The 70,513-nt window shown below is 45.0% G+C and overlaps 3 protein-coding genes across 5 annotated transcripts; 1 reads left to right on the top strand and 2 right to left on the bottom strand.

The window, feature by feature from the left end:
• Positions 1-142: 142 nt before the first annotated feature.
• GDPD3 (glycerophosphodiester phosphodiesterase domain containing 3) lies at positions 143-8,785 on the bottom strand. Of its 2 annotated transcripts, none has more exons than XM_063301322.1 (10): positions 8,285-8,785; positions 7,932-7,974; positions 7,704-7,839; positions 6,934-6,979; positions 6,707-6,828; positions 5,451-5,540; positions 3,474-3,607; positions 1,932-1,991; positions 1,556-1,607; positions 143-573 (listed from the first exon to the last, which is right to left on the bottom strand). In XM_063301322.1, exons 1-10 carry the CDS (start codon positions 8,421-8,423, stop codon positions 439-441), a joined length of 957 nt encoding a protein of 318 aa, XP_063157392.1. In that variant the 5' UTR covers positions 8,424-8,785; the 3' UTR covers positions 143-438. The 2 variants fall into 2 exon arrangements, with proteins under 2 accessions (XP_063157392.1, XP_063157393.1); XM_063301323.1 differs by having other exon boundaries at positions 6,707-6,825.
• A 26,944-nt stretch (positions 8,786-35,729) lies between these two features.
• Positions 35,730-44,907, bottom strand: MAPK3 (mitogen-activated protein kinase 3). Its single transcript, XM_063301301.1, has 9 exons — positions 44,649-44,907; positions 42,913-43,095; positions 42,115-42,304; positions 41,870-41,986; positions 41,232-41,346; positions 40,870-41,001; positions 37,936-38,045; positions 37,658-37,800; positions 35,730-37,378 (listed from the first exon to the last, which is right to left on the bottom strand). Exons 1-8 carry the CDS (start codon positions 44,810-44,812, stop codon positions 37,681-37,683), a joined length of 1,131 nt encoding a protein of 376 aa, XP_063157371.1. The 5' UTR covers positions 44,813-44,907; the 3' UTR covers positions 35,730-37,378; positions 37,658-37,680.
• Positions 44,908-50,080: 5,173 nt separating this feature from the next.
• On the top strand, positions 50,081-67,597 carry CORO1A (coronin 1A). 2 transcript variants are annotated; one of them, XM_063301300.1, is made up of 11 exons: positions 50,081-50,241; positions 55,656-55,858; positions 58,342-58,464; positions 59,426-59,555; positions 59,644-59,828; positions 61,200-61,319; positions 62,658-62,762; positions 62,903-63,048; positions 63,360-63,417; positions 66,237-66,452; positions 67,056-67,597. In XM_063301300.1, exons 2-11 carry the CDS (start codon positions 55,661-55,663, stop codon positions 67,158-67,160), a joined length of 1,386 nt encoding a protein of 461 aa, XP_063157370.1. In that variant the 5' UTR covers positions 50,081-50,241; positions 55,656-55,660; the 3' UTR covers positions 67,161-67,597. The 2 variants fall into 2 exon arrangements, with proteins under 2 accessions (XP_063157370.1, XP_063157369.1); XM_063301299.1 differs by lacking the exon at positions 50,081-50,241 and adding an exon at positions 54,307-54,550.
• The last annotated feature ends 2,916 nt before the right edge of the window (positions 67,598-70,513 follow it).

The following is a 70,513-nucleotide window of genomic DNA, read 5'->3' as shown; positions in this document are numbered from 1 at the left end:
ACTAACCACAAGAGAAAAATAAAGTTGACCATTCTTTTACAGGTGCTTTTTATTTTTATTTGTTTTGCTGAGATTTATTGACAGAATTGTCCTCCTCCTCTGTCTTTTTGCTGTATATCTGTATATTTGCTGTATATTCAGGATAAGGCAGAAACTTGAAAAAATGTCACAGCTCTACAAGCAGGACTGTAGCCAGATTTTGTGTTTGGAAGTGGAACTACGACCTCACATATCTTCAGTCCCCTGCTAATGTGTTACTCAGTTACTGAAAATGCCACATACTAGTAACAATATTGCTTATTTGTTTCAAAGTCCTCTTACTGTATCGGTGTGTAAAATAGACGTTGAGTTTCCTATCTTTTGCATCCATCTCCTTTCTTCTCTCTCTCCATTCCCCATCAAAAATTTCAACCACCAATTCTAAAGTAACATTCTAATTCATTCATTGGGAAGTGGTGGATGAGCATTAAGATACTGTCGAAGGCGGGTTGGGTAGTCAGTCATGACTCCAGAGACCCCATAGCCGAAGGCTTCTTCGAAATCTTTATCTTCATTCAAAACCCAAAGAAGAGTCTAAATAGGAAGCAGAAGAGGAAATAACATATTGTAGAATCTTCAGAAAACTGTCTAAAAACCAGATTTCCTTTGTAAAAGTTTATTTTGTCACTTATTTATACAATTATTTCCCCAGCATTTTCCCAGCAGTCAATGAGCAGAGCATCTTGTTGCTGAAGGGAAAAATCATAAATCTTTGTTTCTGCTGCTCTCTCTGTCTTGGCAACAAGCTGCAGAAAAAGTCACTGTGATTGCTTTCCTGAAAGAAACCATGCAAAGTATGGTTTCCACAGGCATAGGAGAAACTAGAAAAGAGTAGAGGAATGTTTTTCAAACTTGGCAACTTTAAGATGTGTGGACTTCAACTCCCCCAGCCAGCATGCTGGGGAATTCTGGGTGCTGAAGCCCACACATCTTAAAATTGCTAAGTTTGAAAAACACTGGAGTAGAGTGTGACTTTGAGGCAGGAAGTCCCTAATTCAAGTACTTCACCACTTGTAAAGGGTGAACTCTTTTATGCAGTTAGCAATACCAAACTCAGTCTTCAATTAAAACAGGGTGCCCAACACTTTAGGACTGAAATTCACATTTGGAATTTTGATGATATGTTATGGACATTCTTACAGAAATGATTGTGGCAAATTGAGTTGGTTCTTCATCATCCCCTCTTACAGTATTAGTGTTCAAAAATACAAATTTGCTTTCTTGGAAATGAAGATTATGTTTGAGAAATCAAATTTGCTTGTAGCATGCTAGCTTCAAAAAAACAGAAATGATCAGGCAAGGCATGGAGATTTCTGTGGACATCCTACATTCATGGATACTACACTGAGCATCCAGAAGCTAAAACATTCCCCACCAAAATTTATCACCACTGTTAGAAGCCAGGTCAATGGCAATATTTTTGCAATACTTCCAGCTCAGGCTTTAATCCTGATCATTCTCAGTAGAGACTACAGCGTCACCCAAAATTCTGATTTCCCAGCTTTCCCCCACATACTTGTATTCCTCTGTCTTGCAGATGTTTGAACAGCTTTTTTTTCATTGCCACCCTGTTGGGAAAGGATAGAAATAGCAATGCGAAATGCTTAGGTGTAGGTGTAATCATAGCTCCACCTTATCTGTTTGTTATAGAGCCCAGCAGAAAAAGAAAAAAAAAATAGGGATGAGAAAGATCAAGATATTCCCAATAGTCTGTCTTGGGGAGAGAGGGGTCATTTTTGGGATATTTATTGTGTCTGGAAGGTCATAGTGGGGAAGCAGCTGGTTTGGGTTATGGATTTCATTAAGGGCCCTCCTGCTGGGAAAGGGAAGGGGGAGGTGATGAAGGAAAGGAGTACTTAGTAAGACTTAATTCTTGGCTCAGCGTCACTCACTTGGTGGTAAAACTTGCCAGTAGTGCTCCAAATTTGCCCCTTTTCACTGGAAAATAGGTCCTAGGATTAAACAAAAGAAAAAGGTGGCAAAGTTAACAAGCTCCTGAGAACTGCTTGTTTCCTGCTGTTCCTCCTCTAAAATATTGGATCCCACACTTTTTCCAAAGCACCCATGAATCACAAAATAGAAGGCAAATGCATCCCGCCTTCAACATGCAAGACTTCTAGAATAATCTTACCCGCTGACCCTGTTTTTCTTTGCAACTAAACTTTTAGGGAACATGAAGGAGAATATATGAGGAGGGTGAGCTTAACTTCATCCTTTCCAGTTAACTTAGACCTTACTCACATTATGGGGGGGAGGGAACCCATTCAGTGAGATCCGATGTAACTGAATGCCTTGCCTGTACCATTTTTCTTCAGAATTCCTTCCACATATCGGCACATCAGAGAGATACAAATAATTCCACTTGAAGCCTTGTTTTCTTTTGGTTTGCTTTTTGCTTTTTAATACTTCCTGCTTCCCAAAGAGTCAACAATATGCCTCTTACAAAGCCTATAAACGAGCATGCAGATGCCAGTCCTCTCTTGCTTCTGCTCCACAGCAATTGGTATTTGGAGTTAGACTGCCTCCAGAATGAATGATCCTATTTAGCTATATTCCTCTGTTGACATTCAGTGAAATGTTTGCTGATTGTGGGGGTGGCAAGGGGAAGCAGAAAGCTGGTTGGAAAGAGGGGGAACGGGGTATTCATACATTCTCTACAGTCGCCAACCTGACATGCAGCTCGGGGTGGTGCACAAAATGGAACGCAACAAATGGCAACTGGCAAAAGAATAAAATGTAGTAAAACATACTGTGCCAGAGGCAGCTTGCACACAGAAACAGTTGATCAAGAGGGACTCCCAAAATCTCTTGACCCAATGCCTGGGGAAAGGCCAGTCTTCATAGCCTTTCAGAAGACAGGCAGGGCCAGGGCCATCTGGATCTTGGGGGAAACGCTGTTCCATGGGGGGGAGACAGCAATAGAAAAGGCACATTGCTTGGGTCCCATCGGATGACACTGCTTAATTGATGGGACCTGGCACATGCCAACCCTATCAAAACTTATTGGATGGGCAGGAGCAGTTGTCTCATAAATAACCATGCCCTGTAACATGAGCTGTATCCTCAAGCAAGGCTGGAGCAAAGGATTTGAGATTACGGTATTGGCCACGGCTAATTGGGACTGATAGACAAATTGTCGGCAAGGCCTCATTTCTCTGCTGTCCTCAAGTTGAGAATTCTTGGATGCTGGTTAGCACCTTGTTCTGGAGAAAGGGCCTCTTCGTGGTGTGGATGCAAAGGTTGGCCAGACACCCTCCCTTTTCTCAGAACAGAATGCCAGGAATGTTTCTCTTCAAAGCTGACACACTACTCTCTATCTGAAGGGGAGAGCAAATTTGGCACTTGATTTCCAGACGCTGATCATTACATAGAGTACCGTATTTCTAAGTCCATATATTTCTCTGCCTGAATTCCACCCATGCAGTGGTTGTCACCTGTTCATGATTGAGGGCAGCACAAACTCAAGGAAAGATTCTTTCAGAGGGAAGAATGGTAGGAGTCCAAGATACCAGAGAAAAAGCATGAAGATGCCTCTCTTGATGGAGAAGATGTAGGGCATGTCTTTGTTCTGGGAAATAAATAACATGTATTTTAGACAGCATGAAGTTTTGTCATTCCTAGACTTAATTGCTGGGAAGAATTCTGCACTTGGTCCTACAGACTGTTTTCCAGATTGCTGAGCATCCAATCTCAAAGGGGAGGGTTCAGGGAAAACACAATTCTTGCCCTGATTTGGAAAACATGACTGCTTAATGCAGTCTTTCCATCTTGGTTGGTGGATTTGGGAGCTCCCGTTGTTAATCCCAGCTCCTGCTCACCTAGCAGTTCGAAAACATGCAAATGTGAGTAGATCAATAGGTACCGCTTCGGCGGGAAGGTAACGGCGTTCCGAGTCGTCATGCTGGCCACATGACCCGGAAGTGTCTATGACAACGCCGGCTCCAAGGCTTAGAAACGGAGATGAGCACCGCCCCCTAGAGTCGGATTCGACTGGACTTTACGTCAAGGGAAACCTTTACCTTTTTATCTGATGGTGAGATAATGGTAAGAGCCAGTTTAGTGTAGTGGTTAAGGCACCAGGCTAGAAACCAGGAGACTGAGAGTTCTAGTCCTGCCTCGGGCACAAAGCCAGCTGGGTGCCCTTGGGCCAGTCACTCTCTCTCTGCCCTAGGAAGGAGGCAATGGCAAACCACTTCTGAAAACCTTGCCAAGAAAACTGCAGGGACTTGTCCAGGCAGTCTCTGAGAATTGGACATGATTGAATGAATTAAAAAAATATTAATGCTTATGCAGGTTTGGAAAAAGCAAGTGTAACAAGCCTGAAACAAACCTGTCTAGAAAGAAAGCTTAAGAAGAGAAAGGAGGAAGGAAGGTAACTTTTGACCATGCTCTAATGTAGCCTTTCTCAACTTTTTGATCCTGGAGGAGCTCTATTTTTCAGGCCTTGGGGAACCCCTGCACATTCAGGCTCAAATATAGGCCACAAGTTTCAAAATTATTATATTCATTTTTCAGCAGGACCAGTCAGCTTTGCCTAAGAGTGTTTTTTGGGGCGATCAAGCCTTTTCTTATAAGCCAGCGAGATACCTACATCATATAACTGTCTCCAAATTTCAGAGGGCACTCACTCTGGCACGCTGTAATGTGCTTCCCACAGCAGTTCTGGAGGACCACTACATAAAAGTCCTGTATGAGTTGAGATTGTGCCCTTGTGGACAAGGGGCTATTGAAACTATAGTACATGTCCTGCTATACTGTATTCTCTATAAGGATTCACGAACCCATTTAATAACTCATTTGATAAAATATTCAGGAAATTCTGATCTTTTTTATGTTCAGTTGTTGCTATCTGATCAGAATGACTTAGTTTCCCTGAACGTAGCTAAATTTTGCTATACTGTCTGCAAATTAGGCAGACCTCAACTGTCCTTTGACGATTCTATCAATTTGTAAATATATTATCATGCTTTGTTCATTTCATTTAATGTATTTTTAATGTATTTCAACGCATTTCAATGTACTTTTTTTATTTGTAATTCTGATCTGTGACCGTAATAATAAAGATTGATTGATATTATATTTGTTTCATGTGTAGGGCTGTATATATGCATTAACAGTGTTCTTAAACTAAAAATAAAGAATGAAACTTCTTTAATGTGACATTGCCCAAATTTGAAATAATTTTAAAATAAATCGAGATCTCCCAGGGAATCCCTAGTGACCTCTTGTGGAACCCGAGGGTTCCACAGAATCCTGGCTGAGAAACCCTGCTGTAATGTGTTATTAAGGGATACTTTATTTATTGCTGTCCGAAGGATCTAAAAGCCCACAAATTTTTATGCAGTCTGAAGCCTGAGCAAAAGGTTTATAAACAAAATATGAAAGCGGAGAAGACGACATTTAATACGTACAGCTTTCCGGCATTTTTTTAGTACGTGACTTTCAAAGGAGGCCCAGATGCTGATGTGGGAGCGATGGTATTTCCGGACAAGATCTGCTACCTTGTTCATGGGCAGAAAGCAGAATAAGCAAATAAGTACTGATTTGGCTAAAGGTAGGTTTATGTACTCATATACTCTTTCCATATTGTGTTGCTCTATAGACATTCAGCTTCTTCTAACACCTGTGATGTGAACAGTGACATGATTATGTGATGGGATGTAGGGCCTCTGATCCACCAGCCAGTACTGTGTGTGGCTACCTATACTCTAGGCACAGGGATGGCCAACTTGAAGACCTCAAGCTAATTACAGCTCTCTGTGTTCTTCTACTGTCTCTGATGCTCCCAAGTTCATACTACGAAAAAGTAGTTGTATGGTCAAAAGGACACAAAAATTGTGACCCTGTTTGTTCTGATGACCTCAGCACTGCCCTGTGGTATTCCTCTGGTCCTTGCAAATTGAAAGCATTATACAGCAACGGTTCTCCCTCCTTCCCCATGAAAAGATTACCAACTCCTGCTCTAAATTCAATATTGTTTGGGAGAAGATCTGAGTATGTCCTGAAAATTTGTAAGCCCTGGATAACTTATCTCCTTCCCTGATTGCCTGCTCTCTTTATGTAGAATCCCAGATACATTTTAAAATCCAGTTGAAACTTCATTCTTGTAGCAAGTATAGATTTTTTTTTGGAAAGTGATGAATCCAGTTTTCCCAATGGATTTGAACAATGAAAGTGTTAACTCCAGAAGTGGAATGAGATTCAGGAGGTCAGTATCTTCCTAGACATTCTATATTCTTGTGACTGTGACTAAATTATAGGAATGAAAGAAAAGATGGCAAAAAATCCATATCTGTCTACTACAAAAATACCAAGTGTCTTGTATCTTAAGCGATAAAAGGTTTTCAAGTGGAATATGTTCCTGTGTATGGGAAAGACTGTTTTGGTAAAGAATGTAGCTTCATGCATCTAATGATGCCGAAAGACTCCTGTTTATGAGTATAAAAGTGAATATAGAGATGTGTATAGAGAAGAAGAATTATAATTGTGGCCAGGTGAGCAGAATCAACTGCAAGAGATGATGCAGAGTTTCTGCCCCTGATCAGGCAAGATTGATGTTGGGGATGGAACACTGAAGGGGAGGCTGGCAAAAATCTATGCTTCATGCAAAACAGTGATGAGATGTTGGACAGGAAAGACATTTGAACAGCTTGGTTGGGTTTCTTACCTTATTAATGAGCTCATCATTATCCTGTTTAATTTCAATATTAACAGGGACTTCAGGGAATTGCTCAAAAACCTCTTCCAAACGTGGAATCCGGTGATCACTGCCATGGGAGTAGCTGCCTGTTAGGAAGGGTAGGTTGAGGGCAGCTCAAAAGAAGTGAGTATTTTTCGCAGAGCAACCCGTCTTGCCTGTCTTTCTACCCCAGAGCAACTCTTAGTCCTACTCACCTGGGGAAAAGGTCACCGCCAGACAAGACTTATACGGTGGCAAATCCTATGGGACACAACCAGTAAGAGTAGGAATCAAGAGAGGATTTTGTGAGAGATTTAAGATTGGCATGTGTGTTGGGTGGAGGGAATTAGGGTGAGGTCTTCTGGATGTTCTGGGAGAGGGAATGCAAGCACAGAGCTAGAGCCATTGTTCCAAGGGAATAGCATGGAAGCCTACGGTGCAGTCCTCTTGCTTCTGGTGAGTGTGTAAAGCCAATGTGGTGTAGTGGTTAGAATGTGGAAGTAGGGCTGGGGAGGTCCAAGTCAGAGCCATCTGCAGGATCAACACTTCCATCGAAGTGACAAAAGCAGCAGCATTCTGTTGTGACCCAAGCTTCACTCCTTTTGTTATGCATATGAACAGTCGTGTTGCACATGCGAAAGAAGCAAAGCTTGTGTTGTGATGGCACAATGGTGCTTTCATCACTTGCCCCCAACTTAAATATAAATCCCCCCTCAGCCATAAAGTTCACTAGGTGACTTGGGACCAATCACACACTCTCCACTCAACCTACCTCAATGGGATTTTTAAAAAATGTTTAAAATGGAGGATGTTACCTATTTCACCTTGAATTTCTGGAGGAAAGGCAGGATATGACTCTAATGAATTAATAATGGGAGACAGCCTAGGAACGTCACTTACATTGCCTTAAAATCTGTCACAGGATGGAATTGAATAATACAAAAAGGGCAGGGCGGGTTGAGAGCAAGGATCTGTAGGTGCTCACCTTATATTCTGTGAGACTGATATCAATGTTGTGTCCTGTCTCGCGTTTGAGATTATCATCGTGGGACACAACCACAACCCCATCTTTGGTTATGTGGCAGTCAAGTTCAAGCAGGTTTGTCCCCTGGTTCACTGCACTGGGAAGATGCAAAGATTGGCAAGAGGTTGAAGGGTAGGATTAGTGCACAACAAGGGTAAGTTGAGGTAAAGTGGAGATGGCATCACTCACTTTTTAAAGGCTCCCAAAGTGTTTTCAATCTGGTCTCCAGCACCTGGAAAGGGAATCAGATTCTGAAAAGGTTGCTCTTATTCACTCTCCCTCCCAGGAACTTCGAGTACTTCTGTTCTGAGTTTTAGGAATGTGGCATTACAAGTCTCAAAACTAGAGCAGAAAGAAATGCAGACATCTCACCCACAAACATCCCATTTATCAGGAGAACTGGAGGCAGGAATCTCAGGACTGATTTCTTCCTCCCCGTTTCCCTCATTCACCCTTGACTTGCAGCTGCAGTGCATATCCTGACCCCTTCAGACTCTGAAAGCACCCTCCACCCAGTGTCCAATTTACACAGCAGAACTTACCACCCCTGTGCGAGACGTGCAAGCATCGAACAGGAAACTTGCGTGGTTTGTGAAGGAGATGTGGCTTCTTCCGAAAATAATAAGATGCTAGTGCGTAGATTCCGAAGGCAGGTAGCCCAAAGAGTAAGTGGTAGCTCATCGTGGCACGTGGGGAAGTAGAGGCAGCTGGTTAGTATTCTAGGTGTGGTAGGTTAAGGCAGGGAGGAGCAGTCAGGAGCTGGGACACCTGGATTCTCTGGACTGAAGAGTGCTCATGGATTGGGATCATAGGAAGAAAAGCAGGGATTAGGCCATCTGCGTAGACTCCGGCAACATTTGGTGGGTGAAATCAGGTTGATTGGGATTCCTGAATTCCTGGTTCAGTGAACACTGAAAGCGTTAGGTAAGCAAGATAGTGAGATTTCTGAGGGACTGAAGGAGGAAGAGAAAGGTGTGTAGGAGTAAAAAGGACAGAAACTTAACCCTCCCCTTAGCTGCCAGGACCTCCCCAACTTCACTTTGCACCTGTTTGTCACCTAATGAATATATGTCACATGCTCATAAACTGGCACACACAATAATAAAATCATAGTTTGACCACTCCCAGCCTCCTGCCACCCTGCATACTTTTATCTTCTTGCCACTCCCATGGGAAAAAGCAGCAATTTCCTTGGCAGGAAAAACAAGCCACCAGTGGGACTACTTGGTTCTTCCTGCTTTACACCTGAGGACCACACTTCCCTTCCAGATCTGGAAGCCTGTCTCCTTCATCACCATACATACCTGGAGACCTCCTGAAGGCACGCTTCCTATCAAACCAGCACATCCGTCTCTATAGCTACATAAATAAAGGAGAGCTGACCTGTGTGCCCATAGAGCAGTGTTTCTCAACCTTGGCAACTTTAAGATGTGTGGACTTCAACTCCCAGAATTCAGGCTGGCTGGGGAATTCTGGGAGCTGAAGTCCACACATCTTAAAGTTGCCAAGGTTGAGAAACACTGTCTTAGAGGAAGTGGTTGGCCCTGTTCCTCTTAGATACTTTAGGCTAGAGTGGGCATGCCCCTTCCCTTCTGATCCCTGCTGGTCTGGGCAGAAGGCGACATTGGAGTCCTGGCTTTGGCAAAGGGTAATCTTGAGTAATGGGTCACTGAGTTTGGGGTGAGCCTTAGCATTTGTCAGTGAGTCAAGCTGTTTTTAAATGTGGGCTGAGCACTCTTCAGAAGGAAGGCTATACCTGTGCTCCGAGGGAAATCCTGCACAACAGAACCTGGTCCTGAGAATCCTTAGTTCTGTGTGGCTCACTCAGAGAATGCTGGATGCATTAAGATTTCCTGCCATTTCAGGTGATGTGGTGCTGTCACAGAATACACACGCATGCGCGCACACGCACACACAGGGAAAAGGATTGGCAGTGGAACAGCATATTTTATGCTGGTATATTTTTCTGTCATCCTAAGGATGGGTGGATAACACTTAAAATGAGTTGTGAGGAAGTCCCACCTGTCAGACTCATACCTTAGCTGAGAACTACTATGATAACACACTTTATCATAGTACAAATCACTTTATATATCTTTGCTGTGGGAGGGTGGATGGGATGAATATGGCATCTTGTTACCTTTTCTTAGAACCTTCCTGGCCATGATAAAAATAGACCAGCCTTCAACAAGCAATTTTTGGAAGAAGAAGATGCTACAGTGACCTGTGGCTGGATACTTCAGGTATTTTCTGAAGCTGATTATTTTTATCTGTTCCAGTACTAGTTTGTGGGCAGATACTTTTTTAATTGTCCTTGTTTCTTTCTATGTTATATTTACCTATACGAGTAGGTAGGCAAGATATAAATGACAAAGCTAAATAAATGGAAAATATGTACCCTCTTTCAATAGTTATTTGCAAAAAGATAAATAGCCAGAAAATGATATAAAATCAGATTTAAAAAGCACCAATCAAGTTAAAAATAATAGATCACAATAAGTAAGGACTACTGAAACACAAACAGGCTGATAGAACCAAAAGGGCTTTGGCACTCAAATCACTTCATAGCGTTTGGTAGGGTTCTCTGAATGAATAAGTCCACCCACAGAGCACCAACACGTGGCCTTCACCAGGGAGCTGTGCATACCACTGACCAGTTTCTCTAACCTGACACCTCTCAGACACATTGACATATAACTCATTGTAGCCAGCGAGCTGTCATACTGCCTTGAAAATGGAGCAGGTCTTGTCTGCAGGGTGTCAGTTTGGGGAAGGCTGCTTTTGGTAATTAGTTACATTCTTCTGAACCAGCCTTTTGACCCTGGAGGAACCCTTGAAATATTTTCCAGGCCTCGGGGAACCCCTGCACATCCAGGCTCGAATATAGGCCAGAAGTTACAAAATTGTTCTATTTGTTTCATGTGTAGGCCTGTATAGATGCATTCACAGTGTTCTTAAACTGAAAATGAAGTGAAATATTGTGAAGTTGCCCAAATTTGGAATAATTTTTTAAATACATTGTGATCTCCCAGGGAACTCCCAGTGACCTCTTGTGAAACCCTAGGGATCCATGGAACCTTGGCTGAGAAACCCTGTTCTGAACTCTCTCTCAAGATTAGGTTAGATTCCTCCTTATGAAATCTTCTAGGCCTAAAGTTTCTCAAGGATCAGCTTTGTTATCTACTTGAAACTCTTGGATGAGATCATTTAGGGATATGATCTGTGGGTGTAAAAACTATGTAGACGATACTGGCACATCTTTTAAAAAATATTAATGTTTCTGGCGATTTCCCTTTTGCCTTTTCCCTCCCACTCAGCATCACCTGCTGACAGGAAAATCAGTCACCAATTGCTCTCCTGAACTTGTGGCTGGACAGCCTGGAATGGTATTATTTCTTTGGATTGCCACCCAGTGTAATGGTTGCCCAACCCAAATACTCAGACTCACAAGAGGTTGCTAAATGAAATCTGATTTATTAGGGAACTTAGGACAAATACAGAGAAAGCTGAGAATGAGCAAAAGCGCGCCAAATACAAACTTAAAACCCTCGTTGCAAACATACCCCGCCTCCCTACCAGCAGAACCGCCCATCCCAGGTGCTGGCAACCGTCAGAACTGCTAGCCTGGGAAAGTAACCTTGAACACAGGAGATAATTCAAATACATTCCAAAATCACAGCCAAGAGATAAACCCCTCTCATCCTCCCGTCAAAGATGAAACACGCATCCAGCTAATGACATGCGAAACGTTACGATGTATGAAAGACATTGAAACGGTGAACATGACATACCGCCTCCCCAAAAACAACCTTAGGGACCCGGTTTAGCGGGGTAGGCAGAATGGAAGCGGGCAACAAGGACAGGAGAAGCCACGTCATAGGCAGCGACCCATTCTGGATGAGGGAAATGCTTCCAACGAACTAAATATTGCAGCGTATTGCGAAGGCGTCTGGAATCTAAAATTTCTTTAACTTCTAAGTGTTGTTGACTGTCAATCATGATGGGGGTTGGAGGTGGAGGTTGATCATGCCATCGGTCAGAACGAGTACTTGGTTTGAGCAAGCTGCAATGAAAAACAGGATGTAAGCGTTTAAGATTATGTGGCAAGTCAAGTTTAAAAGTCACAGGGTTAATTTGAGTGGTAATAGGGAAAGGACCCACAAACCTAGGTGCCAACTTCTTTGACAGTTGCGAGGACTTAATAAACTTAGTTGATAAATAGACCAGGTCACCGACTTGAAAAGCAGGATGAGGGGCACGTTTCTGATCAGCATAATGTTTGTAATCTGATTGGGCGTCAGCCAATGCCTTTTGAATCACCGGCCAAGAGTCTGCTAGTTGTGTCGACCAATCTCCCGGCGAGGTTGGCCCGCCCGAAGGTTGTGGTAGATCTGGGATGGGCACAAAGTCCCTGCCCTGTGCAATACGAAATGGGGTTTGACCGGTGCTTTGATGAACTGCATTGTTGTAGGCAACTTCAGCAAAAGGAAGGAGGTCAACCCAGTTGTCCTGCTGATAATTCACAAAAGCCCGAAGGTATTGCTCCAGCGTAGAGTTTAAAGCCTCTGTGGCCCCGTCTGTCTGTGGATGCCACGCCGTGGACAGGGCTTGCTTAGTTCCCAAAAGTTTGAGGAACGCCCGCCAAAATTGCGAGGTGAACTGTGTGCCCCTGTCCGAAATCAAGCGAGAAGGACATCCGTGTAGCCGGTACACGTGTACTAAGAAAAGGCGGGCCAACTGGCGGGCAGAAGGAACTGACACGCATGGGATGAAATGGGCTTGTTTAGAGAAATAGTCTTTGACAACCCAAATCACTGTTTTGCGCTGGCTAGGTGGTAACTCTACAATAAAGTCCATGGAAATCTCATCCCAAGGGCAAGCTGGGCTAGCCACAGGTTGCAGGAGTCCCTGAGGTTTACCTCCTTTGCGCTTTGACATAGCGCAGACAGAACAGGAGGCAACATACTCCTTCACATCTTTGCGCAGGGTGGGCCACCAGAACTGCCGCCGAACAAGGTGCAAAGTTTTTACAAACCCAAAGTGTCCCGCCACCTTGTCATCGTGTGCACGGAGCAACACGTCTTTTCGCAACTTCTCAGGGACATAGAGACGGTTAGATTTCCAAGCAAAACCCCGGTCAAAAGTAACATTGTCTTTATTTGTGAGCAGCCAAGTATCAGTTTTCAACTCCTTTAGAAACTTTTGTTGCAACTGGGAAGGAATTGACAAAGCGCTCGGCGGTCCGGAGTCCGCAGCGGTTGGCTGCTGCGCCCGCGTTTGGCTGCGCGTCACAGCCTGCATACACAGTTGTGGCGTTGTCCACAGAGTGCTGACCACTTCTGGCACTGCGCAAGAGTCCTGGGGTTGCCGTGACAACGCGTCAGCCAGGAAATTCTTTTTCCCCGGAATAAACTTCAATTGAAAATTAAATCGATTGAAGAACTGAGCCCAACGGACTTGTTTTGGGCTCAATTTGCGGGGGGTGCTGAGGGCTTCTAAGTTCTTATGGTCCGTCCACACCTCGAAAGGGTGATTCGCCCCCTCCAATAAATGCCGCCAAGATTCTAACGCAGCTTTTACTGCGAATGCCTCCTTCTCCCACACATGCCAACGCCTCTCCATCTCAGAGAACGTGCGGGACAGGTAGGCACATGGCTTGAGGCACCCTGCCCCATCAGCTTGCATTAATAATGCCCCAATGGAATAATCGGAGGCATCAGCCTGAACCACAAAAGGTTTAGAGGGGTCAGGGTGTTGTAAAATTGGCTCCTTGGTAAAAGACGCCTTTAGCTGCTCGAACGCCGCTTGACAAGCCGGCGTCCACCGCAGCAGCGCCCCTGGATTCTTTACTCTTCGAGTATCCCCCAGGCCTTTGGTTCGAAGTAATTCCGTTAGTGGCAAGGCAATTTCAGCGAACCCCCTTATGAATAATCTGTAGTAATTGCTGAACCCCAGGAAACTTTGAAGTTGCCTGCGGGTGCGGGGTCTTTCCCAATCTACGACAGCCTGGACTTTGGCGGGATCCATTTCAATGCCCTTATCTGAAATTCTATACCCCAGATAGTCAATTTGTGTCTGGTGAAAGGCACATTTGGACAGTTTGGCATACAATTCAGCTTTCCTGAGCTTGCAAAGCACCTTTTAACCAAAGATACATGTTTCTCCATAGTTTCAGTATAAATCAATACATCATCCAAATACACCAATACCCCTTTAAACAGATGTTCATGGAGTACCTCATTGATCAATTGCATAAACACCCCAGGGGCCCCAGCCAGACCAAAAGGCAAAACCTTATACTGGAATGCACCCAATGGGCAATTGAATGCCGTTTTCCACTCATCGCCTTCCTTGATTCGTACACGGTAATAGGCTTCTCTCAAATCAAGTTTGGAGAAGATTTTTCCTTTGGCCAGATGAGACAACATGTCTTTGATCAAAGGCAAAGGATATTTATTGGAAATTGAGACTGCATTTAGCCCCCGGAAATCTGTACAGAGTCTTAATGTCCCATCCTTCTTTGGGCGAAAGAGGACCAGTGCCCCCACCGGTGAGTTAGCTGGCTCGATAAACCCACGAGCCAAGTTTTTGTCCACAAAGTCCCTAAGCAAAGTTAATTCCTTTTGCGTCATGGAGTAGATTTTTGGCTTAGGTAATTGAGTTTTGGGCACCAGCTCAATGGCACAGTCCGTTTTCCGATGAGGGGGCAGTTGATCCGCTTCCTTTTCTCCAAACACATCAGCAAACATCTGGTAGTCCACCGGCAGGCCCTCCAGAGGAGGGGCCGGGCAATGCAGAGTCGCAGCTGCCGCTACCCCCCCCCACCTCCTCTGGGGTATCCCTCCCCTCTGGTGCTTGATAAAATCCGTCCTTAAAGGTGATAGTCCGATAAACCCAGTTTATTTGGGGATTTTGCTGGACCAACCAGGGCACTCCCAAAACCACCAAGGGACCCCCCACCGGAGCCACCACAAATGACAACCCTTCCCGATGGCTGCCCAGCTGTAAAGCCACCAGTCCCGTAAAATGGGTGACCGGTTTGCCACCTGCCATGGACCCATCCAACTGCATAAAGGCGATGGGTCGTTGCAAGGGGAATGTGGGTAGCTCCAGGGCCGCTACCACATTGGGGTGCATCAAACACCTGGAACACCCCGAATCAATCATAGCCCACACTTCTATGGTCTTGGATCGGGAGCCCAACTTTAACTTCACCGTGAGAATGCGGTAACTGCCACTCACCGAGGTAGGCTCGCGCCCTTCTTCTACCACCTGCCCTGCGGCGCCCTTTAAAGCAGGTGGCTGCCATTTCCCGCCGGCTGCAATAATTCCGGCTCCCCCTCGTCTTCGTAGAACGGCATGCTGTCTCCCTCACTTTCGGCCACCGCGGCTTTCAGTTTCCTCGGCAGGGAAGGGGACTTCGCCGTCGTCTTCCCTGGTCGTTCCTCACCCTTCGCCTTTGGGCACGCCGCCGCTCGATGCCCCTCCTTACCACATCGCAGACACTGTCCCTTCGCATACCGCCTCTCTCTCTCCTCTTCCCAGGATCTTTGCCCGGGTCGTCCCCCGGTGCTCGGCGGGCGACTGGGTTTCACCTCTCACCCCGACTTCGCTGTCCTCCGCTGGGCGAATACCTCATGTGCGTGTTCAGCCCTCCCCGCGAGCTGGATCCACTCGTACAAAGTGTACGGGTCGTCCCGTCCTAAGGACCAGCGCAGCACCTCTGTATTCAGGCCATCCTTGAACAGCTCGATGATAGTGGCTTGAGACCAGTCATCCACCTTTCCTAACAGCGCCTTAAACTCCAGCGCGTAATCAGCCACGGATCTCGACCCTTGCTTGAGTTCCTTCAGGGCACGCTTCGCCCTCTCTTTCGCCAAGGGATCCTCAAAGTGCTGCCTTAGAGCCCAGAGGAACTCGTTGAATTTCTCCAGTTCGGGCGCTTCCAACTGGCACATCTGTACATACCTGTCTGCCGCCCTCCCTTTCAGCTTGGTAGCAATGGTGATGATCTTAGCTTTTTCCAAACGAAAAAGCGACCCCCACTCCTCCATGTATGCCTTGGCATTTGTTAGGAAAAATGAGAGTTTTGTCGGATCCCCATCGAATTTGACGGGGAAGTCCCTCAACCCACCCGCCGACGGGCTGCGCCCTCCCACCGAGGGTTCGGTGGGTTCTACTTCTCTGGCCGGCCGCCGCTTGGGAGCTGGTGGCGACTGTATGGGCGGCGATGCTAATTCCACTCGGACAGCCGGTTCCCCTTCCCGCGGACGTGCTGCCCTTCTCCGCTCCAGGGACTGCCCATGGGACGAAGGAGTCGAATGCCGTTGGCTTGACCCTTCCCGTGTTTCCTTCAGCGAACTCAGGTCCAGACTCATCTGTTTCAGGATCGTTTCCAACGAGTCCATTTTTGACTCTAAGACCCGGATACGGTCCAGAGTGGGAGAACCCTCTTTCGGCTGCACCTGGATCACTGTAGGGGACAGCGGGTACCTCTGTCTCTAGGATGGGCCCCCCATGACCGAGACATCCCCCCGAGTTTCATCCCAGGTGACCAGTTCACCCGGGGTGGTTACGGTAGTTTCCAGCGCGGTTTTCATGCCTCCGGCTTCGCCCTCCGACCCAGAACTCGCCTCTTCCAGGATCGCTGAGAGCTCCCCCAGTTGGGGAGGTCTGTCGGGGCGCATCACGGTCGAGTCCGGTTCCCCTTCACTCGACTCCCCACTTTCCAGTAGCATGATATCAGGTTCAGTCATCGCTGGCACTCTCCCTCACAGGGTCAGACAAACTTGCCTTCTCCTGGAAAGGGGCCAGCGGAATTTTGATTTTAAGATTCTCAGCTTTATGTAATGGTTGCCCAACCCAAATACTCAGACTCACAAGAGGTTGCTAAATGAAATCTGATTTATTAGGGAACTTAGGACAAATACAGAGAAAGCTGAGAATGAGCAAAAGCGCGCCAAATACAAACTTAAAACCCTCGTTGCAAACATACCCCGCCTCCCTACCAGCAGAACCGCCTGTCCCAGGTGCTGGCAACCGTCAGAACTGCTAGCCTGGGAAAGTAACCTTGAACACAGGAGATAACTCAAATACATTCCAAAATCACAGCCAAGAGATAAACCCCTCTCATCCTCCCGTCAAAGATGAAACACGCATCCAGCTAATGACATGCGAAACGTTACGATGTATGAAACACATTGAAACGGCGAACATGACACCCAGGAGATTGATAATCCTATAAAATACTTTCATGGATGTTTCTAGAGGTCATCAGACTGCTGCAGGTTGGAATCAGAAATCAAAATGCCAACTTGTAGTAACTCAGACAACTTCGACTTGGCAGCATCTATAAAATATTTCATAGAAGTATTGATCTGATGGGAGATTGACAATCTTGTCAGAAAAATAAAGGTGATATACCGATGTAACCCCCCCCCCCAAATCTGTCTGAGTTATTGAGAAAGCTGATTTGAAATAGTTTTTAGGTTATGTTTTGTTCACCAATGGGAATATTGATATCCTTGAAGACTGGCATTTGGTCGTCCATGAGATATTCCCATGTCCAACTCCCCCCAAAAAAGGAATAGGCTGTACAAGTGAGGTATTCTGTCTCTCTTGTAACCAAAACCAGATGTTCATGAAGGCTCAGTAGCCAATGATTGGATGGAGTGATCCCACAGCAGACCTGTTGGACCAATTGGAACCAACCAGATTGCTGACCTTGACTGTGTCATCCCAAGGCTCCTCTCCCTCCTTGCAACCTAGGTTGTCCACTGGAGAAATTTTCTGCCAGGATAAGAGGGAAAACACTACTTTGACACTGGAACACCTAAAGCTGACTTCAGGTTGCTTCAGGGATGAAGAAACACCATGAGGGCATGTCCTCTACAAACAATGGGGCATGTTTATGCCATGGCAAGCAGGACACCTGGATGAGTCTTAAGAAAATACTAGACAACCCCTGACCAATTGGGCCATCATTTCAGAGATATTTCCTTACCAGATTCCTCAATGCCTTCAACAATGGCAGAGCTTCTAGTGTCCTGGAATAGTTCTTGAAAATTCAGGGAGAGCTGTATCTGCCTTGAAAGTAGCCATTGTTGAACTGTATAGCACAGTCAAACATCAGGAGTTGACTGCAGGAAATGTTTTATGACATTTTGTATTATGTCATAAAATGTTTTATGGTAATTTTTATGTCATAAAATGTTTTATAAAATTTGAAAAAATTCTATTCCATGGGTGTCATGGGTCCTGGATTTTGGACACATTCTGTAAGTTATTTGAGGTACCTTGGTTCCAAAATTGTTGGCCTGTGACGCACTGTTTCACCCAGTTAAAGGTTACAAAGCACAGACAGACACAAGAGTTTTAGCGGTATATAGATTGTTCTCCTCTGATAAACAGCTCTGAATAGGTTCTTGTTGTCATCTTTTCAATCAACCAGTTGCCTTTTCTGCTGCTATTGTTGCTCCTTCCATCTACTTCACCATGCTCCCTTTCCCAAGAGGCATTACTACACTTCTTGTAAACATTTACTATTTTTACATCTGCACATCTATCCCACTCCATCTGCACTAATTTTCTCCAGCCCCTTTCTGGTTCTCATCTCCCCTTGCTGCTGTCCCTCTTTGACGATGCTTCTCCTTACCTGGATTAGTAAGCCTGTGGGGATGATAAGAAAGCGTTTGGATGCACAAATGCAGTTGCCTAACAACTGTGGGGCCTGTGTTTACCCTTAATTCCCTGACCCAGCACAACCATCCTGTATTCCCCTGGAAATTGTGAAAGGAATTGAAGCTTGAGATTACTAGAAACATGACCCCAGGATTATTATTTTTTTACTTTGAATTAGTTTACAGTAGATCTCCAGGATTAGATGAACTGCATTCTAGAGTGCTGAAGGAACTAGCTGATAGTCTGGCCAAACTCTTACTGTATGTATTATCTCGGAGAAATTCTAGAGAACTGGGTGAAGTGCGAAATGACTGAATGAAAGCAAATGTTCTCTTGTCTCTGTCTCTAAAAAGAGGGAAGGCAAGATCCAGCAAACTATGGAGTAGGGATGTGCAAAGCCACTGAAGGTTTAGCGGACCAAACCACCTCTGGAGCTGCATCATTGGGGAGGAATATGGTGAGGTTCAGAGGGGAAATGGAACATTCTGGGGTTCTCTGGAACGTTCAGTTCTCCCCAGATCGGTGAGTTTTGCACATCCCTAATATAAACATTTCTACAGCAGTCTGACCCTAATGCCTGGGAGACTCTGGAGCAGATCATAAAGAGATTGATCCGTAAGCATACTGAAAACAGTGCAGCAAGTCTAAGAAGTCAGCATGCATTTTCTTAAGAACAAACCTTGCCAGACCAATTTTTAATCTTATCTTTTGATCCAGTAATTTCCTTAATGGATTGTAGCAGTGCCTTATGGCTTATCCTCAACACAATGATGGGCCACCTACCAACTGAGGAGGGGTTATGGAATGTGTCTCTGAAGTGGGAGGTGATGTGGTAGATTTCAGTAATGCTGCTAGTTCTCAGGAAGGAGGGAGCACTTTCCAAGAAGGACAAGAAAAAAGGAAACACAGTCCAGGAAGCGATTGTGGGAAAACGAAGAGGTTCAGAATAGCCCCGCCCTAGAGCCTTCCCAGGTTATTTCCCCTTAGGTGATGTAGAGTAGCTTTAGTCTGGCAAGATTCTGTCTACACGGAGTTAGCAAATAAAGAACTGAAGTTTGACTGGATTAATTCTTCATCATTCTTGGGCTGGGCCTGATATGAGGGCAGGAATGGATGGCATTCTCAGCTAACACCTAGCCTGCTGGGAAGGTAACCGCCTCCCCCGCCGCTGAATTTGCTAATACCGCATCAAAAGAGAGCCACTTCGGTCTGGTGGTTAAGGCGCTGGGCTAGAAACCAGGAGACGGTGAGTTCTAGTCCCGCCTTAGGCATGAAAGCCGGCTGGGTGACCTTGGGCCAGTCCCTCTCTCTCCGCCCAACTCACCTCACAGGTTGGTTGTTGTGGGGAAAATAGGAGGAGGAAGGAGTATTAGGTATGTTCCCCGCCTTGAGTTACTTATAAAAATAATAAAGGCGGCATAATAAATAAATAAATAAATAAAATTTTTTAAAAAGTAGACTTTCCCGCCCTGTCTGCTGGCACAAGAAGGTCAATCCAATCTGCCTTCATTCCATCCTACACAAATGCCTCCCAACAGGCTAGTACGTGCTCTGGTGGGCATGCCACCCGCTTCGTTTCCTATGGTTGTTTCATACCGGACTACTGGGTTTGGGTTTCTGCTAGCGATGAAACTCTGGACCTTTGGGGCTTTTGCTTTCAAGCTTAGTACAGGAATGGTGAAATGCCAGCTGTTTCTTTGCTTTTTCCCTTTAACGTGGTGGAATTGACCAGCCCATGTATCACCCATCCCCTGCAAGAGAATCTGCCAATCATCATTAGCAGTAGTCTGGTCAAACCGGAGAAAGGGGGTGAAATACAGAAAGGAATTTCTTTTTTTAAAAAAATTTAAATTTTTAAATAATTTTTATAATAAAAAATTAAAAAAAACAGAAAAGAATTTCTTAAGCCAGTTTCATTTCCAGCTGGTTTATACTAAAGAGACAGGCAGCTGAAGGCTGCAGTGTGGAAACCTTTACACATGATATAACTTCAGGAAAGCATGGGCCTGAAGAAATCACAATAAAACATGGTAATTACTGGTTACTTGAGGGACCACCAGTCTCCCATAACATCGGCCCAGCCGATTGGGTCATGCAGGGTCAGCGTGCTCCGGGCTCCTTCGATTAAACAGCCATCTCTCAGGACCCCGGAAGTGTGCCTTCTCTGCAGCAGCACCTGCCCTCTGGAATGAGGTCCTCCCAAGATCCAGATGATGCCCACTCTGTTTTTAGAAGAGCTGTGAAGACCTGGCTCTTCACCCAGGCCTTTGGTGAGGGAGAGCGAGACCCCTCAAGTCATCGTGCTAGCCATCTTTTTGTTTTAATGTTTTATTGTAATTTCTTTGATTGCTTGTTGTGAGCTGCCCAGTGTCATTGGGAGTTGGGTGACATACAAGTTTAATAATAATAATAATAATAATAATAATAATAATAATAATAATAATAATAATATACACAACAACATGAAATCACAGCTGCCAGTTCTTTAGCTGGTGTTGGCCTTCATTCACATCAAGTTCTTCCCAAGAACCTAGGATGATGATGATGGTGGTGATGATGATCTTTTTTTGCATAGTCAGCCACATGTTTAGACTGGATTTGGCATTTTTATCCACCTATTTAGTCCTTCCCAAGGACCTTGGATAGGCAAATGTTGTCGTTTAATATTAAAGATATTGTTGCAGGATGTAAGCTGTTCCAAGTAAAGCTGCCTTTCGCAATTGGCTGATGGTGATTTTGTCAATGCTGATGGTGTTCAAGTGGTGCTCCAGATGTTTTGGAATTGCACCCATGGTGCCTATTGCTATTGGTACTATCTTTGTTTTCTTTTGCCACAGTTGTTCGTTCTACTTCTATTTGCAGGTCTTCAATTTTCACCATTTTCCCCTTGTTGATGGTAAGGGTGGCACATTTGTCCAGTCCATATTCCATTGCAATATCTGGGCTGTATATACAAACAGTGCTGAAGAGCGATTCTACTTCAGATGGTGTTTTTCCATATAACTTCAGATCGTCCATGTCAGGTGGAATAGCCTGACAGATGTTTTTGATGTTTGATCATCATCATCATCATCTTACAGAGGATCCCATGATATACTGTTTAGCAAACTAGCTAAATATAAGCTTGATGGCACAACAGTTAAGTGGGTAAATAGCTGGCTTTAAAATTGTATCCAAAGTGTTCAGTCAGTGATTCCACATCAAACTGGAGAGTGGTATTAAGTGGGGTGCCACAAGGTTTAGTCCTTCATCCTCCCTCTTCAATATTTTTATTAATGATTTGAATGATGAGGCGGAGAGAGGGCTTATCACATTTCCAGATTATCTAAAATAGTGCAAGATAGCCAGTATCCTGGAAGACAGGAGAAAAAAATCAAATAATGTTGGTAGGTTAGAGAAATGGGCTGCAGGTAATAGAATGAAATTCAACACAGACAAGTATAAAATTACATTTGTTGTAGGAAACAAAATCAAATGTATTGGAAGAGGGAGACCTGGTTTGATAACAGTACTTCTGAAAACAATCTTAGAATTGATACTGTAAACTGCATAGTCAAAGCAATGGTATTCCCAGTAGTAACTTATGGCTGCGAGAGCTGGACCATAAGGAAGGCTGAGAGAACGCAGATAGATGCTTTGGAACTGTGGTGTTGGAGGAAAATTCTGAGAGTGCCTCGGACTGCAAGAAGATCAAACCAGTCCATCCTCCAGGAAATAAAGCCAGACTGCTCACTTGAGGGAATGATATTAAAGGCAAAACTGAAATACTTTGGCCACATCATGAGAAGACAGGACACCCTGGAGAAGATGCTGATGCTGGGGAGAGTAGAAGGCAAAAGGAAGAGGGGCCGACCAAGGGCAAGGTGGATGGATGATATTCTAGAGGTGACGGACTCGTCCCTGGGGGAGCTGGGGGTGTTGACGACCGACAGGAAGCTCTGGCGTGGGCTGGTCCATGAAGTCACGAAGAGTCGGAAGCGACTGAATGAATAAACAACAACAAAACTTTAACTAATAGTACTACAAATAATAACAACAGCAGCAACATTGACCCTGGGGGTCAATTTTGACCACTTTAGAGAACGCTAATTTAGGGGATCGTAGGAATGTTCTGCTTGCAAGCCAAAGGCCTATGTAGTCCAGAATTAGGTATCCCAACAACAGCTTGCCACTTCTGAGAAATTCAGAAGAAACAGGTCCTGCTTTGAGATGGCACTGTTATTTGGCTGTGGCACCTGATACTACAAGATGAATTGCTTTAAATATTGAAATTCCATTCCTTACTTTTGAAGCTAATCACTACTAACAGCTTCCCACACTCATTTTTACAAATCTTCTGATGCTACTGACAATTATCACACTTCGTAATGATAAAGTAATACTGTTTATTGTAACTATTCAGATCACACTGAGGAATGCTTTTGTAATTCTTAGATAGGTTGATTGTCTTCCTACTTTAGGGAGGCTGGGCAGGGCTGAGTCACTTTACTGTTCAGTCATGAACCTCTGAATCATAAGATGGGTTGTAAACCAAGTTTCTGTAGCTTTTCCCAACCTAAGCTTTCCACATTGTTGTGAATGCAGTTCTTGGAATTCCCAACAGTTGGACCAAAGTTCTAATAATGAAAGTTCAACACTTGTGGATAGCACCAGAGTGGAGAAGGCAATGAATTTCTTAAGGGGAAAGACATCAAAATGGACATAATGATCAGGTTCATACTTAATGCTAAGTGGCAATATGATTTCTCTATGGTCAAACCAATCCATTGTAATTTAGTGTTCTATGTTAACCAGGATACTATAGATTGTTCAACAAGCAAGTTTAAACATCCTGTCTTGGTATAAATTGCAGATCTCTGGAAGCTCAAGTTACATTGGTTAAAATTTATATTTAATAAATTATTTAATTCCTGAATGCCAAGGGCAAACAGAAAGTACTTTCAACTGCTTACATTCTTTGGGGAGCCTTGCTATCCACTATTAGAGGTAATTACTGGGCTAGATAAAGCTTCACTCTTGTCCTTTGTGGGAATTTCTATATACCTGGAAGTTAAACTACCTAACTTCATGTCCTCATCTCAACCTGGATTAGTCACCCGGACACCTTTTTTGCCTTGACAATGGATTCTCTTCCCTGCCCTGCCCTGCCCTGCCCTGCCCTGCTTTTTTACACCCACCCACGTATACGGAGAGCCAGTTTGGTGTAGTGGTTAACGCACCAGGCTAGAAACCAGGAGAATGAGAGTTCTAGTCCTTCCTTAGGCATGAAAACCAGCTGGTGATTTTGGGCCAGTCGCTCTTTCTCAGCCCACCCCACCCCACAGAGGTATTGTTGTGAGGAAAATAAGAGGCAGGAGCATTAGATATGCCACCTTGAGTTGACCAAAAATGAAGATGGGATAGAAATAATAATAATAATAATAATAATAATAATAATAATAATAATAATAATATACACATACATCTCCCCAAATCAGTGGCTGTATAATCTGCTTTAGTGGCTGAGCCAGAACTGGCAACTGCCCTCCCTTAACAGTTTTGCCTGTACAAGTTATTACCACAAGGATGTGCATATGGAATCACCATTTCTGGTTTGGTTAATTCTACCATTCCCAGGGAAGAGAGGCTGTGCAAGAGTGGACTGGGAACCAACCCTCCTGTGATTCTTTATGTGCTACCTGGAGTTCTACTGAAAAAAGACCGGGTACGAATGCTTCACCTAGGAGCCTTCACAGGCACCCTGATCCTTCTAGAACAGTGCTTGCCGATCTGAAGAGGCACCTCTTGCCCTAGCTTGGGCAAGGTAGGACGGTGTTTCTATGCTCCTATCACAGCCAGCTTAGAGAGACTCCCAGCCTATTATAAGTTTTGTAGTGCCAGTTGGGTGTGACCCGCAGTTTTGATTTGGCTCCTTGATGGTTATATGGGCTAATTCATATTTTTCTTAAACCTGTAATAGCAGTGGAGGAAGAACATACAAGTGCTTACAAAATAATGTTAGCCAGACTTTGTCTCCCACAATTCCCGGCCTGTCTACACTGGCTGGGAATGATAGGCGTTATAGCTCTATCCACACGGAAGAGCCAGTTTGGTTAAAGGCATGGGACTGGGGATAAGGAGACCTGAGTTCTAGTCCTGCCTTAAACGTGGAAGCCGATTAGGTGACCTTGGGCCAGTCACTCTCAGCCCCAGGAAGAAGGCAGGGGCCAACCAGTTTCCCGCGTGGGTTTTCCTGATTAAAGGCAATGTAAATACAGGACATCTGTACCCAGACCCATGCATCCAGGGGAAGGCAGTTTGATAAATGCTGACATGAATGTAATGGTGAGGGGGGCATTCTTCTTCCAGAAATGGTTAATGAACATTATTAACTCGAGATTTTTGGTAAAGAAAGAAAAGACCTTTTTCCCCATCTGACTACGGGTTTTCTGTGATAGCTACTTTGCTTGGATAAGCACTGCTGTCAAACCAAGATCTTTGTATGAAATTAAACAACTTAAACATATACAAGATTTCCTGCATGTTGTTCTTTCACTCTTTTAAATGTCAAAATTCCTATTCTTTCCCCCCCCCCACTCCCATTCATTGGTGCTTTTAAATATTTTGGATAAGATCAAATGCACAAAGGCGGTAAATATTAGATACGATTCTAACTTACCCGGCTGGTGTTGCTTCCTAAAAGTCAAGTTTGTATTATTTGGAGATGCAGAACCCTAATCATGTTTCAGATTTGCCGGAAACTTAACTTTGCTTCACGACTGTGGAGTAGGAATACTTTCAAGGACTACCTCGTTATCCTTGCAATGATTCAGCCTACAAAATAGGCCAATTTCTGTCAGCTCAATAGCTATATCAGTGTTGAGGGCTAACGCTCCAGAAATAGGCAAGGCAATTTCCCTTTCAACAGAGGACGGGGTGCTGTTTAAAGGTGAAACGAATGGCTTACTATTTGGCTTCTTAACGCCTTCCCAAAACAACAACAACATTGAACCAGAAAAGCTTAAAAGAGGCCAGATGCGCTGGAGATGCTGTCACGAAGTACATCCTCCCCAAGCCGTATTTTTTGCAAGTTGTCCATAGAAACTTTTCAGGATATTTGGCTCAGTACTGTTAGAACCGAACAGCCATGGCTCCTCAGGGTTTTACACATGACGCTACACAAGAAGGGTTCTGCATCCAACCTAGCACCTTCTATACACTTAACACGTGCTTTGCCACCAAGCTGTAGCTCTTCACACCAGCAGTTTCTTTTTCACAGTGCAGCCCAAGCAATGGAGTCCCTAATGCAGTGTTTCTCAACCTCAGCGACGTTAAGATGAGTGGACTTCAACTCCCAGAATTCCCCAGCCACCCAGAATTCTGGGAGTTGAAGTCCACACATCTTAATGTCACTGAGGTTGAGAAACACTGCTCTAATGAGTTGTGACTAAAATGTGATCTGAACCTGCGACACTGCAGCTAAAATGATGCGTCCTACATCACCACTTGACTGCCCTCTGCTTTCTTGAGAGACAACAATAGCTCTACAAACGAGTGATGCATTTAAGCATTTGTGTGCCAACGACAGGCGACAAACGTGGCAAGTTTTTGGAGGCAGAATGTATGCTCGGTCCTGCCTCTGCAACAGGTGGACTGCAAAGAAATAGAAATCTGTTCCAAAAATGCCCTTTACTGGCTGATAAAGAGAGACTAAACCTCTTTCTTTCTTTCCATTTCTTCCTGCCAACCTTCAGCACTTAGTAAAAAGATTTTGCAGGCTACTAAATGTTGCAAAGTCATTGACAAAGCTGCTCTCATAATTTCTCACAACTCAAAAGTGTTTAGAACAGGGTTTCTCAACCTTGGCCACTTTCAGATGTGTGGACTTCAACTCCCAGAATTCAGGCTGGCTGGGGAATTCTGGGAGCTGAAGTCCACACATCTGAAAGTGGCCAAGGTTGAGAAACCTTGGGTTAGAAGATCTGCATGATCTGCCTGTTTCAGCTTCCCCTACTTGCTGGAACTATGGAAGTTGATGATTCAACCCCCTTGGAAGATTCCTGCTTCTGGAAGGCTGCTGCACTTAATTTCTCTCTCCCGATTTGTAGATATGCATACTTCTTGTTGAAGCTGAAGTGAGTCATACATCTTCAAGCTGCTCTACAATAAACATGCTGCCACGGTTTCCTCTAATTGTTTAGAGGAACAACAGTAATAAATGCTCCATCTATTATGCTGCATAATAGAATATCTGTTTACTGTACATGCCTGATCCACTCATCCTGGAGAGGTGGCTGCCATTAAAGGTTCACTTCAAGTATGCACTTTAATATTACAGTTGTAACTGAAATTATTCAACCCCCATTGCAAATCAGGTTGATTGTCAAAATGTACAGATTTTCAGCTATTTGCAAGAACAAATCAAACAAAAGCAATTTAAATAGCTCAACACAACGAACGCTTCAAGTGGTGTCCGCAGATTCAACTGAAAATGCAACTTATAATGACTTCTCCTGTCATGAGCACTGATGGTGAGCAGGAGGGGGCCCCTATCCAGGGGGGAAAATGCATGCGTAGTAGAGAGGAGTTGAGCAGCCATTCAAAGAGACACAGAACAGATCCGCCTTGACTTTTGGGGTTTATCTGTCTGGGTTTTTCCCACGCTTCTTCAGTTTGTTAGGATTTTCTGTCTAATGCAGCAGTAATAAAACTCTAGAGACTTATTCCTCATCTCAGCGTGGTTCCTGACTGTTAGGACATCAATCCTAACAAACTCCTACTCCCACTGAAAGAGGGAGGAACCAAAAAAAAAAAGAGAGAGAGAGACATTTGGGAAAATGTCTTCAGAAAACCAGGAAATTTGGCAAGCCATCCAACAACTGGCAGCAGCCCTGCAACAACACCACCAACAAGTAGATCTCCAGATCAACACGTTACAAGCTGCCATGCTACAGCAGTTACAACAACCAGCTCTGATTAAACCACAACCGGTGCCAGCAGCAGCAGCAGCAGCTCCGCCAGTAGTCTTGAGATCCCAGGGCAGTTTACCAGAGAAGTTTGGAGGAGAAGCAGGATAGTTGAGAACCTTTCTCACACAGTGCACAATGTTTTTTGACAGCAGACCGGCAGAGTTCCCACAGACAGAACCAGAGTCACCTTCATTCTAAGTCTGCTAAAGGGCCCAGCAGCCAAATGGGCTATTCCCATGGTGGAGAACAACGACCCAATTCTCAATGACTACCAGAATTTTCTGGCAGGGTTCCGAGCACACTTTGACGACCTGATCAGAGAGGTCACTGCCAGCCGGGAAATTTGGAAGCTCAAGCAAGGCAACAAGAGGGTGGGAATTTACATTGCTGATTTCAAGCTGTTAGCAGGAGATCTGGACTGGAATGAGAGTGCCTTGAAAGACCAATTCAAACAGGGGCTGGATAAGGAAATTAAAAATGAATTAGTGCCCCAGGGAACACCAGCTACCTTAGAAGGTTTATATCAGCTGTCTGTGGTCATAGAGGCCAGGCTAGAAGAGCTCAGACAGATGCAGCTGGGGAGAGGCAGGGGCTTCAGAGCACTTCCAGGATTTCCAACTCTCTCTGCAGCATCTCTCTACTCAGGACCAGAGGACCCGATGCAGGAGGCTTACTTCCGAGGCTGAGAGACAGAGAAGGAGAGAGAGAGCCCTCTGTTTCTACTGCAGAGTCCTGGGGCATATAGTGAGAGCTTGCCCAGCGAGAAGCCAAGCAAATTCTGTAAGAGCCCCAGGGCAAGCAGCAGAACCAAGAGCCACCTCCACCTCTACTTCCAACCAGGGAAACTCCATCGGTCTCCCTCCACAGAGCTCAGCAGGGAGACCATCAATCAATTAAGAAGGGCTCATTCCGAGGATTCCAGGCAATCCTTTTACTACTTGCCAGTCATAATGCACGTAAACCCAGAGCACCAGGTCAAGCTAGAGGCCCTCGTGGATTCCGGAGCTTCCACCAATTTTATTGATGTACAGACTGTACAAGACCTGAACATCCTGACCATGGAATTGCCACGTTCCATAGAAGTTGAGACCATTGACAGCCAGACCCCCAAGGCAGGACCGATTTGAAGTTTCACAGAACCTTTGCAACTAACAACGGGAGACCACACTGAGTGGATCCAACTTTATGTTACTGCATCACTTAATGTGCCTATAGTCCTGGGCACACCTTGGCTGAAGATCCACAACCCATTGTTGGACTGGACTATGGGAGCAATCTCCTTCCCAGCTAAGGAATGCCAGCACCACAAGATTCAAGCCGCTCTCCGCTCTCCAGCAACCAACGCAGTCACGGAAGCAGGGGGGGTCCAGTTGCCAGCCAAGTATGCAGATTTCACAGACATTTTCAGCAAACAAGAGGCCACAGCACTACCCCCCCATAGGGACTGTGATTGCACCATTGAGTTGATACCAGGAGCCAAGATTCCAGCAAGGAAACAATATCCCATGTCCCCCAAGGAACTAGCCACCTTAAAAGATTACTTGGATTCTAATCTCCAAAAGGGTTTCATCCAACCATCTACTTCCCCAGCATCTGCTCCTACATTCTTCATACCAAAGAAGCCTGACCCATTGGCACCGGCAGCTCAGGAGGCACCCATGAGAGTGGTGCATGATTTCAGCTCCCTCAATAAGGTCACGGTCAAGGAAAATTACCCACTCCCCTTAATACCTGATCTGCTGGATCGCTTACAGAAAGCATGCATTGTTACTAGGTTGGATCTCAGGAATGCGTACAATCTGATCCAGATGAAAGAGGGGCATGAATATCTGATTACCTTCGATACCAGGTTTGGTAAATTTGAGTACCTTGTTTTGCCCTTTGGCTTGACTAATGCAGGAGCCATATTTTCCTGATTTATGAATCAAATTTTCTCTGATTTACTAGATAAGTATCTGGTCATTTATCTAGATGACATATTAATATTCTCTGAGGATGCTACAACTCATGTAACTCGTGTACGTAATGTCTTACAAAGACTGAGAGAGAACAAGCTGTTTGCCAAGCTAGAGAAGCATCCCTTCGATTTAACTGAATTACATTTCCTGGGCTATAGAATATCAACAGAAGGCATATCCATGGATCCTTCAAAGGTCCAGGCAATTCTCTCTTGGCAACCCCCCCAAAATGTGAAAGTTGTACAAAAATTTCTAGGATTCTCCAATTTTTATAGAAAATATATAAATAAATTTAGTGACAGGGCCAAACCCCTCACACAGCTTTTGAAGAAAGGATCAAAATTCATTTGGGGGGAGAGGGAGCAAGCAGCCTTCCAAGAATTTAAGCAACTCTTTGCATCCCAGCTGCTTTTAAAGCATCCTGATCCCATGAAGCAATTCATAATGCATTCAGATGCTTCAGGTTTTGCTATCGCTGCTGTTTTATTGCAATATACTGACAAAGAAGGGAAGACACTGCTTCCTTGTGCATTTTTCTCTCGCACGCTCTCACCGGCAGAGAGAAACTATGATGTTTTTAACAAGGAGTTGCTGGCAATAAAGCAGCATTTCAAGAGTGGAGGCACTGGCTAGAAGGTGCAACCTTTCCTGTGAAAGTTTGCACCAATCACAAGAATTTACAGCTTCTACAAAACACCAGATCCCCCCCACCTCCAGTAATTGTGGATGGGGAGGAGGAATATGAAGTTGAGGAAATTCTGGACTCTAGGAGGAGGGGAAGGGGCATCCAATATTTAATACACTGGAAAGGGTACCCTGAGGAAGAGCGCATGTGGGAAAATGCCAGAGATGTGCATGCACCAGCGATGGTTCAACGATTCCATCAGCTTTTCCCTCACAAACCCAAGCCTCACACTCTACCAGAGATTCCTCACTTGACTGAGCAAGCAGAGGAATCCCAAGCAGAGGAGTTCGTAAGTTGGCAACCTCCACCCCCGCCAGAGGCTCTGAGGCCAGAGTGAGAGGAGGGGGAGCCGCAGCCCTCCACCTCTGGCTTGCATTTCCCAAGGGGGAGGGGGGAAGAATCTTCTAATTATCTAGCTATTTTCCAGCAGCAGCCACCTGGGCCAGAAGCGTTATCAGACCTGGAGAGCAGCACTGTTTCGTCCTTGGAGGAGTTTTCCTTTGAAGAAATTCCATCGTTGCCCAGTTCCCATGGGAGCTTGGAGGGGGAGATGGACTCTCATGAGACTTTGGAGGGAGGAAGGAACTCTAGAGAGGAGGGAGCTGAAATGGAATGTAAATCTGGAGGGGATCGTGATGTCATGAGCACTGATGGTGAGCAGGAGGGGGCCCCTATCCAGGGGGGAAAACGCATGCGTAGTAGTGAGGAGTTGAGCAGCCATTCAAAGAGACACAGAACAGACCCGCCTTGACTTCTGGGGTTTATCTGTCTGGGTTTTTCCCACACTTCTTCAGTTTGTTAGGATTTTCTGTCTAATGTAGCAGTAATAAAACACTAGAGACTTATTCCTCGTCTCAGCGTGGTCCTGACTGTTAGGACATCTCCAGTCTCAAAATTATTCAACCCCGAATAGAATCCATCACAACAGCACACATACAGGATGCAAAACAGGTGTTGTCTCAAGCACACCTGGTGCAACTAATCAAGGGCTTCATTAGTTGCACCAGGTGTGCTTGAGCTGGAACACATGAAATACCTGAACTGGCTAGGGGTTTGTTGAGTGTCACGTTTGACTGCATGTTAGAAATATAGTATGGCTAAGTCAAAAGAATGGTCCAAAAAGGTAAGAGAAGAGATCATCGCCCTTCACAAACAAGGAACAGGATACAAAAAGATAGCGAAGGCACTGAATGTTCCTAGAGATACCATTGGAAGCATAGTTTGCAAGTTCAGAGTTAAAGGAACAGAGATTACACTACCTGGACGGGGCTGAAAAAGGAAGCTGTCAATGGCTGCAACCAGATTTCTGAGAAGGCAGGTGGAGAGGAACCCTGAAGTGATTGCAAAAGACCTGCAGCAAGACTTGGTGGCAACAGGCACTGAGGTTTCAGTGAGCACAGTAAGGCACGTACTAAACACAGAAGGTTCCCATGCCAGAACTCCAAGACATACACCACTACTGAACCAAAAGCACAAGAAAAGTCGGGTCCAATATGCTCAGAATCATATAAATAAGCCACAGAAGTTTTGGGATTCTGTTCTGTGGGGTGATGAAACAAAACTGGAACTTTTTGGCCTGATGGATCAGCGGTATGTCTGGAGGAAGAAGCATGAAGCATATGCTGAAAAGAACACTCTGCCTACAGCTAAGCATGGTGGTGGCTCGGTGATGCTCTGGGGCTGCTTTGCATCCTCTGGCATTGGAGCTCATGTGGATATGAGTAAGACTCTCTCATTTTTTCCCCATAGCAGGAATTTGGTGGCACAGTGATTAGTTCTTACAGAAAGTTGCAAATAAAATAAAATCATTAATAGTGTTACTCCTCTATTTATGACATGGAAAAAATGCAGTATGATTCTATCTGTTTGTTTGTTCAGGTGGAAGCCAGACACTCCCAGAATGGGTGGGTGCAGTAACGGGACCTTTTGGCAGTGGAGGCAGAAGATAAGCTCATTCGTTTCTGGCTTCTGTATAAGTGAAATATGTGGTCGATTACTGATGTTCATTAACTTTTTTCCAGCTCTAAAGAAGAGTGGAGATGTGCTCTGCTCATGGTCTCCTGAGATCTGAAGCACTTGTAAGCCATTTTAAAGGTGTGTACAGCTCTAAAAAGGACACACCAGTGAGTAAATTTGAGGGAAAAGACAGGGTGGGAAATTCAGCATAATAGACCTTAGGAAAATTCTATTCTACATAGAGATGGATAATCAGAAGCCTAGTAGTTGGGTTATAATTATAATTAGTAATTAAAGACATTCTGCTGGCATTCTAGTTCAGCAGTATCTGAGGTTCCCTCTACTTTGAATGGAATAGTTTCATGTCTTCCCTAACTTAGGGAATGTGCTTATTTTTTCCTTTCATATCCAGCTCCACTATTATCTGAAAAGTCTCTCGTTTAATAACAGTGCTGGAGATGAATTTCTTTTGACAGGAATGAGAAATTGATAGTTGCATTTGATATTATAAACTGGATTACATTCCCAAACCAAGCCCTTCATCTGGCACTGGAAACCTGCAGTGTGCGGATGGCAAGATGGATTCATTGAAGGATCAGGAAATCCTAGGAGAAAATGTCATGCCGTCTGTAAGGAAGCTGAAGCTTGGGCGTCACTGGACCTTCCAACAGGACAATGATCCCAAGCATACCTCAAATTCCACTAAGGCTTGGATGCAGAAGAAGTCCTGGAAGGTTCTACAGTGGCCATCACAGTCACCTGACTTGAACCCCATAGAAAATCTCTGGTGGGATTTGAAGAAGGTGGTTGCAGCATGCAAACCCAAGAATATTACTGAACTGGAGGCCAGTGCTCATGAGGAATGGGCTAAGATTCTTCAGGAACGCTGCCAGAAGCTGGTGTCTGGCTATGCATCTCATTTGCAGCAGGTCATAACAGTAAAAGGGTGCTCTACTAAGTCCTGAAGATGCTTGCCATGAAGGGGTTGAATAATTTTGAGACTGGAGAAGTCATTAAAACTTGCATTTTCAGTTGAATCTGGGGACACCACTTGAAGCATTCCTTATGTTGAGCTATTTAAATTGCTTTTGTTTGATTTGTTCATTGCAAACAGCTGAAAGTCTGTACATTTTGACAATCAACCTGATTTGCAATATGGGTTGAATAATTTTGATTACCACTGTAATAGAGAAAAATGACTCTTTTCTTGGCTAGTTTGGAAATTCCCAAATCTTTGGAAATAAGTCCTAGTCTCTATCATGGTATGTTTATACAGCTAAAATGGAAAAATGATTCTAGGAAGAACACAAAGGGCTGATGGTCTATATTATTTGTAGCACAATGAAGCAGAAACATTCTGAAAAAAGCTGCCAAGAAAACTGCAGGGACTAGTCTCTGACTGACTGGAACACGCGTGTGAACACATACATACACACACAAGTAGAATGGACCACATTATTTATGATGCTGGTGGAGATGTGCAATTTTCAAAGCCACTTTTATAAAGGAATATATATCAGCATATAGATGGCCAGCTGCACTGCATACCCCTGATATGCTAACTTTCCAACTGTATAGTTTAAAAAATTATGAGAAGCATTCAGAAATGCCTTGACATGTGTTTGTGTGCATGTGTAAAAATCTTCACCCAGGCCTTTGGCAAGGGAGAGGGAGACCCCTCACTTCATCATGCTTGCCATCTTTTATCTTTTATCGATTTTATTGTAACGTCTTTGCTTGCTGTGAGCTGCCCAGATTCATTGAGTTGGCGGGCAAACAAGTTTAACCTCAACAAGGAAGGCTAAAATGTGTTCAGTCATATAGACCTCTTCCTGATCTAACCCTTTCATAATTGGAGAGCTGTGGATGCTGCCACTAATTGCACTCTCTGCCCTAACCCTATGGGGCCACAGTGTGTGTGTGTGTGCGTGTGTGTGTTTAAAAGCATATATAAAGAGAACGTCTCAAACTGGATGGTAACATTGCGTAATGAAGGCTGAAATGGAAGCATAGATGCGATTTGGTCATTACCACGGATGCCAATATTAGGAAGTTGAGTAGAGGAACATTTTTGGTTACCATACATAGACCGGATGTTTAGAAGCAGACGGCAAAAGTGTTTTGAAATGTCACAGAGTACTATGAGTAAATTATAGGCAGTGCCCTGCAAAGTAATAGCTACAACCACAATCCCACTTCTACAACAATCTAGATAGTGGACAGGACTGAGATGTGCAGGTGACAAAACCATCTTCCAGTGCCTGGACTTTTCCTACCTTAATGATTGTCTCCTTATAGACAAAATACTACACTTTTTAAGGACCCTTTCTCAGAGCACTGCAATATGGGTGGTTCCATCTTGTCCTTTTGTTAGATTCACCTATGTGAACTGGCTGTTCTACTTCAGTTTGTGAAGGAAGCCCTGAATCAGAGTTTAAAAAGGGCTATTTAGACCACCGAGTCTAATTGCCTTAGTGCAAGAATATACAGCTTATGTCCTGTTGCGTATCTGCCTTAAATAGGGGATCCTTAGCAGAGGCAATACTTTATTTTAGATGTTTTCTAAAAACTTTGTTTAGGCCATGGCTCTATTGTATAACGCTTGGATGTCATGAAAAATTTCTCAACTTTTGCTGCTTCCATCTTCAGGTAGGGCTGAAAAGGCCATACAGAGGTAGATGAGCAGCAAAGTAAGGATATGCAGCATGCTATGTTTCAGTAATCTATTAATATTTCATGGCTGAGAATTCCATCATCTCTTTTTGTCAATAAAGATAACTTCACCAAAATACAAGGTAGTGAGTTCCAAGAAATAATTTGGAATATAAGGTACATAGAGTAGGGCTACCAGATTTAGGCTAGAAAAACCTGCGTTTCCTGTACCATTTTGCTCCTATCTAGTCGCCCTCTGTATGGATCTGGATTTAATTTCATAATGTAATGCCAATTATGGCTTTCATAATGCAGGAAATAGGCTGTACAAGTTTTCTAGTTCTCAATCACGCGTGGAATACAAGTTTATAAACTTTGTCGAATCCAGGTTGAGAAGCAGTGGGGACAAGGATCTTGTCAACTACCCGTGTTTGTCAGCATATCCTGTCTTGACACCTTTACATCACAAGCAGTTTCCTTCCTTACAGTAATTACTAACAATCCCTGTTAACCACTGAAGGCAGTGCTGTTCATTTCCTAAGCATTTGCAGTAACTATTAGATATGCAAAGATTTCTAACTAATCTTGTGTACAATTTTTCTGAGCCACATTGAGCTGACAAACCACTTCTCAATTCTTCCTTGTAGCCCAACTCCACATAATCTGCTTTAATGTACTTTGCATTTCATCTGGAAACCTCATGGGGTTCAGAATTCAGCCAGGGTGGCTCTGAAATAACTTGGGTATTCCCAGAAGGGGGACAACTTTGCGATACAAGTATTAAAGGGTGGGGCTTGCACTGTGATGCTTGTTTTGTTACTTTGGCATCATCATGGTTAGGTATGATTACACCCATGATAAAAGCGTTATGCTAGTTGCCATTTTGTTTCTGAGAAAAATGCAGAGTTGGTTTTACAACTATACAGTTAGGTCCAGGCTACATTCATCTGAGGCTGCCATGGGTCTATCTGTAGCACCTTCTTAGTATTCAGCCTGGTCTCTGAAATGTGATGCCTGCTCAGGTAATTGACCTTGTTACTCCTTTTTGAAAAGGGCTCTAATTCAATGATCCATTTCCCCACCCTCCAAATTAAGACGTAACAGCTGCTGAAGGAATAAAGGAATGATTTATTTTAGGGTCTTTATACAATTCAAAGCAGGGAAGGATGGAGAAGCATTAATTCCCTTTAATGCAAGTTCCTTCAAAAGGTTACATACCCTAGGAAGAAAGCTCACTGCGTATCATCACAGCTAGGACAAACAGGCAATGCTGTCTGAACACAGCAGCTTCTCCTTCATTCAAATGGAAAGTTAAGGGAAACAAAAACCACATCCCGTATCTCATTTTTCTGCTGAGAGCATTTCCATCTTTGAGGGCTGAAAGTTTCAGCAAAAACAGCTGTCCAAATTAGTATGGAAAAATGGCACGCGTGGAAGGAATTGGAGAGGTGGGGCCATCAGAGCAACAGTGTCCTGCAAAGGCTAACTTTCAAGGGGGAGGACTTCCTTTCCACTCTTGACAGTGGACACCAAAACAACCACCTGCTTGTGTCTCCAAAATACCTCTTCTACCTGGCACAGTCTGGTTGTTTTGGGGGCAGCGGGACTATCCCTTTAGAAAACAGAGCTGTGATCAGTGATTTTCCCAGGGTCTCCACTTTTCAATTCATATTTGCCCCAAATTGCAAGTTCCACTCCTAGGGGAATTTGCTTTGCGTGGGAGTTAAAAATCTGCATTTAAAAATATTGAGAAAGGAATGGAGGACAGCCATGTTAGTTTGTAGCAGCAAGAAGACAAAGTGCTGTGCCATTGCAGAGGCCAACTGATTTCTCAAGGTATGCAGCGGTTTACACACACACACACACACACACACACTCACCCGATTTATTAAATGCAGCGATGGAGAGAGAAGGCAGACAACCAAAACTCTGTCTCTAGGTAGAGGAAGCAGATGAAATGTAAGGACTTCCTTTTCATCTGCATGGTTTCTTACATAACAGTTAGAAGCAGAGGGGAGATATTTGTCTCTTTCAAGACACATTTTTCATCATCACAGGATCTTTCCTTGCACTGCATTTCAGAAGTTCCTTAGAATGATGACCAAGGCCAGATGTGCATTTCAGGTGTTTCGAAAGTGGCATAAATCAGTTGATAAACACCAGCACAGACATGCCCTCTGTTTGTGCAGGAAGGAATCAAGGCTCCTGGATTCTTAAGGAGTGTTGTAGAAAAGCTGGGCAGTCAGAATGGTTAAGATTCCGTTCCCAGTTTTCAAAATGTAGTGGGGTTCAGAGGGTTACAGGAAAGACACAAAGTGTATGTCTAGGAACCAGGATCTGATTTCAATTGCCCTTGCTAATAATGCCCAAGGGATCAGAAAATGGCCCTGCTAAAATAGGATTAGTTTATTAACTCATTAACAAAGACAATAAAATGCCAAAAAAAGGAGATGACACCCCTTTCGTTGCTTTGAAAGGGAATAAAGGGAGGGGGGGCTGTTTTCTTTTTCCCTCCTATAGGGAGGGGAGCAGCCCCCCCTTTCCCCAACCTGGGCACCAGGGTCTCACCCCAACACATCACATTAAGGGGGTCCAGAGATGGGTTACCAGGGTTCACAGCCACGTAGCAAAGCGCAGTTGTACAGCAAGTCTACAGGGGCACCCCCGGAGTTGGTACCCCTGAATCCTGTGCTCCCCTCAACATTCCAAAGGGGGAGCTGGGTACAGTCCCAAATCATCTCCTGGTGAAGCAGCGACCTGAAAGAAGAAGGGGTTCCATGAAGGTTACACCTGCTGGTTCAGCTCAGTTATCTGTGGTTTCTTGCACAGAAGATGGAGCCACATTTAACCACTTAACCGCAAGTGAAATCGACAAACTGACCGTCCCCAGGCAGATGGCTCTGGGAACCGTGCCTTGCTTAAGAACCCCTCTCTGCAGAGCTCCAAGCAATGCTATGCTCAGGTGACGCGATTCATGGGTCGCATCCCCAGACGGAAAGATTTTGCCGAGGGCTCCCATTAGATGAACAGTTATACCTGCCACTGGCCTGCACAGCCTCTCAGGGCCCTTGATAGCCAGGCTGGAACCGTGCAGTTTCTTCAAATATCAGTTCTTTCAGCTTCTCTTTGGGCAAGTCATCCAGCTCCATGTCAAACCTGAACGGTTCCTCGGCAACTGGCTAGCGTGGGGTAGAAAGAGAAAAACAGAATGCAACAATTCTGCTTCCCAGCCACACTAAGGCCGCAGCACTATCTTCTGTCCCCTTCACCCATCATCCTTTTAAAAGACCGCTCCCCAGAAAAGAGACCCGCACCTCATCTGAAGGGTCGTAGTACTGTTCGAGGTAAGGGTGCGCCAAAGACTCCTCCACCGTGATGCGCTTATTGGGGTTGAAAGTCAACATTTTATCCAGCAGGTCCAGAGCTGAAAAGGGTAAAAAAGCGAAAGGGTGTAGGATCAACAGCTGGATGAGAAATGGCAACAAGAATATTCCATTTTGTTTGAGGAAGGAATGGTTGCAGTGCGCCCCCAAGTGGCCGCAGAGAGCAATGCAGGAAACGGATCATTAGTTTCAGAAAACAGAAGGTCAGAAGACTTACTGGGAGGCCGGGGGCTTCCTTTGCCCTCCCTGTAAGAAAAGCCCTGCCGATTCAGACCAAGGATCTGGGCCAGTGTCCTCTGTAAAGCCCACAACTCTCCCACAAAGCAAAAGCAGAGTGCCCTCAAAGTGGAAGGTCTGCGTATTTATTTCAACCAGCGTTTTTCAGTCTTGGCAACTTTAAGATGCCTGGACTTCAACTCCCAGAATTCCCCAGCCAGCCATGGGGAACTCTGGGAGTTGAAGTCCAGGCATCTTAAAGTTGCCAAGACTGAAAAACACTGGTTGAAACAATTTATACAGCCACCCACCTCACGAGAAACGTAACTATCAGTTATTATAATTATGTTAAATTAACTTTTATGTGCTTTTAGTATGATTGACATTACTGACCAATACTAACACTTCTGTCTTCTCCTGTGGCCAGGAATCTCATATAAATTATGTTATACGACATAGAACTCCCGTTTCTTTATTCAAAGTCTACTGCTCATCAATTTAATCCACTATCTGTAGATCAGAGCACCATGAGAAAAAAATCAATTCACCTTCATTCAAAGATCATCTTTCTCAGCTCACTTTTTTCCTAAAGAACTCCAATACTTTTTCTAGTCCCCCCCTCTTAACCAATTGGGTTGCCCTTCCCCAGCTCTCAATCATATTTTTGAAATGAGACAACCAGAACCACAGGGTAGTCCAAATACAGCACACTATACAGCAATATTCTTACATGTGGCAGATACTGACAGTTTTCTCTTTAGTCTCTTTTCTATAATTTGAGGTTTCTCATTATTGTAGCATCCTGAGTTCATATGTACCTTTTCGTATCTATTAGAAGCTCAGGTTAACTTTCCTGGATATTCACAGCCAAGTCAGATGCTTAAGTCTGGCAGGATCTCTATACCAATGGCTACTGCTTTGTACTAATGGGTGCTGGCCCACATCTGCCTGGGAAAGACGTTCAGATAAAATCTGGATTAACAGATGATGGCCAGAACAGACAATAAAAGATAAAGAGGCTTTGAAACCCAATGTTTGATGGAAGGAGGTGATTCTTGAGGAGGAGTACAGAATTGAGCAACAGGAATTGGGTGGGTCACATGAAAGAAAGTTTCTACGCACTGATTTACCACCGATCATTTCTTATATTCTCTCTTCTCTGAAGGGACAACATAAACAGCTAGAGACCAGAAGCCACTGCATTGAAACGTTACATATCCAGATGTCAGGCCCAGCCCCAGAGCGACAAAGAGTCAGTCCAGCCGAATTTCAGTTCTTCATTTGCTCACACCGTATAGACAGAACCTTGCCAGACTAAAGCTGCTCTACCTCACCTGAGGGGAAATAACTGGGGAGAGCTCTAGGGCGGGGCTATTCCGAACCTCTTCGTTTCCCCACCGCTGCTTCCCAGACCATGCCTCCTCTTATCGCTACCACCTCCATGGAATGCGCTTCCTCCTTCCTGAGAACCAGCGGCATTACCAAAATCCACCACACTAATATAGTCTAAATTGTAGTAACATTGCTATATATCATATAATTGTATAATGGGGGAGGGGTTTGTACATCAAGGTGGGCACTCCTAGCCCACCGAGAGTCCCCTTCCATCCCCAAAGCAAAACCACTGATTTTGAGGCTTAATGCAATATTCTGTCCAAAAAAGGAACAAAACATTTGGCTCTCTTCCAGGAGTATTACTTCACCACCACCACCACATACACTGTGTCCTTCAGCCACAAAAAGATTGCCTGCTTCTGTTACAGACTAAGCTGCTCTGGGAACTAGTTGTATTTGAAAAATGGCTCATAAATGTGACACAGGCCAACTCAGTTCTAAAAGGCTTTCAGAATTAGTTTAAGATGTTTTATATTCTTCTCCCTCCCCTTCAGCATGTACCTTCCACTGAAAGCTGGGGATGATGCTGACTGTAGTACACACATCTAGAGCTTATCATATTGGGGAAGGCTGGTCTAGAATGCGTATTTGCAAACTGTGAGATGAAACTGAAGAGAGAGAAAGGAACTTAGGCTTCCTGCATTCAGTTACAGAGAATTCACATTTCAGCATAAACTGCCTCTTACACTCCCTAAATGACAGAAGAATTATCTGTTCTTGCCAATTATCATTGGAACCCTAACAGCCTGAAAGAAGGCAGAAAGTGAAATGTAGGGCCATTCTGCCTGTACTGTACCACGTGTACTGTTTAAGCAACTAAATTTCCACACCATTCAGTTTCTGCATAAAGTGTGTCTCCAACCACATCAAAAAGGACAGCCAGTTTATGAAGCGTACTGTCCTCACTCAAAATCAAGATTGGGCCATACATAGCATATTAGTGGATGGTTTGATGAAAGTTTTACAGAATAGTTGAGGTTACAGAAGTTCAACTCTGGAATAAAACAACAATGGGAAGACTGTTAGTAGTACCTACAGATGGGCTCCTCCATTTCTAGAGCATGCAATAAAAAAACCCTGATGTCAGAAAATTGGTTTTTATGGAATGCTGAAATTAACAGTGCCTACTGAGCTAGAAAAGGCTGAAGAATTCTGGCCTGTCAGCCAGTAGCAGATGACTGATTTATCAACAAAGAGCAAAATCTGCTAGGCATAGGACTAAGTTGTGCATTTTCATCCTCCTTTCTCCTTTACCTTTGGGATCAGCCTTTGGGAACAGTTTAGCCCAAGGAACTTTGGGCTTTTGAGGCAATGACTGGAGATAATTGCGAGCCTTCGTGTTGATGATGCAGTTCAGGTCATCCTGAGACGGGGAACCCAAAATACCTGCAGAGATGGTGGACAGAGAGCCATTGGATATCTAGGATACTGCAAGCCCTAGAGGAGAAACAGGCATTAAACCTATAATGAGGGAGGCCTTATGCAGCAAACAGAGTATATACAAACACCAGGGGAAAAGCAGAATCAGCTATACAACCGATTCAAGAGGCTGCTCAGAACAAGGCCTTTCCTATGCCACCCTGTCCAAAGCTTTGCTCGGTCGACTTCCCTCTTACCCAGGATGTGATTAAGCTGGTCCAGGTAGTGCTTGCCAGGAAAGATAGGTCGATTCGACAGCATCTCAGCCAAGATGCAACCCACTGACCATATATCAATGGACTTAGTGTAGCCCTGGGTAGGGGGAGAAGACACAGAAAGAGAAGCTAGGATTTGTGGCTCTGATCCCCCTCTCCTCTCAGCTGTTATCAGACCACGCGTAGTAATCCTCTGAAATGGATGCTTTTCCATTCTAGCAAATAAAACTTTTCAGTGTAATGAAAACTTAAGCTTCCTCATTAGAGAAGCATCTTAAACTGTGGACCCAGCAAAAGAAAATTCTTAGGAAAACTTAAGTTTTTCCCAGCCTAGCCGATACAACAGTCTTCCTCATACTGGCATCCTCCAGCTAGGCCTTTAGGGATGCTAGGACTCTGGACAACTAAGAGAAAGAAAATAGTTAAGAAATGCAACACGGTGGTTTTGCTTTGCATTGAAACATTATAAATATCCATTTGCCAGGCTGAGCTGATCTGGGCTTTGGAATTGTGTTATAACTGTTGGGAAACTTTGCGCTCAGCTAAATTTGACATGATAACAATGCCTTTTAGTTTCAGGTGTTCTGGCTTACATGCTGTCTTCATTCTGCTGAATTTACCTTGGAATTAAGCATGATTTCAGGAGCTCGATACCAGCGAGTGGCAACATATTCTGTTAAGAATCCTGTGTGATCGTGGTCTGGATCAGCAATTCGGGCTAAGCCAAAATCACAGATCTGTAAGAAGAGAGAGAACCATGAGTGGCAAACCCCAACTAAAGGGAGACTTAATTGCATTGCAGAATGAAGTGGGGAAGCGATGGTTGGCTGGTGAAGAAGGCCTAGCAAAAGTTTTAGAATGCCACCTTCAGGTCACACGTGGTGTTGATGAGAAGATTGCTGGGCTTCAGATCTCGGTGAAGCACATTGGCAGAGTGAATGTACTTCAGCCCTCGAAGAATCTGATAGAGGAAGTAGCAGATATGGTCGTTGCTGAGCTGTTGGGTCTTCAGAAGCTTATAGAGATCTGTCTCCATCAAATCTTGAACTATGTATCTGAAAAAAGGTAAACAGTGCCCCTCTCCACCAGGAAAGGGGAAGGGAGGGAAGCCGTTAAGGAAAGTAATTTCCTGCAAAGAGTACAGAAGGCAGCATCTCTACAAGCGGTCAGATAAATGATCACACAAGCCACAAACTGAGTTTGCTTTTACTAGCTCAACTGAAGCCGGAAGGAAATGGCTTCCACCATGTTCAATTCATCTCCAGTATAAAGTACACCATCATCTCTCTACAGATGATGCTATATAAAAATAAGCAAAGGGATGTGACTGAAAAAACATGCTTAATCTAAGAGGACACAAGAAAAGTCAACTGTTTCATAGGTCCAATTATTAAGAAAGCAACACCTGGAGCCATGCCCAGAAGGCAAGTGGAAGCCAGCTCAGATGCTGGCATCATCATACAAGCCCCCTATTGTACATCATTAGATTCAAGTGAGTTAGAGCTTCTGAGCAGAGCATTTCATTAAAAAAACGACCAGAGTAAGACTAATAATCTATATTCAGATTCTTACAGAACACACACATTTTCTGTGTGTATAAACCTTCTTCCAGGCAGATCTCCTTCCACAGGTGAAAAGACACAACACTGGTCTGCAAGGATACACATCACGCATCTGATCAATGGTAGGTGCACGAAGAATGTCATTAATGCCAATGACATTCTCATGCTTGAAGCGCAAGAGTATCTTGATCTCTCGCAGTGTGCGTTGGCAGTATGTCTGGTGCTCAAAAGGACTGATCTTTTTGATTGCAGCTCGGATCTTGTTGACGTGATCATATGCCGAGCTGTAAAGAAACAAAGGCAAATGCATACCGGACTCCGCGATCTGCATATGTTCACTATCAAAACTGATAAATCATTTCGCTCCCCGATGGAAGGGGATCACCCTAGAAATTCACAAGGGGAACAAACATTCTATACTCAAGATACTCCCCCAGAAAGCTTGAATGTTTATCTTAATTTTGGACTTCAACAAAAGGGCAAAGAAGGAAGGAAGGAAAAAAAACTAATAACACATTACACCAATGTGGGACAACAACTATTACAATCTGAGGAAAGTGTTGGCTGTTGCCAAGACTACAGAACAGAAGTGAAAACTCTGAGATCTCGACAGCAGATAAGTCTTGCAAACCTAGAAAATTGGGTTACTTAATAAGTGTATTATGTAAATACAGTTACTACCACCAAATAAAGATTCTAACACAAAAACACTTGGGGATGTATATGTGTATGTTGTATTGACTAAATGTATTAGTTCCAAACCTACACAGATCAGATTATGAGCAATGTGATTGTAAGTATTTGAGAAAAAAATGGAGTATTACAGAATATGGAAAGTCTGATACTAGACTCACGTTACTGATGGAAAATAGAGTAGCTGTTTCAATAAACAGCTTGAGAGTCACAGCAGCAACAGTGCAGCACTCAAGAAAGTCCTAAGATTAATGCAGCCTAGCTTTTCCTGTAAACCAAATGCTGATCAGAGCATAGAAGCCAGGATATATTATGATTAGATCAGTTAGTATCTATATGGCACTAAGCATTGTTGGCGAAGGTATATTTGCCCTGCAGGGATAGCAATCTAAATAGGCCAGGCACTGGCTGAGGTTGACACCTGGATGGGGGCTGCTGGGCAGCTTAATACAGTAACTATAAGGTACAGAGATTCAATGGAGAGATACAGGCTTGCCAGCTCTTCAGGGAAAGGCTCCTGGGGCCAGTTACATCAGGCTGTTTTACTGAGCGTGCACCCACACAAAAAAAGTAAGTGGCAACCTTGGCAGCTTTTGCAGCTCGACATTAACAAGCACAAAAGTATCGCTAAAGACCAGTTACTGGTAACTTTAGGCTGGCGAACCAACACCCAGCGGCAAGGCACCCTGAGCATTTTACAGGAAATCTGCAAATATTGGCACAGGAAGATAACAGCCTGCGAGGACCGGTTTCAGGGAGGCGCTCGGAATACAACAATGACTTGGCAGGGCTGGCCGCGTCGACTGTTTTTGCTTTAGAAGCCAGTTTTGACAGCGAGCATCTGCAACACACCCTGCAACGGAATGGATCTCAAGTCCCAGGACGCGGGTACTGGAGGAAAAGACACTGCGAGGAAGGGACCCATGAGGGAGTTGGGGGGAATCGGGTTCCGGATCAAGAAAAACAACGTGCATCCTTGCAGGACGTCGGTAACTAAGAAACAATATGGCGGAAGCTTCTAAGGGAGGGTACGGTGGCTGCGCGAAGCCAGTTTGGGGGAATAGGCACGCCAAATAAATCTTGGACGTTTCGCCCAGGTATGGTTCCCGTTCAGGGCCAATCTGCAGGGCTCGCGCTCACTTACCAGACCATGCCGTACGCCCCCTCGCCGATGTACTGCAGGTCTGTATAACGTGGTCCCACGTCAAATGCCTGCCCTTTTACTGTCTCCACTCCCAGCCTTGGCACTCCAGGCACCGGCACGGCTCCCGCCCCACCCGGGGCCGCTGTCGCCGCCGCTGCAGCCATGGCTGATCTAATCAAGAAGCTCCCGCAGCCGCTCCTATCCCCGCTTTACCCGGAACCGACACCGCCCGACAACACTGCGCATGCGCTCGTCGAAGAAACGGCAAGAGAAGCACTGCCCATGCGCTCCCCGGGAGCTGCGGCTGGAGCTCCTTCAAACAGCGCATGCGTCCGGCTTGCCTACTGGCGCTGTGCGGGCCGCGGCGCGCCTGGATTGGATAGAAACGTCAGGAGCCCAACCCGGAAGCGCCGCGCCCAAAACATTCCACACCGCGATGAGGCCCCACCCTCGGGCTCGCGCGCGCTTGACTCCCATTGGGCCCCGCCTTTTGGCTCAGTGCGCTTCCAATCCTCTTTTTGGCGCTGCGCCTCTGGGCTTGGTTTAGGGGATGCTTTCCATCCAGCGACATCCGCGCGTTCGAATCCCGGCAACGGGGATAGAAAGTGGCTGCGTGGTCTGGCTGCTCGACCTGAGTTCCCAGATTAACCTAGCCAGGGTCTCTTCAAGTCAGTTTCCTGATTTCGCAAGACCCACTGAACCATGCGTTCTCTACTGCGCAGCGATCCAAGTTGGAAAGCAAAAAGGCGATTCGGAAGGGACGCCCGTCGCACCTGTTGGCAACTACTTCCATCAAACGCGTTTGATGGAAGGAGTTGCCTGTAGCTTCGCCTTCCTGCGCCCTTTTCCCCTTCGAATCCGGATCGCTGTGAAGTCCTGCTAAATATGTTGCCTGGGTTTGCATGATCTTTAGGCTCCAACGGGGGAAAGCGACTTTTGCAGAAGGGCCAAGAGGCGAGGCTGGTGCAGTGGGAGTTTTCTTTTGAAGGGGGATATAGGGCAATTTTACCGTTTGCAGCACTGCAGTTATCAGGGGTTTCCACCTTGAAATGGTGGGAATGGTGCTGTGGGTTTCATAATCTGCTAGGAAAAGAGGAAAGCAGATTTTCCACCCCTGAGCTAAAAAAAAGTAGTCTAGTGTACTTAGTGTACTATGAGAATACAGTCTCTATTTTCTAAAACTAATTTTTATTCTGTTCTAAATGTGAATTAACAAACACCAAGTTTCAGTTGTGCAGTAACAGGAATCCTCTGCTGCTTTTATTTGCTATATTTATTAACTTCCTGCCTTCCCTTTTAGCCAGAAAGGTTTTGAAGTGCTTTACAATAAAAATAAACCCAATCCATTTTCTTAAAATATGCCTGGCTGGAAATCAACTAGCAAATTTTAAATTCCACCAATTAAAGCAGCATTCAGAATAAGCCATGTAATAGCAAAAACCACATGCTCAATCTTTTTTTGCTGAAAGCACAGTGAAAAAGGTAAGATTTCACTCTCCCGGCAAGAGAGAAAAAGCAGGCGGAACAGGCTAGCAGCTGAGTCAGTAATAATCAGAACCTGACTGGTAGTAGGCCTTAATGAATGACTTCGTCTTATTTTGAAAAAATATTTTCCCAATGCAGCTCTCCTGAAAACATCAAATACATTGTTTATATCTGTGTAATTTAAAACTACAGTATGTTTTTCTTAACAGTCTAGAAGTATACATTATATATGTATAATACATATATATTTTTTCTTACCGGTCTAGAAGTATACATTATTAATATCTGATGTACTCCATGGACATTTACACCATCAGAAACTGGTTGTAGTTGTTTTTACGTTAGCTAAGGACTAAAAAAAAAATAGTAACTGGGCCATCACTAATCTGATTCTAAGTAGTTATCAGAGTGCAGGGCCTAAAACTTTAGGTTTTAAGGATGTATCTTGGACTCCAAGTTGTTTAAAAGGAAGCACTAGTATTTGGGGTTGGGGTCAAATCCAGACAGCAGCCAATTCAGTTTTTTGATGAATAGCCATAACATGGCATGAATCAAGATATGCTAATCAAAAACCTAGCCACCGTATTCTACCCGAATGGATGGTTATGAGTCATCTTTAAGGGCAGGTTGTGGTGGAAAATAGTGCAGTAATCCAACCAGCTTATAGGTGAATATCTAACTCTGAGTAGGAGGCAACAATTTCAGAGGATCGTTATTGTAAGGAAGAGAGCTTTTTCAGTGAGGACACCCCAATTATGGAATTCCTTCACTCAAGAAGGATTGGGAGATGTCTACCTCAGAATCTCTCCAGTAGAAAAGGTTTTTTTCCCCAGGCAATTTCCGTCTGTTACTTTAACTTTGTGGCTGATGTATTATTCTAATGTTTTACTGTATTTTGATTTAATCCAATTGTACACATCCCTGACGCTCAGATTTGGTGAAAGGATGAGATGTAGAAAATAGGAGAGGCAGGGTAATTCTGGACAAGGATCTGGCCTGAAGTTTGGATGACTTTATGTAAGTCAGAGACTAGAAAAATTCAGATTCCAAAAATAAGGTAATACAAGGAAGTAAAAAGTAAAGTAAAACAAAGCAACAGTAAAGTAAGATACAAATGTGCATCTAATATATAATGTATAATAATGGGAGGTGTCTAAAGTTAAAAGATAATTGATCTTAATCATTGATTATGTGCCATCAAGTCAGTTTTGACTCTTAGCAACTAAACAGATAGATTTTCTCCAGGATGATCTTTCCCAAACTTGGTCCTTCAGGTCTTTCAACGGTGCACCTATCACCACTGTAACAGTCCATCCACCTTGCTGACTCCATCCTCTTCTCTTCCACCTTTCCCAGCATGGCCTGGGGAAAAATAAAACATACAGGACATTCAATATCTAGCAGGTAAGAAAGCTAAACTGTTAATTTCCTGGTAGTAATATCAATCACAGAATTTGGCTACCTTCCTAGATACTAGAAGAGACATCAGCCAGAAAAAGAGCTTTTTTATCTGATCAGTTTAAGGTGCGTTGGTGTGTTCTTAAGGCTGCATGGCAGTGCAGTAAAACAAAACAGACTTGGTATCTCCCAGTTGATTAGCTTCGTGCTGTGGTATTACTGTATCTCCTCTCTGTTGGCAAAGATGGTAAGGGTTAAATCTCATCAGAGAGAAAGCTCTTAGATGTGGCACCCTCAAGATGTTCATTAAGTAATTAGCTGGGATAAGTGGTCTTCCACCCAAGCCATCCCCACAGGAAGTGAGGAGACTGCTCTGATTAATACCAAGGTCAACATCAAAAACACACTGTCTCGGTTCTGCATTGCCTCCCTCAGGCCCTAATGAAATTAGAAAATAAACGAAGATGCCAAGTTGCTTGAGAGTTAGTTCTGTGCCTTTTTCCAGGCTGAGTCAAAATTGTCCAAGAGGATCAACCAGGCCAAAATTCCTCTGTAAAGACCAGTTTAGCTCAGAATCCGAAGGAGGGGTTTGAAGCCAATTTAGTGGCCTGCTAGAACTACTGAAATGGAGCAGAGCTTATAACACAGCTGAGAAGCTGGCACAGAAAAAGAAAATTAGATAGCTGCAGTGAGCATGTCAGAGAAACACAGGTTATTAATCTTACACATTCAGCCCTCCCAAGCATAAAGAATTACACGCTTAGACAGATTAGGTTAAGATAAGTAAAATAATTCTTACTGACTTTATTGTTGTTTCTGTTACATCCATCTTGGTGAAAAGATGAAGTTCCTTTGGTCTTCTTTTCTTTCTAAATACTTAGTTTGTCCTAAACTCTCAGCCCTACAGCTGCCAAGAGCTGTGTGGAAGAAATGTTAGTATGTTTTCTACTACAGATTAAGGTTACTATGGTAACTAATCATTTTGGCCAGGTGAAGAGGTTGAATTTAATTGTCCTCTTTTCGGATGTTAATTTTTGCACCTGGGGAGAAGAACTTGCCTGGACTTGTTTTAGTTTGTTTCCCTTCTGTGTAGGCATGTAGAGAGTTAAGCAGCTCTCACTGAGAGCCTGTAAATATGTTTGCTTTCTGTAAATAAAATTATTTTTATAGAAATGCGTGGTGTGTGACTTTTCTGATCTCTCCTAGGCCAAAGGCTTTCCTAGCAATCTGCTAACAAGAAAGGGGCAGAATTCTTCATCAAGGCCCGAGCACATGGCCCTGATGAATGGAGAGCAGAGCAACATGCTTGCTTCTCCCTGGGTGGAAGAAGAAGGAAGAGAGAAAGAGGAAGTAGGATTGGCAACAAACAGCTTCTTCAGAGTTGCATTGTGGGACAACTCAATTTACATGCTAATTCACATGCTAATGAGGCATGCTGGATTTGCCGCGACTTCTAACAGGGGTAATCTAGATCTAGTCACTGGCTGGGTTCACATGTTGTGTGAGAGTTTGGTTTAGTTTAGTGTATTGTGTAAACCCAGCTTCTGTATCTTATAAAACATGGCTTAATGACTTTGCATGTGTGAACCAATCAATTGTGATTTCCCCAAGAAACCTTGATTAAACCATCATGGTTTAGCATAACAGTGCATAATCTGAAGTGCAGGCAACTCCTCAAAGCCCCACCAATATTTGCTACCATAGAAAGAAAATAATAGCCATTGAGAGACATAGTTAATAACTATATTCAGCTATTTTACTTGTAATTACATTTAAGTGTAAGTTAAACTTAGCAAATTTAATTTTTGACCTGGTCCTACCAATGTTTGGGTATGCAGCTTCTGGCACATCATTGAAAGGCCAAGTATGGTCCTTGGCCTAAAAAAAGTTGTGCACCTTTGGCTTAATGTAGTGTGGCGCACCAGTCATTCTCCCTTAAATTTCCAGGATTCTTGTAAGAATAAAGGGAGATGGGTGTGTACAGCATGTATCCTACCCTGAGGTCATTGAAATAAAGAAATACGGGACGATAAAAAAGTTTTAGCCTCTGTTGATGTGAGCTGTTGTGAACAGTGGATAGGAAGCCTGTTAAATGCAGTGTGTTGGGGCTTTTTAAGATAAAGTTTAAATGCATAAAAATAAGTTCCATTTCATACATGGTGATCATGAAGTCCTCCTAACTGCGATGTATTAAATTAATTTTAATATCTGTAGTGCTAGGAGTGTTCTTCATTCAAACTGATTCCGAAGAGAAATGTTTTTCGCTTTGATAGAACGACTTAGAAAATAGAAGAGAACACAACCATGATTGAATTTAAAATGTTTGTTTTTCTCTCTCTCTACTCCTATCACTCCCATGACTGCTTAGCTGAAAAGTGCAAGCCAGATGTCACAGAGAAGGCAACGAGTGTCTCGATGCGATACGTGTTGCTGAAAGGGTTCCCCATATTAAACAAGCAGCCTTCTGTCTGTCTTCTCCTAAATAAGACTTCCCAGCAAATGCCTACTGGATTGCAACTATTGTACTTGCAGTTTTCAGATACTATAAAGTCTGTCTGTAGCTTGTGCTGCCAAAGACTTAAGAAGGTGACTCATCTGGAATGATTGCCTAACTGTGTTCCTCTATCTCAAGGCTGTGCTTAAAGAAATAAAGGAATATACTTCCCTTGGCAACCTAAATCCGGTGCCAGGAAAGATGGAGATGACTCAGGTATTGTTCAACCCTGGAACTATATTCCCAGGCTCAGGAAAACTGTTTTGTCTTCCACCCTAACATCTTGGGTTCTCTCTGAGGTTACTGATAGTAAGAAACTGAGTTGCCAGTTCCCCCACTAATAGTGTCAGGAATTGTGCTGTTTAAGTTTCCTTTGCAGCTCTGGATATTCATTTTCACTTTACAAATATTTTCCTATTACTGTACTTCAGTGCCTTCAGTGGTTCCTGATGTTTCTGGGCTATATTCTGAATGCCTTTTTTATGACCTGCAAAGCTCTTTCTGGTTTAGTATCTCAGTCCTGCCTCTTCTTGTAGGTCAAGGTGATCAACCCATGGACTGCATTCTTCCCCTGCCTGCCCCATTTTTGCAGTTCAGAATATGACAGCAAATCCTTTCACTTCTGCAATTTCAGGTTTGTGAAGAGAACGAGTCAAAATGCATGCATTAAGCCTCTGTACAACTTCACTCCTATTAGCCTTTAAGACTTCCCCACAACCATATAAAAGCAGGTTGAAAAAGTGAGCCCTGCCCACTCTGATGATGTCACTGGCCATACACCCCCACCTTAAAGTTAATAAATAAAATATAAGGTGATCCTCCAACAACCTGCCCTTTAAAATCTCCACAGACACTTTTCTTCAATTCTCCCCACAGTCTGACATAGAGAAGGTGGCTAGAACATTAAAAATGAGGAAATGCAGGTCAGAAGTGGCTGCTTGTGTTGAAAAGGTGTACTGTAGTGAACCCTACCTAGAACCCCTTTTTTTGCAATACATGACTTCTTAAACACGCCCCATGGATGCTGTGACGCGTGACCTCCAATCGCCTCATCCATGGTCACTCCTCTATGCCGACGACATCTTCTTGGCGAATGAACAACGTGCAGGCCTCCGAGAGCAAACGCGGCAATGGAATGAATGGCTCGGCGAATTTGGACTTCAGCTGAACATCAAGAAAACGGAATATATGGAATGCGGCCCCCAAACCGATGGAGCCATCAGCATTGGTGGAGAAGACTTGAAAGTAGAGCAGTTCAGGTACCTCTGCTCCCTCATATGCAGTGGCAGCGATAGCTTTCTGGATGCCCGCGCCCGTGTCAACGCTACCTGGATGAAGTGGCGCCAGGTGACACAAGTCCTGTGTCTCAAGTCAAAGGTCTGCAGAAGGGTAGTGCGCCCAGTTGCCCTCTACGGATCGGAGCGCTGGCCAGCGACAGCAAAGCACAGTTGGGCCCTGCATGTGATGGAAATGAGAATGCTCTGATGGTGCCTTGGACTAGCACGATTCAACCACGCCATGAACGATGACATCTGACGACTGGGAGTTGCACCAATTGTGGCAAAACTGCGGGAAGGAAGGCTCAGATGGTATGGACACGTCATACGCGGCAAAGAAGACTTGGTGGATGGACCGCCTTGAGGACGTGGGCCACGTGAACGTCACCCCTGAAGATGCCTTGAACCAAGCCAAATGGAGACGGATAGGCCGACAAGCGGACCCTGCCATAGCTCGGGAAAAACGCTAAGAAGAAGAAGACTTCTTAAACACATTAAACATCTAGGGGTTATCTATATTTATATTTATATTTATTTTATTTTACTCACTGGAAGACTGAGTTCTAGTCCTGCCTCAGGCACAAAGCCAGCTGGGTGACCTTGGCCAGTCATTCTCTCTCAGCCCTAGGAAGGGGGCAATGGCAAACCACTTCTGAAAAAATCTTGCCAAGAAAACTGCAGGGACTCATCCAGGCAGTCTCTGAGAATCGGACACAATTGAGCAGATTAAAAAAAAAATCTCCCAGGCCTTTATTACTGTAATTAATTAGGAATAATTTAGCCTCTTTTGGGTTTCCTCTATATTCAGACAGTCACTCATGTAGTAGTCACCTTATGGCTTGACTGCTACAACACATTCTACATGGGGCTGCCCTTGAAGACCACCAGGAAGCTTCAGCTGGTCCAGAATGCAGCGGTACCAACAGTGACGGGTATGCCTCAGTGTGCCCATATAACACCTCTGCGTCGTGAGCTGCATTGTTTGCCGGTTTGCTTCCAGGTGCGATTCAAGGTGCTGGTTTTTACTTATAAAGCCCTACATGGCATTGGGCCTGGTTACTTGAAGGACCCGCCTGTCTCCCATAGCATCTGTCCAGCTGACCCAATTTGGCAGGGTTGGTGTGCTTTGGGTTCCCTCTATTAAACAATAACTATCAGGATCCCAAGGGACGCGGTGGCACTGCGGGTTAAACCTCTGAGCTGTCGATCGGAAGGTCGGTGGTTCGAAACCGCGTGGCGGGGTGAGCTCCCGTTGCTCGTCCCAGCTCCTGCTCACCTAGCAGTTCGAAAACATGCAAATGTGAGTAGATCAATAGGTACCGCTTCGGCGGGAAGGTAACAGCGTTCCGAGTTGTCATGCTGGCCACATGACCCGGAAGTGTCTATGACAACGCCGGCTCCAAGGCTTAGAAACGGAGATGAGCACCGCCCCCTGGAGTTGGATTCGACTGGACTTTACGTCAAGGGAAACCTTTACCTTTACCTATCAGGATCCCATGAGCACACCACCTCTGTAGCAGCACCTGCCCTCTGGAATGAGGTTCCCCCCAAGATCCAAACGGCCCCCACTCTGCTATTTTCAGAAGAGCAATAAAGACCTGGCTCTTCACCCAGGCCTTTGGTGAGGGAGAGTGAGACCCCTTGCTTTATTCCATCTGGTCTGTCATTCTTGCCATCTTTTATCTTCCTTTTATTGGTTTTATTCTAATTTCTTTGTTTTGATCGTTGTGAGCTGCCTAGAGTTTTTGAGAGTTAGGTGGCATACAAGTTTAATTAATAATAATATGTTATTGCTGAAATGTTTCTGTTTTAATGTGGGTGTTTCGGCTTGAAGGGATTTCTTGTACTGTTATTAATTCATTTGATTGGAACTGCATTTACTTGTTACCCAAAAAATTTGGGGAAATCTTTTTGTTCAGACAGTAACCCAAGATAACTTTAGCAACAACGATCAGTAGATTCCTGAGCAGCATACTAGCATAAATAAATAATCCTCTCAAAATAAGACACCCAAAATCAAAGAAGCTAGGTGAAAACCCTGGTAGAGTTAATATGTGAAATAATTGGTTTTCAAATTTCTTCATTGGAAAGTAAAAATACAGGGGAGTTATCCTGTTTGGAAAAGTGCTCGCTTGCCTAGAAAAATGGCAAGATAAAGCTGATGTGGAAGAGAACACACTGGGGAGGGGGTGGTGTGGAACAACTTCACTAGTGGGCCCTCTGGTCACTGTTCTTTGTGTGTGTGATTGGCCATTATGACAGCCATTGTGTTTCAGAATTTCAAATGTGACCAGCAAATCAAAAGAACGGGGACCCTAGTTTGAATCATATAATAGTTAAACCTGTACAAGCAAAATTATTTTGCAGCAAACAGCAGGCACATTCTTTGGCAGCCCCCCACTTTGAGGCTTAACTCTTCTGCAGAATACATAGCAAACTGCACATGTTTACTGAGAAATGACATCCATTGGTGTTCAACCACTCATATGCAAGCACGCATGATTTCAATTGCATTCTCCCCAGTACTTGGGAATATCAGTAGCCAGTAGAGAAATGTTAACAATCTTTGGTTAAGCCTCCAACTTCATCCGGGTGATATTTTGGAGCCACCCCATTCACCTGAATGAGAGAGCAATGCTGAGATAGCTTCACAAATATGAGGGCTAAAATGTCTTTGTGGGTGCTGTTTAATGCTTCTTTAGGAGCATTAGTTGTGCAGCTGGTACCACCGTTTACCTATTTTCTGGAACTGATGGCATGGCCCCGCTTAGGGAGGAAAGGAGGCAAATATTTGAAGTGGTGCTCCATGCTACGATTTTCACAGAAGTAAGGCAGGACACCTTTTGGGTTTTACTGTACCTAGGTAGAAAGCCTCTGGGCTATGCGGGGTCTTCTTCAAGCAGGAATGAAGAGACCTGTGCAGTTTGGAACTGTCCAAATGAACCTGCACACAATTCTTTTAACGGGGTCATCTCTCTCATCTTGTATGCCTGTATTTTGTGCAAATAAGGCAGCAATTCTAGATCACCATAAGGTTGAAAAATGCATATGTTAAGGATGCTAAAGAAATGGGGAGGAGGAGGGGAAGTGAGAAAAAGTATTTATGACAGGCCGAGGTTGGGAGCTTTCTGTACGCTGGCCCTTTAAGGGAGAGCCCTCCCAGTGCTGTTCCTGGGCGATGGCTTTTAAAAAGCCTGAGCGCTCCATCCCTAATGCATTGTGTGGTACATCGGCTACGGAAGCTGCAGGTGAGTGCTCAGGATTGGGGTGACCAAAAGGGGATTGGGGTGTGCCTCTGCTTTGTGGATGGGGCTGTCGTTGCTATGGGATGTGAGAAGACTGATTTTATCCTGGCTTTAGAACTTTGATGGGCAAAGCACAGAACCTTGTGAGGTAGGTCGCAGGGGCACATGCTTCTGTTTTAGAGCTTGGAGAACAGAAGCCCTCCTCCGATGATTTCATTTGCACTCCGACTTATTTAGACTTGGGAATGAATTTTCTTCCCCACCCACATCAGCTAGCAGCCTTGGAAGTGGATGCCATTTCATTATTTCATTTAGATGTCATTAGAAAGAGAGGAGCTTTCTCCCACCTGATGCCCAGCTGTTCTTGCTGGGAACGATGGGGGTTATAGTCCAGCACGTGGAAGACCTCAGAGAGAGGTGAAACGAAGCATTGGGTTTGGCCAGAGAAATCTGCAGTCATTTTCCCCAACTGTGAAGCAAACTAGCTGGCCCTTTGGAAATTTTTATTCCTCAAGCCAGTCTACTTCACAGGGTGGTTGTGAGAATAGTAAAAAGTATCCTGTGGACAATGTCCTGAGCTCCCTTGAAGAAAATGTGCAGATTGAAGGGTTACATCTTTGTTATTTATAATGCTGAGGTCTGGTGGAGCTAATTGTGAATAAACTGGTACTGGACTGGGCTGCATGCACATCTTGCAGGATCTTTGGGCTGGTCGGTCTGCTTAGGACTTGAGGAACGCAGCAGCTCCTTAGATTCACTGTATTCTGCGTGAGCTCTCTGATTCTGTTGGAAGAGGTTTATGCCATGGAGGAGTCTACTTGGGCAGGGGGTTGGTTTGCACAATGATCTTCTGCAGCTGCATGACTTTAACAAATACTGTAGAAGCTGCCGCTATAATCAGATCTTCTCGATCCCAGATGGCTCTTCAGCGTGGGGTTGGTGCTGGGCTGAGATGCAGAGGTGTTAGTGTGGTCGGTGGATGGTGAGTTGGGGCGAAGGGCCTTCATGGACTCACATGGGGTCAAGGTTTTGATAAGAGAATGGTGGTGGTGGTTGCATTCTCCCGATGATGACACTGTGGGGTTACTTTTGGGCTGCTGTTTTGCAGGAACCATGAGCCGTAAAGTTGTGAGGTCCAGTAAGTTCCGTCACGTCTACGGACAACCGGTGAAGGCTGACCAATGTTACGATGACATCCGTGTTTCCCAAATGACATGGGATGGCAATTTTTGCTCCGTCAACCCCCAATTCTTAGCCATCGTTGTGGAGGCCAGTGGTGGAGGAGCCTTCCTGGTCCTGCCATTGTCCAAGGTACCCTTCCCCTCTTCACAACCACCCTTGAGACCTCTTTGGAAACTTCCCCCATTTATCCAGGCCTTCTTCCCAGCAGCGCTCGGCACAAGGTCTTGCCAGGGAATCCCACAGAAAACTGCAAATCTAACTTCTGCCCTACCCGTCCTCTGCTTTTCTGTGGTTTTCTGGGGACTTGCAGAGTGTGCAAGAAGGGGGCAGGGATTGGTGGAACTGCTGATTTTTTTTTACCTTAAATGGTTAGGACCTGTTGCGGAAATAAGATGAAAAAAAAAAAAAGAAGAAGAAGAGGAAGTGGCTTTTGGTGCAGCAGGAGGAAAAAGAACCAACACCAGTTGGCAATAAAGTTCTCCTCTGTGCTTCTTGGTTATGATTCTAGTTTCACATTGAACTCCATTTCCTCAATGGCTGTTCCCCCGAACTCAGCAGTCCTGGTTCTCATCCCTGTGGTCCAACCCATCCAAAAATGGAAGCTCGCAAGTTGGTTCCTCAATGTCTCCCATCCTCTGACTGTCAACCTAAGCTTTACGTGCTGTAGCAGATGATCGATTTCTCCTGCTTTCCGCAGCTTGGAATTTCTCTTTCCCATGTGCCTGGTTGTATGTTTTAAGCATCTCAGTGTGAGGCCACAATAGCTAAATGAAATTTGCCCAAAATTTGATGTCTACTGTTGTTATGAATTACTCTGGCTGCTACAGTTTTTGCCTTTCAAAATCAAATTTTAGATGTGGGTCAAGACAGTGGACTGCTTTTCCAGACTTCCTTGGTGAGGATCTTGTGCTTGCCCCAAGGATGTATCTCATGACTCCAGCATGACATGGAGAGGATTCACACCACTAAGAAGCAAGCAACAAACAGTGGGGGAGAGGAGAGGAGGAGGAGGATGTAGGAGACAGACACCATGTGAACCAGGCCTGTGGCCATAAGATCTTAGTTCCTTTTCCCATTTGGATAAGTAGCAATCAATTCAACCCACTGGCCTAATGTTCTTCCTGGGTTCCCGGTTGTGAAATCCAGCCTGATCAACTTGTCTCCTGGAGGGGATGGATGGGATGGTCACAGGAAAAGAGGGAACAGGGGAGAATGGAAATCTAAAGTTCAAATTGTGGGAATCACTGGAAACACTGAAAGGATAGCAAATGGTTGCAAGATCCTCAAGTCTTTTGCCCCAGGTCCTTAAGGCTTTGCCAACTGATTAAAAAAGAAATAAAAGCAAACTTTTTAAAAAAATACAACCCCCCACCCTTGCAGTGAGGCCTGTTTCCAGTGCTCTTAACAGAGATTGATGTTAGCAAGAGAACATTTTCACAAGTGAAAAGTTGTGATCTGCTATGAATATGATTCAGCATGTTAAGAAGTGATGTATAAACTGAATAGATAAAAATAGGGGCCGCAGTAATGTCTGTGGATCCACCTATTGTTAACAGCACAGAAGCAGTGCTTGGCTGAAAATTTGGCAATCCTACAGTTACTTGCCTGGATGCAGAAGGATGTTGGATTCTGGGAAGGGGGTGGTTAGATGGTGCTGTGGAAAGGAAGATCTATAAACACGTGCCTGCAAAAGAGCTAATTAAGGAAGGAAAGATGGGTGGGCGGGAAAGATATTAAGAAAGATGGAAAGATCTTGGCAGTTATAACTGGAAGTAAAGGAGGAGGGGTGCAAAAATCCAGATGCCTAGTAGCTATGGATGCTAAAAATTTGGCCTGGCAATTGGTTGGCTGCACAGATTTCTTCTATTTTAACTCTTAGCATTTTACGAGAATTTCTGTCCCTAATAATGAGTTCTTGGGCAGCAGCAGTGGTAAGGCCCCTGCCAGGTTCCCTCCATGGCAAGGGGCTCCCTCTAGCCCCTGGGCCCCCTTGTCTCTCTGACTTTTCCATTCGCCTGCCTCTCCAAATGTATAACTTAGTGACATAATTCAGTGGTGACCTTAGCAAAAAGGCAACGTGGCCAAGGGCCCCATAAATTCTGAAGCCAGCCCTGCTTCAGGATCAATTGATTGATCTGACTTACGCCTCTCTGTGTTTTGTTTTATAAACCCAGGTTTGGGGTGTTGTATGAAGCTACTACCCTTTCTATCTATCATCTGTTTCTGGTAAAGGCAGTGAAGATTAAGGACTTAGGAGCAGGAGGATGCTGGCCAACTCATACTGGTGATAGGTCTTGAAACTCTGAAGGCATTCTTCCAGTTCTAGATGTTTGTCACAAGAAGGTTGGGGGATGCATCTGGCCAGTCTATTACTTGCTGTACCGGATCACCTACCCTGATGTAAGGAGCCCAGGAGTAATTGTGTTTGCTGGTTTGCATCATGTGGCTTCTCGTGGGCCACGTTCTAGAAGTGGAATGTCTGTTTCATGGAACATAGAAAAGCAGAGTATAAACGCTAAAAGATAAGACTTGCCTTTTGAAATAACGGAAATCTTGATGTATCAGAACCACCTTAATTCTCTCTCTCTCTCTCTCTCGCCCTATTTTTGCAGACTGGTCGCCTGGATAAGGCCCACCCTGTGGTCTCAGGGCACACAGCTCCTGTGCTAGATGTAGAGTGGTGCCCCCACAATGACCATGTTATTGCCAGTGGATCTGAGGACTGCACTGTTATGGTGAGTGGTCGGATAAATAAAAGGGAGAAGGAGAGGGAAGGGACTGGGTTCAAGGCGAATCTGGAGGGCACCACTGAGCAGTTTGCCTGGACACAGCAAAGCCAGAGGCACCTTACCTTAGTTCTTGAGGACATCGCTGGTCACAGCCTTGCCATGTTGCTTACAAGAACATCTCACACACACATAGATTTTTTAAAAGTAGCAGTAAGCTCTCCAGACCTCTGTAGGGTTTGGGACTAAACTCTTACCATCCTGGCCACCAGCTTGTTAACCGGGGCTTATTCGAGTTGTGGTCCAGTGCATCTGGAGAGCATTGGGTGAGTTAGCCCTGATCCAACCTGCCATCTTGTTTCTTTCAGTAGTAGTTCCCCATAATAAACCCACCCCCTCTGAGATCTACAACTGGTAGATAACAGCTCTTACTGGAACTGTTTTCTCTCAGTGAGAAAAGTCAGAGATGAACAGAAAGGGGGAAAAAACAGAAGTGACGAGCTGAACATCCCATTCTGGCAGAGGGATAGGAGATAAAGGGAAGGAATCAGAGCAGGCAGAGAGAGAAATGGAGCAGCGAATTGGGAGAAATGAATGCCATATAAACAAGGACACTTAAAGAAGCATCAAGTGAAGGGAAACTTTACCTGAATGGGGAATTCAGATGGTAGACAAGCAAGGTTACCGGAGGATCTTACACCATCTCCAAGCAATACGCCTGTCAGCCTGCCTCACGTACTCCAGAGTCCCTCGCAAGCAATCTGTTCTCTGCAACATTTCAAGGCGTTGACCTAGATTATCTCCAAAATATTACAGATAGGTCCGCTCTTGTCTGGGTTGATTTTTGGATTTGGCCACTGCGGTAGGGCAGGCAGATGGGACAACAAAACTTCTCTGGCGAGGTGAAGGGGCATCTTTTCTCTCCAGTTCTCTGACATCCTCCCTTACTTCTTGCCTTGCGTGTTTTCAGGTCTGGTCAGTGCCTGAATCTGGCCTTACAAGATCTTTGAATGAACCTTTGGTGACTCTTGAAGGCCATTCCAAAAGGGTGGGGATTGTTGCATGGCACCCAACAGCCCAGAACCTCCTGCTGAGTGCAGGTAAGAAAGGCCAGGCCCAAAGCGGGGCATATGGCTGCAGTCTGCCACCTTCCTATTTATAGTCTTGTCTTCTTCCCATCTGCTATAGGCTGCGACAACGTCTTGAAAGTCTGGGATGTGAGTGTTGGACAGGCGGCCCTTTCCTTGGACGAGCTGCATCCGGACGTCATCTACAGCGCAGCTTGGAACCAGGACGGCTCTTTGCTCTGCACGGCCTGCCGAGATAAGCGCGTGCGGCTTTTTGACCCCCGGTCGTGGGGCACCACTGCAAATGTAGGAAGAATTTTCACACTCTGGGAAGGCTAAAACTGGCAGATCCAGAAGGGGCTAAGTTTTGATCCGGATGCAAGTTAGATCAATGATCGCCTGAGTTAGCTCATCTAGCTGGTCCCCAAAGCGGAGTGCCTGCTGTTCTTCCAGTGTTGTTTACCACTGACTGTGTGGGCTGAGGCTAATGGGTGTTGAAGACCAGCAACACGGAGAGCCCACATTTCCAGCCAAGAACTAATTCAGTGTTTTAGGTTTCAGAGCATATAGTCACGAGGTTGCAGAAACATTGCCAACACTTATTCCTTGATTTTTGTACAATCCACAAAAAGCATGCCGCTGTTGAACCTGGAGACTTCCTTGCTCGCATTTATCCCCACCATGATCTCGGTCTTTGGGTCCCCATGTAATCCAAGCAGTCCCATTCATGAGAAAATCTCAGTGTTTGCAGGAGTACAAGAACATCTGTAGAGAAAAGAGAGGCAGCCCCATAGCAATCTAGGGAGGATTGAACAGGCTGAGTTGTCACAGGATGCTAATTGACTGATGCAAAGTCTGAAAATTTGGTGAGACAGAGATTGAGTTTGGAATGGTTTGTGTGAAAGCCTTCACAGAAGCACTCTGTCCCACAATATGTTCTTCTACAGGTAGTCCTCGCTTAACAACCACAATTGGGACCAGAATTTTGGTTGCTAAGCAAAGTGGTTATTAAGCAAATCCCACCCAATTTTACAACCTTTTTTGTGGTGGTTGTTAAGCGAATCACTGTTGGTGTTAAGAGAACCATGTGGTTGTTAAGCAAATTACGTGGTTCCCCATTGATTTTGCTTGCCAGAAGCTGGCTGGAAAGGTCGAAAATGGTGATCACGTGACCATGGGACACTGTGACGGTCATAAATGCAAACCGGTTGCCAAGTGCCCAAATTGTGATCACATGACTGCAGGGATGCTGCGACAATCGTAAGTGTGAGAACTGGTCTTAAGTCATTTTTTTTCAACACCGTTTTGTAAGTCTGGACTGTCACTAAACAAATGGTTGTTAAGTGAGGACTACCTGTATTTCATACTTGCCTTGGTAAATTATACCTGACAGACACGTTTCTCGTTACCGTAACTCCTCCTTTTGAAGGCCATTTCTGCTAGCGGCCATCCTAATTTCTTCCAGATTGAATAATCGTGGAGAAATGCCATCCCCCTCCACATTAATTTTGGCAGACGAGAGATTTTGCTGTGCTGGGATAGAAGCCTGGGGGGACGAGCCAACAAAATGGGACGACTTCTCACTGTCAAAAAGTGGGAGAGACCTGGCTCATTCAGACATGGCTAATGATCCCGCCAGTCTTGCAGGCCTCATTTGTCCCACTCTCCCACCCACAGGAATTGCCACGCGCACACGAGGGGTCTCGTCCTGTCCGGGCTGTGACTGTGAAAGACGGGAAGCTTTTTACAACAGGTTTCAGCCGCATGAGCGAGCGACAAGTGGCACTGTGGGATCTGGTGAGAAGAAAGAGCGGAGGACACCTTCACGCATGGTGTTTTGGCATGATCAGGGCAACTCCTTCCATAGTGCCGAACAGGGGGCAACCCCTACGCTCCAAATAAGGCCACAGAATAAAAAAAAAGAGGGCATGGATAGTGCCAAAACCTTATGCTGGAGAAGAAGGTTGAAGCAAGGCCAGTTTCAACACCAAAATTCTCCCTCTTGCATATACTGTAATTCTTTTAAAACAGAAACTTCTTGAAGAATACAAAGTATATACAAGGGCACTGCAAGAGGAAATTGACCCTGATGTTGCAGGGACTCTACTTCAATTCCATATTTTGCACAGGATTTTGAGTACTTAACATACTTCACTTACTACCACAGTCCTTAACAACAGCCCTGTAAAGCAGGTCAGTTATTAGGCCCTGTTATTGATGGAGGGACAGGGTTTAAGGTTGCAAAGAGACTTTCCTGAAGTTCTGCCAAGAGAGAAGAGCAGAATCAGATTCTTGCTCAGAAGTCTGGATAGTTGGAGTTTTTTTGGTGCCTTCAAGTCAGTGTTGACTCCTGGTGACTGCCTAGACAAGTCTCTGCAGTTGTCTTGGCAAGGTTTTTCAGAAGGGGTTTGCCCTTGCCTCCTCCCTAGGGCTGAGAGAGAGGGACTGGCCCAAGGTCACCCAGCTGGCTTCGTGCCTAAGGCGGGACTAGAACTCTCATACCACGCCTGATTGGCTCTTGGGCTGAGAGAGAGGGACTGGCCCAAGGTCACCCAGCTGGCTTCGTGCCTAAGGCGGGACTAGAACTCTCATACCACGCCTGATTGGCTCTTGGGCTGAGAGAGGGACTGGCCCAAGGTCACCCAGCTGGCTTCGTGCCTAAGGCGGGACTAGAACTCAACGGTCTCCCGGTTTCTAGCCGGGTGCCTGCACCACTGCACCAGACTGGCTTTCTCAGTTGTTCTTTAGACCACAGAAACCCACAAGCACGTTTCGCAAGAACGTTGTACTTCTTCTGAAGTTAGAACTATGGCTAATCTGTCAGCATCTGTGAGAAACTGGGAGGGAAATGGGGAAGGAGTGCAGTTTAGGTGAGAAGCAGCAACGTAGCCTGGCTGTGAGAGGGAAGCAAGAAAGCATTTCAGACTTCGCCTTAATTAACTCACTGCGTCTGGCTGGGAATTTACTCGTACAGTTTTCAAGGTTTTCATCCCAGACGAGCACTAAAAATGTCTTTCTGAAATCTTGCTTCTTTGGTTTGCCAGCTGGATGAGGCTTGGCAACCTGAAACGTCTCCCGCTTGAATTCCTCCTTCCATTCCGCTGAATTTAACCCATTTTCCTTCTTTTTTAAAAGAGAAATCCTGATGAACCGTTGACTCTCCAGGAGCTAGACACGAGCAGCGGCGTGCTCTTGCCTTGCTATGATCCAGACACCAATGTGGTTTACCTGACTGGGAAGGTGAGTCTTGGGGGGAGGGGAGAGACCGGTAATGCCTGATCGAGAAGCAAAACTTTGGATGAGCTAAACAGGTGGGGGGGGTGTTCAGGTGAGTAGTCCGTGTAATAACGAGAAATTAAAAACCTCAAAACCCACTGTAGGGCGACAGCAGCATCCGTTACTTTGAGCTGACCGGCGAAGCACCCTACGTGCACTACTTGTCCATGTTTACTTCCAAGGACTCGCAGCGAGGAGGGGGCTGGATGCCCAAACGAGGGCTGGACGTCAGCAAGTGCGAGATTGCCAGGTAGAGAATGTGCGTTTTTCTCCCCGCCTTCCTCCAAGGAGGTCAAGATGTAGTAACTGGTCTCCCACCCTATTTATCTTCCCAACACTGGTGTCAAGGGAGGCTGACAAATCACAACTGTATGAAATCTCTGCCAGCTTCATGGCTGCATAGAAACCAGGCACTTTCTGGTAGTCTCTCGCCCAGCACTGTAGTTACTCCATCGCTCGGATTCCCTGGGCCAAGCAAAAACAACAGCTGGGGGTTTTGTCTTGAGGAGACCCTTCCAAAGACCTTTTCTCCTTCCTTGAATCAGTTTTTACTCCTTCTAGATTTTACAAACTACACGAGAGGAAATGTGAGCCCATCGCCATGACTGTGCCCCGGAAGGTAAGAGCGGACAGACTCCTAACTCCTGTAGGAAAGGGCATTGGGAGAACTACTGAAAGCAGTTCATGGTGGGAAAGGAAAAGGGGTAAGACTCGAGTCTCTGTGAGCCTAAGGGAACACCTCTATAGGGAACTGCCCGCTGTGTCTCTGAAGGCTCTTACACTGCTGCACAGACACCATTCGTCCACTTCGGCGGGTGGCATCTGCATCGGACTTGTCAAGGTTGTGCTTCTTTGTGGATACTTCCTGGGGGATTGCATTCTGGCCGGGACGGACCTTCTTTTCTCACTTCTTTCCCTGTCCAGCAGCTGCCAAGAGGGAGGCACCGACTGCTTTTCAAATTAGGCTGAGGGCCACAGGTTGGTCACTGCTGCTCTGTAGCTCTCCAGAGTTTCAGGGAGAAGTCTTACCTCCACGCAAAGCACGTGCTCTACTAGGGAGCTGTTGTCTGATCCCATCGCCATGACCTGCTCTGCCTTGCCTTACAATTAAACCTCTGCTGGAGAAAAGTAATCTTGCTGCCTCCGTTGTCTGGATCATTCACCATCCTGGATGCAGTAATGACTACAGAATTACTTGGTAACCCAAGCTAGGACACTTAATGAGACCGCAGAAGGCAAAGAGAGAACTGGGAGTCAGGATTCTCTGATTTACTTGGAAGAGTGCAGTATATATCTTTAGTTCTGGATGGGGTCGCGCTGCCCCAGACAGACTCGGTGCGTAATCTGGGGGTTCTCCTGGACTCGCGACTCCTGCTCGAAGTGCAGGTGGCAGTCGTGGCCAGGAGGACCTTTGCGCAACTTCGGGTTGTGCGCCAGTTACGCCCGTTCCTGGAACGGGAAGCCCTCCGAACAGTCACTCATGCCCTGGTCATCTCCCATATAGACTACTGCAATGCACTCTACATGGGGCTACCCTTGAAGAGTATCTGGAAGCTTCAACTGGTCCAAAATGCAACCGTGCGGGCCATTTTTGGTGCCCCTAGGTCGGCACATATAACACCTTTGCTGCGTGAGCTGCACTGGGTGCCAGTCTGCTTCCTGGTCCAATACAAGGTGTTGGTTATCACCTTTAAAGCCCTACATGGCATGGGGCCAGATTACCTAAGGGACCGTATCATCCCCATTACATCGGCCCGCCCCACCCGATCATCCAGAGAGGGCATGTTGCGGACCCTGTCCGTAAGAGAATTTCATCTGGCAGGGTCCAGGAAACGGGCCTTCTCTGTAGTGGCCCCCGCCCTCTGGAACATCTTGGGGTGAGGCAGGCCCCTTCACTCCTGACCTTCTGGAAGGCCCTGAAGATTTGGTTCTGCCATCTCGCCTGGGGCGGGAAAGTGGGTAACCATTCTTGGGGGTGGCTCTCACCCTAGAGGCCCTCCCACCAGCTTGGAATTTTATACCCTCTTGGATTTTATATTGATTTATTGCATTTTATAGTAAATGTAATGGGTCTGGTTTTATGAGATTTTAATGTTTATGATCGGAGTTTGATTTTATTGTAAACCGCCCAGAGTCCCTCTTTTGGGGGAGATGGGCGGTAATTAAATTTGAATAATAAATAAAAAAATAAATACAAATATTGGGTTCACATGCCATACCAGTTCATGGTTTGTGTTAACATGGGTTGGCTGAACAAATGATAATGGCCAGGTCCACACTTAATGTGAAACTAACAGTTAAAGAATAAATCACAGCTTACAAAACAGAATTGCTAGTTCATACAACATGCTAAGCCCAAACCCAGCAAACGTATAATGTATACAGGTAGTCCTCGCTTAACATCCACAATTGGGACCGGAATTTTGGTTGCCTGGAAGGTTATGAAGCGAATCTGACCCTTTTTGCAGTGGCCATTAAGTGAATCACCACAGTCGTTAACTGAACCACGTGGTGGTTAAGCGTATCACGTAGTTTCCCATTGATTTTGCTTGCCAGAAGCTGGCTGGGAAGGTTGAAAATGGTGATCACAAGACCGTGGGACGCTGCAACGGTTGTGTGAGGACCAGTTATAAGTCAGTTTTAGCACCGTCATAAGTCCGAACCGTTGATAAATGAATGGTAGTTAAGCGAGGACTACCTGTATGGCTTTCTGTGAATCCAGCCATTGTGGTAAAATGGAGCCTTGACTTAGGAAGCCTATGCATTCTTGATTTAGGAAATTTAATGTCACGATATGTGGTGATGACCACTGGACCAATTTTACTCAACCTGATACCTTCCAGATATGTTGAATTTCAGCTCCCATAACCTTCCAGGCAGCCTGGTTATTACTCATAGTTGGTCAATGGGGCCTCTGATTTCTGGGACAATATAGTACTGGGGAGCATCTGCGAGGGTCTAGTCTACCACTGGATCTTTTGGTTTGATCTAGTGTTGTTCTTCTGTTTTTGATCCAGATGTAGAGACACTAATAGAAGATTCCCAGTCACATAAACCATTTTAAATAGCCTGTGGTTTGGGGAGTCCTAAATGCACTGAGGCAGTGAGAGAGCTCACCAACTTCAAAATTATCAGAGCCTGTGTCCAATACACGCAGCTGTTTTATTCCCAAATAAAAGCTGCAAAGCCGTCTTCCCAGTCTCTTGAGACAGCTGCCTCCATTTGCCCACTGAACAAGCAGCTGTCCTTGCCAGATCCTCAGTCTTTCGAGCAACTGTTCGGTTAGCTGTCAGGTTGGATTTGGACAAACACTTGCCTGAATAGAATGCTACCAGGTGGGGTGTGTAGAGCGAGGTTGAATTTCCATTTTTTAATCTGGGTGGGAGAGGTTCTTCCTTACCGTCGCACTCAGCCTGTGTTTTTGTGTGGCTTCTGCAGTCAGACCTGTTTCAAGAGGACCTGTATCCTGACACAGCTGGTCCAGATCCTGCCTTGACCTCAGAGGAATGGCTAGCAGGGAAGAACGCAGGCCCCATCCTCATGTCCCTCAAGGATGGCTACACTCCCCAGAAGAGCCGAGAGTTCAGAGTTAACCAGACCCTCCTTCAGGGGCCCAAGAGAAGTCAGCTGCCACATGAAGGAACACAGCAAGGGGTAAGGAGGGGGCAGCCCAAAGGTCTAGAGTTGGGCTTGTGGGCCAGTGGGTCTAGGATTGGCCTAGACAACCCATTGAACAGACAGGGTCCCCGTCTTCTCTTGGATGGCCACCCAGCATTCTTTGTGCCTTTCTGGATGGTGGGGAAGGCCTGTCTTTAACCCTGGGAGAAAAGGTAGTCTGGCTTTTGCGGTGCTTCAGGGGTTTGAGGGGGCGGGTGTCCCTGATGACCTAACATCACCGGAGCAGGCAAAGCCAAGCCTTTTAGCCTTTGCCCCTTAAAGCCTTCCAAAATGGACGCAGTTGGCCTAATTTGGAGGATTTTGAAAAGATCCCTAACCCCCACTGATGTAGGGACATCATGATGCCGTAGTCATGTGCCCTGCAACCAGTTTTTACTTTTTTTTTTTTCCTAAGGTGGCACTAGGCCAGAGGAAAGGTTTGTGTGGGTTTGGTGCGGAAAGCTTAGAATCAGAACGAGGACAAGTCAATGCTCTGGGTCCTTCAAGGGAGCCGGCAGCCTATACTCTTTCCAAATGAAGTCTGCTCTTCGATTCTGGTCAGTAATCGTAATAAAGTTAACTAAGTAACGTGTCCTTTAGGGTCCAGCCTTAGAGCAGCTCTCGGAGGACCTGAAGCGGCTGCAAGCGACTGTGTTGGAACAGGAGCGACGCATCTCCGAGCTGGAGAGGATCGTGAAGAAATAGCTCCTCCTCGTCTTCCCAGCTCGGCTGGTTCTTCATCAGTCACAACGGACTTTGTTTCACTGGCCTTTTAAAACCCCTTTGATTTTTTTTTAATGGGTGGATCCTCAGGGCATTATTAAGACTCATCCACCCTAAACTCAGGGCAGAAGCTCAGCTTGCCTATTCCAGACAGAGCCCTTTTCCTGAGTTAACAGGTCCCACCTGAAAAGATACAAAATGCACTTGGCTTAGCCTTTGGGAAGGCATTCGGGCCGATAGCCCTCCTCCTGACAACTTGCAGGCGTGTATCTTGCAGGGCTCCAATGCCGGGTATCTGCCTTCTCGTCACCGCTGTGCTGTTTCCCTTACAAAACAAATTGTCTTCCTCTGGACTTTTTAGAAATGCTGCACAGCCCCTTTCTTAGATTCTGCTTTTGAGGGCATGGTGGAGGGGGTTTCTCTTGTTTTAATAGGGCTACAATGCTTAATTGACAAGCATTTGGATAATCGATGATCAATTAAGCATTTGGATTAACTACTATGCATATTAGTTAGTTCAGTGTTTCTCAACCTTGGCAGCTTGAAGATGTGTGGACTCAACTCCCAGAATTCCCCAGCCAGCCTTGCTGGCTGGGGAATTCTGGGAGATGATGTCCACTATCTTCACGTTACCAAGGTTGAGAAACACTGGGTTAATTGGTCAGTAGCTCAATCCAAGGTGTGTCTGAAAATCGCAGGGAGCAACCCCAGTGGAAGACAGATTCTCACCTTTGTGAGAGAGAGGAGGGGAAATGCTGCCTGCCATTGCTTAATAAACTACGCTTGTTTCTTTGGAACAATTTTGCATCTACATATTTAATTCAAACTCTTATCATTCACCTAAATTCTTTAAGGTTATGCAGCAAATCTTTTTATATATAAGTTTTAAATAGCAATTATGCCTGGGATCAATTTTCCCCCCTACTATCCAAAAGATAATCAAATAGCATGAGCAACAATGCAAGCCTTAAGTCAGCAGCCACTTCGTGGCAACAGCCTACTTTTATACAGGTAGTCCTTGCTTAATGACCATTCATTTAGCAATGGTTCAGAATTATGATAGCCCTAAAACCCAACTTATGGCTGGTCCTTGCACTTACGACAGTTGCAGCATCCTGCAGTCACGTGATCACCATTTTCAACCTTCCCAGCCGGCTTCCTGTAAGCAAAATCAGTGGGGAACCATGTGATTGGCTTAATGACCAGGTGATTCACCTGACCAAGGTGATTTACTTAATGACCACCACAAAAATGGTTGTAAAATTGTGCCAGTCACTTAACAACTGCATCACTTAGCAACCGAAATTCCAGTCCCAATTGTGGTAGTTAAGCGAGGACTACCTGTATAGCAAGTTGACTTCCACAAAGAATTTAACATAATCTAATCCAGCATCTTGTGGATGTTGAAGGGAAAGGGAGAAAGCAGTTCTCCCCTGCTGTTCTCCCACACAACTGATATTGAAAGGCACCTTATACCTGACAGAGCTATTATGACTATGAGCCGCTGGATCACCTTATCTTCCCTGAACTTGTCTAACCCATTTTTAACACCCGTGGTATTCACCAATGCTTTGTAGCCAATCCTTTAAATATAATAGGATTAATTAATTAAATGACAATCCTATTAACCCAGATGCCCCTCTCTTGATTATGTATGAGGGCCAACTTGAATAGTTGAGATTGCCAGCAGTGGCTTTTTTCTCCAAAATAAAATTAGGAGAGCAGAGTTCTCATCTTCCACACAGAACTGTTAATGTCAGGAGGAGCCTGGAAGCACCTTTTCCAGGTAACACATTTTATTAAAAGATACAAGCTTTTGTGAGCTGCAGCTCATGTCAGAAGATGCGTAGTGTACTAGACTGATAAAGTATTTAAATTGGAGTGAGTTGGGGAGGGAGGAAAAATCAAATTGATTTTGCAGATACAGGTGACATGTGAGAGAGGTTACCAGTACCCTATCATTTAACAATTCTAACATGTTAAAAACCTATTGTTGAGACCTGAGATTGCCTGAAACCTTTAGATGTATGTGAGCACAATAATTTCTGCTCCGATGGTGCTGTTAAAAGTCCTGTTTTTCAAAAAGTCATTTTGAGATCTGTCGTAGAGCATCCTGGGAGGTTGAATGCTCTGTATTACTTTGTCCTTGATTTGAGTTCTGATGTCAGTGTCCATTAAGCTTATGCCTTTTAATAAAATTTGTTAGTTGGAAAAAGTTGCTATCAGACTCCTGGTTTTTGCCACCACAGACTAACCCAGTTCTCCTCCTACAAAGGACTTTTAAGAAATGGTTGGAAAACAGGGACAGTAAGAGACAGCTCTCCCTAAGAATTGGTCGTCCTGCTTTCTTGTATCAGCATAAATGACACATCTTTTGATGTATCATTTGATCCCCGCCAGCAGCCAACACTCAGATAAGCAGGGATCAACACCAAACCATCAGGCAGAAAACTATACAAGCAGTCCTTGCTTAACGACACTAATTGAGACCGGCAACTCCGCTGCTAAGTGAAGTGGTCGCTAAGTGGGAAATCACCTGACCGTGACTGCTTTCCAGCTGGAAAAGGACAAGACTACTGAGTTTCACACCTTCACTTTTGTCTCCTCACCACTCCCCCACTTTGGAATGCTTGGGTCCCTGCTTACTGTTGTCTACCATCGAAAGCAATGCAATCGCACCGGCAGCCCAGGGCTGGGAGCTGCGGGCGTCCTATGCAGACAGATTACTCTCTTGAAATCTCTTCCTCTCCGATCTCTCCGCTCTGCCGGAATTGGGGAGGGAAGCAATTTCTGTAGGCAATCTCTCCTTTGCCTGACCTTTTACCGCTGCCGGCACGATTGCATTGCTGTCGATGTGCAGAAGAGCAAACAGCTTACTCTCTTGAAATCCCTCTCCAATCTCTCTGCTCTGCTGAGGAGGGGGATCAGGCAAAGGAGAGATTGCCTACAGAAATTGCTTGCTTTTTTCCTCCCCCTCCCCCTTGCAGAGCAAAGAGACAGAAGAGGAAGAGATTTCAAGAGAGTACTGTAAGCTGTTTGCGTAACGTGCCTGTGGTTCCCAGCCCTGGGCTGCTGGTGTGATCACACTGCTTTTGACATGCCGAAGATCAAACTTACTCTCCTGAAATCTTTTTCTCTCCAATCAATCTGCTCTGCAAGAGGGGAAAAGGAAAGAACCACAGGTCAGACACAGGACAACGCACACTGATTGTGATGGTGATCACATGGCTGAGGGATGTTGTGAAGGTTGTAAAAAGGCCATAAAGTTGTTTTTTCAGCACCATTGTAACTTCGAAGGGTTGCAGAACAAATGGTCAGTAGGCGAGGACTACCTG

This window comes from Candoia aspera, chromosome 4 (genome assembly GCF_035149785.1).
Source record: "Candoia aspera isolate rCanAsp1 chromosome 4, rCanAsp1.hap2, whole genome shotgun sequence".
NCBI classification, from domain to species: domain Eukaryota; kingdom Metazoa; phylum Chordata; class Lepidosauria; order Squamata; family Boidae; genus Candoia; species Candoia aspera.
Note: the sequence above shows the minus strand (reverse complement) of the source record. Positions and strands in the feature narration are given on the sequence as shown.

Excerpts from the sequence above, each read along its gene's own strand:
- GDPD3 (XM_063301322.1), bottom strand. The coding sequence starts at position 8,423 with ATGAGCTACCACTTACTCTTTGGGCTACCTGCCTTCGGAATCTACGCA. Across the intron at positions 6,980-7,703 it reads TCAGTCTCACAGAATATAAG|GATTTGCCACCGTATAAGTC; the intron begins GTGAGCACCTAC and ends TGTGTCCCATAG. Across the intron at positions 574-1,555 it reads TGCAAGACAGAGGAATACAA|ACTCTTCTTTGGGTTTTGAA; the intron begins GTATGTGGGGGA and ends CTTCCTATTTAG.
- MAPK3 (XM_063301301.1), bottom strand. The coding sequence starts at position 44,812 with ATGGCTGCAGCGGCGGCGACAGCGGCCCCGGGTGGGGCGGGAGCCGTG. Across the intron at positions 38,046-40,869 it reads CCCAAAGGCTGATCCCAAAG|CTCTGGACCTGCTGGATAAA; the intron begins GTAAAGGAGAAA and ends TACCCTTTTCAG. Across the intron at positions 37,801-37,935 it reads ACTACGACCCTTCAGATGAG|CCAGTTGCCGAGGAACCGTT; the intron begins GTGCGGGTCTCT and ends ACCCCACGCTAG.
- CORO1A (XM_063301299.1), top strand. The coding sequence starts at position 54,406 with ATGACAGGCCGAGGTTGGGAGCTTTCTGTACGCTGGCCCTTTAAGGGA. Across the intron at positions 58,465-59,425 it reads CTGAGGACTGCACTGTTATG|GTCTGGTCAGTGCCTGAATC; the intron begins GTGAGTGGTCGG and ends GCGTGTTTTCAG. Across the intron at positions 62,763-62,902 it reads TGGTTTACCTGACTGGGAAG|GGCGACAGCAGCATCCGTTA; the intron begins GTGAGTCTTGGG and ends AACCCACTGTAG.